The sequence below is a fragment of the Balaenoptera physalus genome (genome assembly GCF_965194825.1).
Source record: "Balaenoptera physalus genome assembly, chromosome: 14".
NCBI classification, from domain to species: Eukaryota; Metazoa; Chordata; class Mammalia; order Artiodactyla; family Balaenopteridae; genus Balaenoptera; species Balaenoptera physalus.
In genome coordinates, this window is record NC_138893.1 from 92,622,404 (window position 1) to 92,694,492 (window position 72,089).

At 44.4% G+C, this 72,089-nt stretch overlaps 3 long non-coding RNA genes across 3 annotated transcripts; all 3 read right to left on the reverse strand.

The window, feature by feature from the left end:
* Window positions 1-7,055: 7,055 nt before the first annotated feature.
* On the reverse strand, window positions 7,056-14,978 carry LOC309643176. The gene is made up of 4 exons (XR_014253607.1): window positions 14,872-14,978; window positions 13,641-13,738; window positions 9,577-9,652; window positions 7,056-7,176 (listed from the first exon to the last, which is right to left on the reverse strand). It is a non-coding gene; the product is annotated as an uncharacterized lncRNA (long non-coding RNA).
* Window positions 14,979-21,982: 7,004 nt separating this feature from the next.
* LOC309642196 lies at window positions 21,983-29,895 on the reverse strand. Its single transcript, XR_014253039.1, has 4 exons — window positions 29,798-29,895; window positions 28,567-28,664; window positions 24,504-24,579; window positions 21,983-22,103 (listed from the first exon to the last, which is right to left on the reverse strand). It is a non-coding gene; the product is annotated as an uncharacterized lncRNA (long non-coding RNA).
* Window positions 29,896-36,912: 7,017 nt separating this feature from the next.
* LOC309642444 lies at window positions 36,913-44,825 on the reverse strand. The gene is made up of 4 exons (XR_014253206.1): window positions 44,728-44,825; window positions 43,497-43,594; window positions 39,434-39,509; window positions 36,913-37,033 (listed from the first exon to the last, which is right to left on the reverse strand). It is a non-coding gene; the product is annotated as an uncharacterized lncRNA (long non-coding RNA).
* Window positions 44,826-72,089: the final 27,264 nt, after the last annotated feature.

Genomic DNA, 72,089 nt, shown 5'->3' on the forward strand with positions numbered 1-72,089 from the left:
ACTGTCATGGCTTCGGCCGCCGGGGCACCTCCAGAGCCGGCAGCCTCAGTGAGGTCGCCCTCCCCTCGGGCTCCGGGGCAGTTCCGTGAAGGCGGAGGGAAGAGACCCCGCCTGAGCCGGGAGTTCCAGCTCTGAGGAAACGCGGGCTCTGTTCAGCTCGCAGTGGGTGGGACCGCTCTGCCCCGAGGCCTTCCGGGAGGGAGCGGGGCGGCGGGGGAGGGAGACGCCAGGAGCGCAGGGCCCCGTCGGGGGTCCTGGAGGGGCGGCCCGGCCTGGGGGCCACGCCCACTGTGGCCGCAGCCCTGGCCTTTTTCCTGGAATCCTACACAAAAAAACTAGAAAGATACACAGTCTATAGTAAATACTCACAAATGATTGTTGCTGCTGTGCTCACTATTCTATTAAAGGTGTAAAATCCATAAAACACTTTAAGTTCAAAATTAAATGTGAATTTTTGCCTTTCTAATTATGTCTCTGATATTCACAGTTGTGGTTAATGAATCAGAGACTGTGGCATCACTAGTTAAAAATGAGCTTGTTAAAAAAATAGAACTCAGGCCCACCGGACCTACTGAATCACAATCTGCACTTTTACAATCTCCCCAGTGTACTCGTGTACCCATGAATAGTTGAAAGGTACATTTCTACCTCGACAGGTCTTTTCTCTATGAGAAATACACACATTTTATCCAGTTTGATATAAATAAAACACTCAAAAATGCATATGCCTGTGTTGAAACCATCATTTTATCGTTTCTTTTCCAGACAAGTATAGTCTCTATACTGGTTTTGTGGCTCACATGCCATACTCTTTTCTTGTAGTTAGAAATAAGGTAGAGAAAGTTACTTTGTAAAAATATATATATATATATATGTATTAGTGGATAATTGAAGACAGTCTTCTAAATTAAAACCTTCTCTTAACTTGCTGTTTTCTTCTTGGGTCATATTATGAACTCTTCCCGTGGCCACATGGCATGTGTACGTTGAATTTCAGGGACTGCTGACATTCCAGGATGTGGCCATAGATTTCTGTCAAGAGGAGTGAGAATGCCTGGACCAAGATCAATGGGAATTGTACAGGGATGTGATGTTAGAGAAGTATAGGGACCTGCTCTCCTTGGGTGAGGATACCTTCCTTCCAGAATTCCTTATCCAACCACAGGCTTTGCAGTCCTTCATTTGTAGAATGTCTCCTGGAATCTTCTGCTTCCTACAATAGGGTTTCAGATTGCAACGTTTCAGGAAAGATTGGGAGTTTGTGGGTATAATTTTTCTTATTCTTTTAAAATTGCAGCCTCCCTTTTAATATACTTTGTAACTGCTTGGAATGTGTCTATATGAACTGTGTACTATATGCTTCTGTTATAGTCCTAACAATATTTTATTGCCTTATTTTCTCTAACAATTTTCCATGGATTCTTTGGGCTTAAGGTATATTAAAAGGGAGACTGTGAATCTGGGACTTCCCTGGTGATGCAGTGATTAAGAATTCGCCTGCCAATGCAGGGGACCCGGTTCGATCCCCGGTCCGGGAAGATCTCACGTGCCACGGAACAACTAAGCCATTGGGCCACAACTACTGAGTCTGCACGCCACAACTACTGAAGCAGGTGTGTCTTGAGCCCATGCGCCATTTATTTTTGGGAGAATAAAACCACTTCTGAGTGATTAAAATTTAGGCCAGCTAGTCAAAATGCTTTATCACCTGTTCTTCTAAAACACTGGTCAATGGAACAAGTTTTCCTAGGGATAACAGTGTAATTGTATTCTGGAGTTCATATGGGCAATATGGTTTATGACCTTGATGCTGGATCACGACATTTCAACGGTATAACTGCTATTAATTGTCTGTTTGTTCAACGATTAAAGTCTCACGTGATCTGAGTTCAGACTGGAGTCATCCTGGTTGGTTTCTGTCTATTGCAGATTTCTTCCAGTATGAAAGGACAAGAGCAATACGGCTTCCTTTACAAAATGTCTTCAAACTAAATGATGATATAATCTACATTCAATTAATTTATACATACCCTACTGTAGAACAGGGTTCGTTACGCTGGCAGAGCCCGGTAATTATGTAAAACTGAAACTTTTTCTGCACTGGTTCAAGTCCTCTTCCTAAGAATATGTTTATAATCAACATTCTTTCACAAATTACCCAATTTAATTCACCATAGCATTCCTCATATTAACTAAATGGAAAATCTTAGGCTATATACAAATCCAGAAAGGGCCAAAAATCATCAGCCCCCATGCATGATTACAACCCATTGCTGAGGCATTCAAATTACTTATTAAATAACCACTAAGTCCATCAACATCATCAATTTATATATTATTGCCCCAATGCTAGCCTTAACCCTGGCTCTCAAAACATGAATTCCTCTTCCCATATCTTATCCACTAATTAGTATAAATGTAGGCATATTATTTCTATTAGCCATATCACACCTAGCCATTTATTCCATCCTCAGATCTGGATGAACTTCACATTCAAAATACTCACTCACTGGAGCTCCAGGAACAATAGCACAGAGGATCATCTCATATGAAGTAATGTAGCAGTTATTCTATTCTCAGTCTTACTGGTAAATGGATCATTTACACTTTCAACAGTAATTACTACACAAGAATACCTATGACTAATTTTCTCCTGACCCCTACCCAGAATTTGATTATCTCTGCAGTAGCAGAAATCCAGTGAAGCCCCACTTGATTTAACAGAAGTAGAATCAAAACCTGTACATGTCTTCAATGTAGAAAATGTAGCAGGCCCATTCACCGCGTCCTTCCTAGAGAATATGTCAATTTCCCTATAATAAACGTTTCCACAGCAATCTATTTTTAGGAGCATTCGACAATCCCTAGGTGCCAGAATTATAGATTCTTTCATCTTGTAAATATAGTTTTCTTTAAAAAATAATTTTTATAGTTTTACTACCTTTAAACAAAATGTACTCCATTGCTTTGGAATATTCCTTCATAGGAGCGTGCATGGTTCATTTCTGCATCCGTCTGTGATGGCCTTCAGGTTCTTTCAGGTTTGGCTCCTGTGGCTGCAAGTCCATGTCCGTGTGTCCTGGTGCAGGGCTGGTGGGTTTGTGTTCAACTGGGAGGAGCACTGTGGGTCTCTGTGCACGGACTTCGCTATCTGAGGCCCGATTGCTTCAGAAGTGGTTGCATCCCCCCGTTGCGTACCAGGCTTTCCATTGCTCCACATCCTGCTGATATTTGATACTATGTCTTTCGTGTCTGCCATTCTGGTAGGTGTATGCACAGTATTTTTCTTATGGCTTTAATCCCTCTGTTGTTAGTGAAGTTGTGCATTTTTTGGTATTCATGGATTATTTCCTGTTGTTTTTTAAAAAGTTTTAAAAATTGTGGTCTGGTACACATAACATAAAATGTACTATCTTAACAATTTTTAAGTGCACATTTCAGGTTCAAGAAGTAATTCACACTGTTGTGCAAACCTGACCACCATCATCCTCCAGAACTTTTTCATCTTGCAAAATTGAAACAGTCCCCATTAAACACTCACTCCCCATTGTCACTCCCTCAGCGTCTGGCCCTCAACATCCTACTTTATGTCTCTATATTTCTGACTGCTCTAGGGGCCTTGTATGAGTGGATCAAGCACTGTTTGTTTTTTTTGTGTCTAGCTTACATCACTGAGCATGATGCCCTCAAGGTTCATCCCTGCTGCATCCTGTGTCAGAATTGACTTCCTTTTTAGGCTGAGTAGCATTCCCTTGTATTGATGGACCGTGTTTTTCTTCTCCATTCATCCATTAGTGGCCACATGTAATATCTACATTCATTTCTACTGTCATAATATATGTGGAAGAAAATCAGAAAGTCCTATGCATCAAAAGTCATTTGCCATTAACTTTTTCTTAAACTTTTTGTTGTGGAAAACATCAAGGCTAAGAAAAGGGAAAAATACATGTCAGCTTCACTTGTGTTCAGGAATTAATGTTTTACGGATTCACTTTATTCCCTGTGTGTGTGCTATGCGTGTGCATTTGCCTGTTTGCATACATATGCTGTGCATGTGCATAGGTATGTGAACTTGCACACATTAGTGTGTGCATGGGCATATGGTTGCATGTGTGTTCACATGCTAGTGTGTGAATATATTTGTGCTGTGCACGTGCATATGTTTGTGTGTGTGCTGTGCCTGCCTGTGCGCACACCTGTGTGTTTGCTGGAACCACTTGCAAGTTGGCTGCAGACTGAATTGTGCCCCAGATATATCCGCACGCAGCTGCTCTAACAATCCTGCGTAGCCACGTAAAGGTCACAGATCTCAGGGATTTAAATGGATGGAGCAGGATATCCTGACACAGAGTTTGTCTTCCAATGACTGTCACTGTCTCAGTAACATCCTTCACACCTTCTTTAAGCCGCATTCAGGGTCCAGTTTAGACTCCCATTACATTCAGTCACCTGTCCCAGGTCCCCTAAAGCAACAATGTCACCGTTGGAGAGCCCGGCCAAGGCTGGGGGTGCCCCTTCTGTTGGCCTGGCCTCCAGGCCCTGCCCTTGGCTCCTGTTTCCTCATATCTCAGCCAGGCCCCGACTTGGATCGGGCCGCCACCTCTTTCCTCACAGGGTCCCATCGCCCAGTCAAGGGGGTTCATTCTCCCCCTAAACACAGCATCAGGAGTTGGGGGCTGACAGTCCACACTGGGTCTCCTTCATGTGAGACCCTGTGCTGTTGAAAGAGCAGGCACCCTGCCCTCGGGGGTGGGGGACTGGGGGGCGACATGCGGCCCACGATGGGCAGGCGGGTCTCCGGGTGGGGCGAGCCAGTGTGCAAGGAGTTCCGCGGTGGGTTCTCCTCTCCAACGGCTTCTGTGCCCCTACCTCTCCCCGTGCCTCCCCTCGAAGACAGCGCGGTGCCCGGGTTGGGAACCATGGGAGCCGTCAGCCACCGCCCCCTCTACACACACACACACACGCACACGCACACGCACACGCACACGCTGCAGGGAAGCAGGACCTGAGTGCAGGGCTCTCAGCGGCCCTGAGCGCCCCGCCCGGAATCGGCCAGCCGAATGGACAGACCGGATCTCCCGGCCCGGACCATGCAGGACTCTCCTGACCTGGCTTGCAGTGTGGCCACCTCCTTCTGGAAGCCTGGGAGTCTGGAATCAGGCCACTTCTTGTCTGTCCTGGCAGCAGACTGGGCTGCACTCTAAGAAGTTCGTGGCTCGCCCGTGGATCCTGACCATCAGGTGGCCAGAGAAATTGGGAACATTTCTGTTTTACCTGTTGAAATGTTTAATGACAAAGATTTTGTTCAGTTTCCTGACGTGGGTGTCCAAAGATGAGAGACCCATGTGTGTGATCTGTACCCCCTATGAGATCAGCCCTAAGCTAGTTTAAACATGATCAAGTTGTGTCTACATGGTAGATTTAGACCTCTGCATGTCCTGTCTACTGATTATGTTTAGAGCTGACCATGTGTTGTCTATAATAAGAAGATTTAGACCTGACCATGTTCTGTGTACGCTAGGACTATGGGGACCTGGGTAGAGACCCGGCCTGGCCTCAGTACTGGGAAGCTCCGTGCCTGCATCTGAATGTCAGTGCTTAGATGTCTAGGGTCTGGAGATGAGGTGGGCTTGTCTACATAACAGCCTCTCTTCTGAGTGTGGTGACCTGGTCCTCCCAAGGGTCAGTGCTATGGTCGGGGCCTTAGTCTTAATCCCTGCCAAGGTTCACCTTCCCTGGGGCTCATGGAGAATCCTCAGGAGGACTACCTGGCAATAATTCCAATTTACCAGCACGTGCATGGTGCATAGGGAAGCAGGTTTAGCTGCTGAATTGATTGCAGGGCACGCAGATCGGGCAAAAGGCCGATGGGTGACAGCTGAGGCTGCTGCTGAGCTCTCCCTCCAGTCTACCGTCCCTACTCAGCAGAGTCCAGAGCTGCCCCTCGGCTTTCTGCCCTGCTCTCCTGTATGTTTTCTCAGCATGTAAGTGAGACGAGAAAGGACTGAACATGCCAGCACCAGGGTCGTGTGTTCAACTCTAGTATGAAAGCTGTACAAACAGTTAAAATCACACAGAACCAAAGTGAGGACAGGAGGACTCCTCTGGGCCAAGTGTGGGGAAAGGAGACCCACCTGACACTTTTTCCCATCCCAGGAGGTCCCAGGGACCCAGCTTGTTTCCACATTGGGGGAGCCCCCTGCAGAGCCATGGTGTCCTGACCAAGGGGACGTGTGACCCCAGGTGCAGGGTCTGGGGAGGTGAGGTCACCCTGGGACTGTGGACATGTGACCCAGGTGGAGGGGTCTGGGGAGGTGGGTCACCCTGGTGAGTGTGGATGTGTGGCCCCAGGTATAGGGTGCGGGGACTGTGTGGGTCTCACCATACCTGCATGGGTCAGGATCACATGGATGGGGAGACCGCATATGCGCTCTTTGCCTGCAGTGTGTCCTGTCCCCTTTGAGATTTCCAACCTCTGCATTAAGGGTGTTGTCCTGATTAACCTGTGGTTCCTTTTCTTCTCTTCATCTTGTCACAAACATATGAGGTCAAGAATGTTCGAGTGGGTTGCTGCTCTGTGTTCCGGTGAGTGACAACACTTGGTGGTATCGTATTAATACTATAGCATATCATATGTCTAATCTATGGGGGTCACCACTGCCTGGGTCCCCCTGGACAGAGGTCAGGTGAGCACAGACTAGCCCCCCCTAAGAATGGTCTCCCACGTGCTCTGTGAGGGTACCGTGATGGCCCCTAAGGTAGGGGACTGTGTCTGGGCCTCCGACATTTGTGATGAAGGGGAGTCGAAATGGAATCTCAATTAACAAGACATTATTTTAAGAATTTATTTTAAGTGAAATAAAACACACGTCACATACCCTTTACCATCATCACCATTTTAAGTGCACGTTTCTGAGGCATCAGATAGATTCACTTTCTCGTGGAGCCATCACCACCATCACTAGAACTTTTCGTCCTGCAAAACCAAAATTCCACAACCATGAAAGTCTCATTCCCCATTCCCTCCCACTGCCCCTGGCACCGATAGCCACTTCAGTCCCTGAGTTGTCGACTCCAGGGCACCCACTGGAGTGGAATCCTGCAGTGTTTGCTGACGGGTCATTTTGGAAGAGCTGACTTTCAGTCTGAAGCGCTGCCTGTTCGCATCTGAAGAATCTGCATTTAAGGAGAGGGTGTATGAGGAAGGGGGTGTATGCGGGACAAAGGTGTCCGGGGTGCAGGTGAGCCAGGACCTGACCAGCTGCCTTTTGGGTCCTCTGGTCCCATCTCTTGGTCTGTGCCTCATCTGCATCATCACTGTCCCCGCTGGCACCGCTGGGGTGTTGTTGTCTGAATGAGAGTCCCCTGGTGCCCCTGTTCTCCTCCCCTCCTCCTGCTGGTTGCGGAGGGAACTGCTTGCTGTGTGGTCTCTACTCCTGAGGCATGAAGGACCCTGTAGCATGGACCTGCAGAGTGTGAGGTGTGGTCCCAAGAGCATGGGGCCCACATAGGACACGACATCGGGCCGTGACAAGTGCTAGGGCTGCCTCATCACTGACAGGGAATGTTGCCCAGATCCTGCTCCAGAGGGCGTGGTGGGTGGCCTGGGACCCTAGAGGCCCCATTCCTATACTGGAGCTTGGAGAGTGCATCCCCATGGGCTGCAGATTCACCCCATATCTAAGACATATCCCTCTGTCCTGTCTTTGAACTCAGGAAAACGAGCTCTCTTGTCCACAACATAGGCCTGGTCCTGTTGATATTAGGATTCTTTAAGTTAGGCGTCCTGGGATAGCAGTTTCTTTTAGGCCTGAGAAGGAACAACTCCGGAGTGTACAACAATTTCAGATGAAACTAATATTCAATGACTATCCCTAACTACTCGGTTGTTGACTTCTATTAGTCATTATTCTCCTGGTTTTAGCTCTGATGTGGGGATTACAGAGGAGTCAACATTTAAATCTTCGTAATCTGTGTATTTGTAGCTTCAGTATCGTTACTGACCCATAGTTTTTATGGTTTGGGAAGAGTTATTGATTTCATGTATCATGTAAAGGATACACAATGATGATAGGGCATTTAAGATTACAATAATAGCTAGTAAATTGTTCACAATTTCTCTACCTGTGCATCTATTGTATGCATATGAGTTTAGATGTCAATATTAGTGAAATGATATAGAGGACTAGAGAACTTATTTTAAAAATCACTATTAATGTGTGAGGAAGAAAATGTAAAAGTTCTTCCATAATCGGTGATGTTGTATCTTGAGAGCCTAGATGAAATTGATATGCCTTAGTCATATACAGGATTTTAGCCTATCATTTAACTTTGACAAAGCTACCTCACTTTTTACTTTTATCTCATTTATTGAGGAAGACATAATTGTTATGGTGTTGGCTTGAAACTGGTTGAAAAGGACTTGAGTCCTTCCTTATTTTACATTTACATAGGTAGGATCTTGAAACGTAGGATATGGTGGAGGACATCCGTGTAACCATTCTAGGTTAGGAGTAGCAATTCCCACTGCTAAGACTTCTTGTTTAGACACAAATGCTTTTCAAAGTATGAAGATTATTAGCATTACTGCTGCTACTGAGATGAATGAGCCTAAAGACAAAATATTTCATGTTGTGTGTGCCTCAGGGTACTCAGACTAACGTAGTGACATCCCTGAGAGGCCACGAAAGTGCTGCAGGAAGTCATATTTACTACTACAAATATACTTGTGAGGTGAATTTTTGCTCATGCTGAGTTAACTGTATAACCTAAGAATAGTGGGAATCAGTGTAGAAAGCCTCCTATAATAGTGAAGACTGCTCCCATGGACATTAGGTCATGGAAGTGTGCTACTACATAGTATGTATCCTGGAGGACAATGTCTGGGGATGAGTTGGCTAAGATGATTCCTGTCAAACCACCTACTGTAAAAAGAAAAACTAAAGCCTAAAACTCATAATATAGTAGGAGGTCATATAGTATTACCTCCGTGAACAGTTGCTAACCAGGGACTTCCCTGGTGACGCAGTGGTTAAGAATTCGTCTGCCAATGCAGGGGACACGGGTTCGAGCCCTTGTCTGGGAAGATTCCACATGCCGCGGAGCAAAAAGCCCGTGTGCCACAACTACTGAGCCTGCCCTCTAGAGCCCGCAAGCCACAACTACTGAAGCCCACGCGCCTAGAGGCCGTGCTCTGCAACAAGAGAAGCCACTGCAATGAAAGGGCCGCACACCGCAACGAAGAGTAGCTGCCGCTCACCGCAACCAGAGAAAGCCCATGCGCAGCAACCAAGACCCAACTCAGCCAAAAAAAAAAAAGAAAAGAAAAGAAAAAGAAAAATTAAATAAAGAGTTGCTAATCAGCTAGATACTTTTACTCCTGTAGGGATAGAAGTAATTACGGTAGCTGATGCAAAGTATGCTCCTGAGTCCACAGCTATCCCTATGGTAAACATATGATGGGCCCACAAGAGAACTCCTAAAAAACCAGTGGACATGACTCATACTATTCCCAGATAGCTGAAAGGCAATTTTTGTCCTAAATAGTAGGTAATGCTATGTGAGTTTATAACAAACCCTGTTAGGCCATGAATACAGACTTCAGGGTGAGCAAAGTATCAAAAGAGGTGTTGGTATAGGATTCGGTCTCCTCCTGCAGGGTCAAAGAAAGTAGTGTTTAGATTTCTATCTCTTAACAGCATGGCAATTCTGGCTGCTTGGACTGAGATTGGTAATTATAGTAATATGGCTATAGTTGGGGAAGATTAAACAAATAATGGTGTTTGGTATTGGGATATGACTGCTGGTTTTGTATTAAAGACAATAGTAATAAAAGTAATAATACCAAGAATTGAGGAGACACCTGCTAAATGTAAGGAGAAAACAGTTAGGTCGCCAGAGGCTCCTGCATGGGCCAGATTGCAGGCTAGAGCTGAATACACCGTCCCACTGGTACCAGAACCAGCTTCTACTATTGGTGATATGAGTAGGAGTAAGAATGATGGGGGAAGTAGTCAAAAGTTTATATGATTTATTGGGGGAAATGCTACTTCAGTTGTCCGAGTTATTAATGGCCCAAGTCAGTTTTCAAAGCCTGCAATCATAACGGGTACAGCTATAAAGAAAATTATTACAAGTGCAGGGACTGTTATGACAACCTTACAGATTTGGGCATCTCCAAGTAGCGGTCCAGGTCAGCATAGCTCAGCCTGGATTAATATAATTAAGGTGCTGCCTGCTACTCCAGCTCAAGCACCAAATAGTAAATATAAAATGCCGATATCTTTGTGATTTGTTGAAAATAATCAGCAGTGTATGAACAGAGGTAAAATGACTGAGTTAGAATTAGACTGTAAATCTAAAGACAGAGATTGAGCCCTCTTTCTGGCAAACCCTGTGGTGAATCAACAAATTGAATTGTAACTTCAGAGAAGCAGCTTCAATTCTGCCAGTGATTATCCTGCCTTTTTTTTTTTTTTTCTTTTTTTCTTTCTCAAATGAAGGAGAAGTAGACTGAAGTCAGTTGACTAGAGGATTTGCCTGTTAACTAAAGTTTCCTGGGGTTAAAACTCATCAATCTCGTAAAGATTTGGCTTCAATACAGTGTTTGCTTTACATTCAATTGATGTAGAATAAAGTCTTGCAATCCTTATTTTTAGGAATTAAGTAAATTTCACTTGTTTAAGGTTTTGAAAGCTCTTGGTCTGAACTAACCTAAATTCCTAGTCCAGCACCGATAGAATGGGTGTTGTGTGTAGTAACCGTGTGGGTATTATGATTGGTAATGATAGGAAGGTTATTTCTTTGTATGTTCAAATTGCTTTGTGTTTGTGTTGTTTAATGAAGGGAATATAGTTAGTGATGTGGAGTATGTTAGCTGCAAGTAGAAATATATGCTGAGGACTGCTATGATGGCTATTAGTGTTGGTAGAATGATGTTGTCGTTTTTGTTATCTCTTGGATAATTATTCATTTGGGTAGAAAGCCTGATAGTGATGGGCGATGTCCTAATGATACTATAATGGTGAGGAAAATGATTGTGATGGGAGGTGTTTTATCTCATGTGTGTGATAATGATACTCCTGTAGTACATGATCTGGGCATAAATAAGAAGAAGACAGTGTTGTTATGATATAAATTAGTATGGTTAGGATTGTTATAATCTGAATATACATTATAATAGCTGTTATTCATCCTATATGGGCAATTGATGAGGAGGGTGTAATATTTTCCAGGTGAGTATGGCGAAGTCTGCCTCAGCCTCCAGCTATGATTTATAATATCACTATGATTAATAGTATATTTAGGTTGATGGAAGGTGACCTGTGGTATAAAACTGATAGGGGTGCAATTTTGTCATGTTGATAGCATCAGGTCTGCTGTTCATGGGATGCCTCGTGTGACTTCAGGCACTCAGAAGTGAAATGGGGAAAGTCCTACTTTTGTGACAAGGGCGATTGTCATGAGGGTGGATGCTGCTGGATTAAAGATTCTTGTTATTCATTGTGCTCTTTGACCAGAGTATATTAGATTAATGATAATAGCCATTATAAGTAGTATTGATGTGGTGGACTGTTTTAGGAAATATTTGTTGGATGCTTCTGTAGCTTATGGGTTCATGTTTTTTATTAGAATGGGGATACCATTAACCAGTGTGAGCTTGTTATACAATTATATTTCCTGAGAAAATGGTCAGTAGAATGATGGTAAAAACAATGAGAGTTTATTAGCACAGGAAGGATATACAAAAATATTTTTGGGGTATGGGCCTGTAGCTTACTTAGAGAACTTTACTATATAGCATGTGGTGTAATGTGGTAGGTAGCATGGAGAATGTAAAATTATTAGGAAGAATTCAATTCCAGGAATCAGAGCATTGAAACCTCTAAGATTTACTCTATCAAAGTAACTCTTTTGTCAGACATATTTCTTAAATTTGTGGTGGGTTGCCTGGTATGATGACAAGTAGTGAAAACTCTCATATACATAAGATTAATGTTAGTCGTAAAAACACTTTTCATAAGAGATGTATGCGTTGATCATATCAAAATTGTAGGTAGGAGGCTCAAATTCATAGAAAGGAGATTGTTAGATGAGTTTTAATGATGACTTGGGCTGTATATAATTCTGGCACCTAGGGATTGTCGAATGCTCCTAAAAATAGATTGCTGTGGAAATTTTATTATAGGGACATTGACATATTCTCTAGGAGGGACGGGGTGAATGGGCCTGCTACATTTTCTACATTGAAGACATATACAGGTTTTGATGCTACTTCCGTGAAATCAAGTGGGGCTTCGTTGGATTTCGGCTACTGCGGAGATAATCAAATTCTGGGTAGGGGTCAGGAGAAAATTAGTCATAGGTGTTCTTGTGTAATAATTACTGTTGAAAGTGTAAATGATCCATTTATCAGTAAGACTGAGAATAGAATAACTGCTACATTACTTCATATGAGATGATTGTGCTATTGCTCCTAGAGCTCCAGTGAGTGAGTATTTTGAATGTGAAGTTCATCCAGATCTGAGGATGGAGTAAATGGCTAGGTGTGATATGGCTAATAGAAATAATATGCCTACATTTATATTAATTAGTGGATAAGATATGGGAAGAGGAATTCATGTTGTGAGAGCCAGGGTTAAGGCTAGCATTGGGGTTAAGGCTAGCAAGAGAAGCCACCGCAATGAGAAGCCCGCGCACCGCAACAAAGAGTAGCCCCCGCTTGCCGCAACTAGGCAAAGCCTGCGCATAGCAACGAAGACCCAACGCAGCCAAAAACAAATTAATTAATTAATTAGTTAACTATTTTAAACAAAAGTACTATATCCTTCTGTACAGCTTCTCTGGGAAGAACAGAGAGATGGCGTAGGAGAGTGAGAAAGACCAATATTTAGTGCACATCTCTCATGCAGCTGCTCTGCTGGCTCAGATAGATTTATCCCCACTTTACAAAGGAGGAAATAATCTCAGAGAGGTTTAGTAATTTTCCCAAAGCCAAACAGCTATGGAGTGGCAGAACCAAGATCTGAACCAAGTCTGTTACCTTCAAAGCCTAAGTCCTCATCACAACAAAACTCAATTAATATTTACATTTATCGAATTACATTGCAACCTGGGGAGTTCTTGGCACAATCCTGAATAAGAGTGAGAAAGAAAGAAATAGCATTGTTCCTACAGTCAACCCAAATTTTTGGAGCAGCTGCTAGATGCCTGGCCCTTTTTGGGGCTCAGCAGTGATCAAGACAGGAAGAGTCCTGCTTTCATGAACCACGTAGTGGGGAGGAGAGACGGGTGCAACTTGGGTGAGGGATTTCACCTTGCTGGACCTCTGTTTTGTCACCTGGAAAATGGGATGGGTGTTCCTCATTTTCTGGGATTGTCCAGCCCTCACATTCTCTGATTCCATAAGAAGCATTTGTTTTCCTGTTTCTTTAAAATTCATTCAGGCCGTGAGCTGTGATGAATGTTGTTAGCTGCTCCCCAAATCACTCTATTCCCACCCTTTTCCTGTGATCAGGTCTTTCCCGAAACATGACTCACAGTCAGTCAAGTCACAGAACCTAAGGGGCACCCAGCAGAAAAATTCCAACCCTTGCTTCCCAGGAGCTCTGCGGTCTACCTGCCAGGTAAACTTAACTCACCTGGCACAAGGTGGCCATCCCTGGTTTCACATCAACATGATCTCAGGCACAAACCTCCTTGTTTTTCCATTTTGTCTTTAAGTTACTTGTTGAAACAACTGCACAAATATGACACAGATATAAAATCAGGCATCTTCTGCCCCCAGTGCCTACTAATAAATGATTTTCTGCCACTTTAATGATAAAGATAGAACATTTCAACATTCTGCTACCCTTATTATTTGTCATTTTTTTGATATTTCTATTGACTACATCTTTCAATATTTTAACAATGGAACATTTATTTAGGGTGTTCCAGACCCAGCCTTTAGTGGTAAAGGTTTCGTTGTTATATTTCTATTATGTTTCCTTTCAAAATCATTATCCTATTTAAATGGATTAAGTCAATTCTATAGGCATTTATCTTATGATATTGATGAAATTGATACATAGAGGGCAGTAGTACAAGTTGATTGGACTTGAGAACCTCTATTAGCACAGTTAAGTATAAATATGATCTATATGTAAACCAAAGTACAGGCCGAGTGAGATTCTCTGACTTTTTTCCACTGTCTGCCCCTCAAGCCTGTGAGAAATGGAATAGTTCTTGCCCTATCAGTAAACAAAGGATGTCACAGTCTTCAGCACTTGCAGCCCTCCAATGTGAGCCGGCGGGCCCTGAGGCACTCAGGATATGCAAATACAGAATGCAGGCCCCAGAGAGCTGAGGTGCATATCAAAGGAAGGAATTCAGTGAGCCCAGGCAAAGAAAAGCGCCGCATTCCTGACCTTGGGAGAGCTGGTTTTCCTTAGTTAACAATCACCTTTGGATGTTCCCCATTACCTGCGCCAGTTCCCTGCCCTGTCCCCTCCCCCCGGTACTTTAACTCAGGAAGGAAGGAGCGCAGAGGGACTCGGCTGAATAAGGGGCCTGCGCGCCTCGGGAGGAGTTTTCAGCCGCTTTCCCCGCAGTCGGGAAGAGGGGCGCTGACGCTGCAGCCGGACCCTGCGCCTCCCTTGCCCCGTTTCCCCTCAGGACGCTCAGGCCGACCCCCTCCTCACGCCCACCAGGTCTCGCGAGCCAGGACGAGGGCAGGGGCGAGAGGACGGACCAAAGTTCCCGGGAACCAGACGCTGGAGGCCGCTCTTTCTGCACAGCAGCGGCGGGTGGCAGCGAACCCCTGCCCCTCAGAAGCTGGTCTTGTGCTGCCGCCCGGGCACCGGACCAGGCGGAGGGTCGTCGCCCACTTACCCAGCCCGCCGTCCCCGCGACTGTCATGGCTTCGGCCGCCGGGGCACCTCCAGAGCCGGCAGCCTCAGTGAGGTCGCCCTGCCCTCGGGCTCCGGGGCAGTTCCGTGAAGGCGGAGGGAAGAGACCCCGCCTGAGCCGGGAGTTCCAGCTCTGAGGAAACGCGGGCTCTGTTCAGCGCGCAGTGGGTGGGACCGCTCTGCCCCAAGGCCTTCCGGGAGGGAGCGGGGCGGCGGGGGAGGGAGCCGCCAGGAGCGCAGGGCCCCGTCGGGGGTCCTGGAGGGGCGGCCCGGCCTGGGGGCCACGCCCATTGTGGCCGCAGCCCAGGCCTTTTTCCTGGAATCCTACACAAAAAAACTAGAAAGATACACAGTCTATAGTAAATACTCACAAATGATTGTTGCTGCTGTGCTCACTTTTCTATTAAAGGTTTAAAATCCATAAAACACTTTAAGTTCAAAATTAAATGAGAATTTTTACCTTTCTAATTATGTCTCTGATATTCACAGTTGTGGTTAATGAATCAGAGACTGTGGCATCACTAGTTAAAAATCAGCTTGTTAAAAAAATAGAACTCATGCCCACCGGACCTACTGAATCACAATCTGCACTTTTACAATCTCCCCAGTGTACTCGTGTACCCATGAATAGTTGAAAGGTACATTTCTACCTCGACAGGTCTTTTCTCTATGAGAAATACACACATTTTATCCAGTTTGATATAAATAAAACACTCAAAAATGCATATGCCTGTGTTGAAACCATCATTTTATCATTTCTTTTCCAGACAAGTATAGTCTCTATACTGGTTTTGTGGATCACATGCCATACTCTTTTCTTGTAGTTAGAAATAAGGTAGAGAAAGTTACTTTGTAAAAAAAAAATTATATATATATATATATATATATATATATATATATATATATATATATGTATTAGTGGATAATTAAAGAGACTCTTCTAAATTAAAACCTTCTCTTAACTTGCTGTTTTCTTCTTGGGTCATATTATGAACACTTCCCGTGGCCACATGGCATGTGTACGTTTAATTTCAGGGACTGCTGACATTCCAGGATGTGGCCATAGATTTCTGTCAAGAGGAGTGAGAATGCCTGGACCAAGATCAATGGGAATTTTACAGGGATGTGATGTTAGAGAAGTATAGGAACCTGCTCTCCTTGGGTGAGGATACCTTCCTTCCAGAATTCCTTATCCAACCACAGGGTTTGGAGTGCTTCATTTGTAGAATATCTCCTGGAATCTTCTGCTTCCTACAATAGGGTTTCAGATTGCAACGTTTCAGGAAAGATTGGGAGTTTGTGGGTATAATTTTTCTTATTCTTTTAAAATTGCAGCCTCCCTTTTAATATACTTTGTAACTGCTTGGGATGTGTCTATATGAACTGTGTACTATATGCTTCTGTTATAGTCCTTACAATATTTTATTGCCTTATTTTCTCTAACAATTTTCCATGGATTCTTTGGGCTTAAGGTATATTAAAAGGGAGACTGCGAATCTGGGACTTCCCTGGTGATGCAGTGATTAAGAATTCGCCTGCCAATGCAGGGGACCCGGTTCGATCCCCGGTCCGGGAAGATCTCACGTGCCACGGAACAACTAAGCCATTGGGCCACAACTACTGAGTCTGCACGCCACAACTACTGAAGCAGGTGTGTCTTGAGCCCATGCGCCATTTATTTTTGGGAGAATAAAACCACTTCTGAGTGATTAAAATTTAGGCCAGCTAGTCAAAATGCTTTATCACCTGTTCTTCTAAAACACTGGTCAATGGAACAAGTTTTCCTAGGGATAACAGTGTAATTGTATTCTGGAGTTCATATGGGCAATATGGTTTATGACCTTGATGCTGGATCACGACATTTCAACGGTATAACTGCTATTAATTGTCTGTTTGTTCAACGATTAAAGTCTCACGTGATCTGAGTTCAGACTGGAGTCATCCTGGTTGGTTTCTGTCTATTGCAGATTTCTTCCAGTATGAAAGGACAAGAGCAATACGGCTTCCTTTACAAAATGTCTTCAAACTAAATGATGATATAATCTACATTCAATTAATTTATACATACCCTACTGTAGAACAGGGTTCGTTACGCTGGCAGAGCCCGGTAATTATGTAAAACTGAAACTTTTTCTGCACTGGTTCAAGTCCTCTTCCTAAGAATATGTTTATAATCAACATTCTTTCACAAATTACCCAATTTAATTCACCATAGCATTCCTCATATTAACCAAATGGAAAATCCTAGGCTATATACAAATCCAGAAAGGGCCAAAAATCATCAGCCCCCATGGATGATTACAACCCATTGCTGAGGCATTCCAATTACTTATTAAAGAACCACTATGTCCATCAACATCATCAATTTATATATTATTGCCCCAATGCTAGCCATAACCCTGCCTCTCACAACATGAATTCCTCTTCCCATATCTTATCCACTAATTAGTATAAATGTAGGCATATTATTTCTATTAGCCATATCACACCTAGCCATTTATTCCATCCTCATATCTGGATGAACTTCACATTCAAAATACTCACTCACTGGAGCTCCAGGAACAATAGCACAGAGGATCATCTCATATGAAGTAATGTAGCAGTTATTCTATTCTCAGTCTTACTGGTAAATGGATCATTTACACTTTCAACAGTAATTACTACACAAGAACACCTATGACTAATTTTCTCCTGACCCCTACCCAGAATTTGATTATCTCCGCAGTAGCAGAAATCCAGTGAAGCCCCACTTGATTTAACAGAAGTAGAATCAAAACCTGTACATGTCTTCAATGTAGAAAATGTAGCAGGCCCATTCACCGCGTCCTTCCTAGAGAATATGTCAATTTCCCTATAATAAACGTTTCCACAGCAATCTATTTTTAGGAGCATTCGACAATCCCTAGGTGCCAGAATTATAGATTCTTTCATCTTGTAAATATAGTTTTCTTTAAAAAATAATTTTTATAGTTTTACTACCTTTAAACAAAATGTACTCCATTGCTGTGGAATATTCCTTCATAGGAGCGTGCATGGTTCATTTCTGCATCCGTCTGTGATGGCCTTCAGGTTCCTTCAGGTTTGGCTCCTGTGGCTGCCAGTCCATGTCCGTGTGTCCTGGTGCAGGGCTGGTGGGTTTGTGTTCAACTGGGAGGAGCACTGTGGGTCTCTGTGCACGGACTTCGCTATCTGAGGCCCGATTGCTTCAGAAGTGGTTGCATCCCCCCGTTGCGTACCAGGCTTTCCATTGCTCCACATCCTGCTGATATTTGATACTATGTCTTTCATGTCTGCCATTCTGGTAGGTGTATGCACAGTATTTTTCTTATGGCTTTAATCCCTCTGTTGTTAGTGAAGTTGTGCATCTTGTGGTATTCATGGACTATTTCCTGTTGTTTTTGGAAAAGTTTTAAAAATTGTGGTCTGGTACACATAACATAAAATGTACTATCTTAACCATTTTTAAGTGCACATTTCAGGGTCAGGAAATAATTCACACTGTTGTGCAAACCTGACCACCATCATCCTCCAGAACTTTTTCATCTTGCAAAATTGAAACAGTCCCCATTAAACACTCACTCCCCATTGTCCCTCCCTCAGCCTCTGGCCCTCAACATCCTACTTTATGTCTCTATATTTCCGACTGCTCTAGGGGCCTTGTATGAGTGGATCAAGCACTGTTTGTTTTTTTGTGTCTAGCTTACATCACTGAGCATAATGCCCTCAAGGTTCATCCCTGCTGCATCCTGTGTCAGAATTGACTTCCTTTTTAGGCTGAATAGCATTCCCTTGTATTGATGGACCGTGTTTTTCTTCTCCATTCTTCCCTTAGTGGACACATGTAATATCTACATTCATTTCTGCTGTCATAATATTTGTGGAATAAAATCAGAAAGTCCTATGAATCAAAAGTCATTTGCCATTAACTTTTTTCTTAAACTTTTTTGTTGTGGAAAACATCAAGGCTAAGAAAAGGGAAAAATACATGTCAGCTTCACTTGTGTTCAGGAATTAATGCTTTACGGATTCACTTTATTCCCTGTGTGTGTGCTATGCGTGTGCATGTGCCTGTTTGCATAAATATGCTGTGCATGTGGATAGGTATGTGAACTTGCACACATTAGTGTGTGCATGGGCATATGGGTGCATGTGTGTTCACATGCTAGTGTGTGAATATATTTGTGCTGTGCACGTGCATATGTTTGTGTGTGTGCTGTGCCTGCCTGTGCGCACACCTGTGTGTTTGCTGGAACCACTTGCAAGTTGGCTGCAGACTGAATTGTGCCCCAGATATATCCGCACGCAGCTGCTCTAACAATCCTGCGTAGCCACGTAAAGGTCACAGATCTCAGGGATTTAAATGGAGGGAGCAGGATATCCTGACACAGAGTTTGTCTTCCAATGACTGTCACTGTCTCAGTAACATCCTTCACACCTTCTTTAAGCCGCATTCAGGGTCCAGTTTAGACTCCCATTACATTCAGTCACCTGTCCCAGGTCCCCTAAAGCAACAACGTCACCGTTGGAGAGCCCGGCCAAGGCTGGGGGTGCCCCTCCTGTTGGCCTGGCCTCCAGGCCCTGCCCTTGGCTCCTGTTTCCTCATATCTCAGCCAGGCCCCGACTTGGATCGGGCCGCCACCTCTTTCCTCACAGGGTCCCATCACCCAGTCAAGGGGGTTCATTCTCCCCCTAAACACAGCATCAGGAGTTGGGGGCTGACAGTCCACACTGGGTCTCCTTCATGTGAGACCCTGTGCTGTTGAAAGAGCAGGCACCCTGCCCTCGGGGGTGGGGGACTGGGGGGCGACATGCGGCCCACGATGGGCAGGCGGGTCTCCGGGTGGGGCGAGCCAGTGTGCAAGGAGTTCCGCGGTGGGTTCTCCTCTCCAACGGCTTCTGTGCCCCTACCTCTCCCCGTGCCTCCCCTCGAAGACAGCGCGGTGCCCGGGTTGGGAACCATGGGAGCCGTCAGCCACCGCCCCCTCTACACACACACACACACGCACACGCACACGCACACGCACACGCTGCAGGGAAGCAGGACCTGAGTGCAGGGCTCTCAGCGGCCCTGAGCGCCCCGCCCGGAATCGGCCAGCCGAATGGACAGACCGGATCTCCCGGCCCGGACCATGCAGGACTCTCCTGACCTGGCTTGCAGTGTGGCCACCTCCTTCTGGAAGCCTGGGAGTCTGGAATCAGGCCACTTCTTGTCTGTCCTGGCAGCAGACTGGGCTGCACTCTAAGAAGTTCGTGGCTCGCCCGTGGATCCTGACCATCAGGTGGCCAGAGAAATTGGGAACATTTCTGTTTTACCTGTTGAAATGTTTAATGACAAAGATTTTGTTCAGTTTCCTGACGTGGGTGTCCAAAGATGAGAGACCCATGTGTGTGATCTGTACCCCCTATGAGATCAGCCCTAAGCTAGTTTAAACATGATCAAGTTGTGTCTACATGGTAGATTTAGACCTCTGCATGTCCTGTCTACTGATTATGTTTAGAGCTGACCATGTGTTGTCTATAATAAGAAGATTTAGACCTGACCATGTTCTGTGTACGCTAGGACTATGGGGACCTGGGTAGAGACCCGGCCTGGCCTCAGTACTGGGAAGCTCCGTGCCTGCATCTGAATGTCAGTGCTTAGATGTCTAGGGTCTGGAGATGAGGTGGGCTTGTCTACATAACAGCCTCTCTTCTGAGTGTGGTGACCTGGTCCTCCCAAGGGTCAGTGCTATGGTCGGGGCCTTAGTCTTAATCCCTGCCAAGGTTCACCTTCCCTGGGGCTCATGGAGAATCCTCAGGAGGACTACCTGGCAATAATTCCAATTTACCAGCACGTGCATGGTGCATAGGGAAGCAGGTTTAGCTGCTGAATTGATTGCAGGGCACGCAGATCGGGCAAAAGGCCGATGGGTGACAGCTGAGGCTGCTGCTGAGCTCTCCCTCCAGTCTACCGTCCCTACTCAGCAGAGTCCAGAGCTGCCCCTCGGCTTTCTGCCCTGCTCTCCTGTATGTTTTCTCAGCATGTAAGTGAGACGAGAAAGGACTGAACATGCCAGCACCAGGGTCGTGTGTTCAACTCTAGTATGAAAGCTGTACAAACAGTTAAAATCACACAGAACCAAAGTGAGGACAGGAGGACTCCTCTGGGCCAAGTGTGGGGAAAGGAGACCCACCTGACACTTTTTCCCATCCCAGGAGGTCCCAGGGACCCAGCTTGTTTCCACATTGTGGGAGCCCCCTGCAGAGCCATGGTGTCCTGACCAAGGGGACGTGTGACCCCAGGTGCAGGGTCTGGGGAGGTGAGGTCACCCTGGGACTGTGGACATGTGACCCAGGTGGAGGGGTCTGGGGAGGTGGGTCACCCTGGTGAGTGTGGATGTGTGGCCCCAGGTATAGGGTGCGGGGACTGTGTGGGTCTCACCATACCTGCATGGGTCAGGATCACATGGATAGGGAGACCGCATATGCGCTCTTTGCCTGCAGTGTGTCCTGTCCCCTTTGAGATTTCCAACCTCTGCATTAAGGGTGTTGTCCTGATTAACCTGTGGTTCCTTTTCTTCTCTTCATCTTGTCACAAACATATGAGGTCAAGAATGTTCGAGTGGGTTGCTGCTCTGTGTTCCGGTGAGTGACAACACTTGGTGGTATCGTATTAATACTATAGCATATCATATGTCTAATCTATGGGGGTCACCACTGCCTGGGTCCCCCTGGACAGAGGTCAGGTGAGCACAGACTAGCCCCCCCTAAGAATGGTCTCCCACGTGCTCTGTGAGGGTACCGTGATGGCCCCTAAGGTAGGGGACTGTGTCTGGGCCTCCGACATTTGTGATGAAGGGGAGTCGAAATGGAATCTCAATTAACAAGACATTATTTTAAGAATTTATTTTAAGTGAAATAAAACACACGTCACATACCCTTTACCATCATCACCATTTTAAGTGCACGTTTCTGAGGCATCAGATAGATTCACTTTCTCGTGGAGCCATCACCACCATCACTAGAACTTTTCGTCCTGCAAAACCAAAATTCCACAACCATGAAAGTCTCATTCCCCATTCCCTCCCACTGCCCCTGGCACCGATAGCCACTTCAGTCCCTGAGTTGTCGACTCCAGGGCACCCACTGGAGTGGAATCCTGCAGTGTTTGCTGACGGGTCATTTTGGAAGAGCTGACTTTCAGTCTGAAGCGCTGCCTGTTCGCATCTGAAGAATCTGCATTTAAGGAGAGGGTGTATGAGGAAGGGGGTGTATGCGGGACAAAGGTGTCCGGGGTGCAGGTGAGCCAGGACCTGACCAGCTGCCTTTTGGGTCCTCTGGTCCCATCTCTTGGTCTGTGCCTCATCTGCATCATCACTGTCCCCGCTGGCACCGCTGGGGTGTTGTTGTCTGAATGAGAGTCCCCTGGTGCCCCTGTTCTCCTCCCCTCCTCCTGCTGGTTGCGGAGGGAACTGCTTGCTGTGTGGTCTCTACTCCTGAGGCATGAAGGACCCTGTAGCATGGACCTGCAGAGTGTGAGGTGTGGTCCCAAGAGCATGGGGCCCACATAGGACACGACATCGGGCCGTGACAAGTGCTAGGGCTGCCTCATCACTGACAGGGAATGTTGCCCAGATCCTGCTCCAGAGGGCGTGGTGGGTGGCCTGGGACCCTAGAGGCCCCATTCCTATACTGGAGCTTGGAGAGTGCATCCCCATGGGCTGAAGATTCACCCCATATCTAAGACATATCCCTCTGTCCTGTCTTTGAACTCAGGAAAACGAGCTCTCTTGTCCACAACATAGGCCTGGTCCTGTTGATATTAGGATTCTTTAAGTTAGGCGTCCTGGGATAGCAGTTTCTTTTAGGCCTGAGAAGGAACAACTCTGGAGTGTACAACAATTTCAGATGAAACTAATATTCAATGACTATCCCTAACTACTCGGTTGTTGACTTCTATTAGTCATTATTCTCCTGGTTTTAGCTCTGATGTGGGGATTACAGAGGAGTCAACATTTAAATCTTCGTAATCTGTGTATTTGTAGCTTCAGTATCGTTACTGACCCATAGTTTTTATGGTTTGGGAAGAGTTATTGATTTCATGTATCATGTAAAGGATACACAATGATGATAGGGCATTTAAGATTACAATAATAGCTAGTAAATTGTTCACAATTTCTCTACCTGTGCATCTATTGTATGCATATGAGTTTAGATGTCAATATTAGTGAAATGATATAGAGGACTAGAGAACTTATTTTAAAAATCACTATTAATGTGTGAGGAAGAAAATGTAAAAGTTCTTCCATAATCGGTGATGTTGTATCTTGAGAGCCTAGATGAAATTGATATGCCTTAGTCATATACAGGATTTTAGCCTATCATTTAACTTTGACAAAGCTACCTCACTTTTTACTTTTATCTCATTTATTGAGGAAGACATAATTGTTATGGTGTTGGCTTGAAACTGGTTGAAAAGGACTTGAGTCCTTCCTTATTTTACATTTACATAGGTAGGATCTTGAAACGTAGGATATGGTGGAGGACATCCGTGTAACCATTCTAGGTTAGGAGTAGCAATTCCCACTGCTAAGACTTCTTGTTTAGACACAAATGCTTTTCAAAGTATGAAGATTATTAGCATTACTGCTGCTACTGAGATGAATGAGCCTAAAGACAAAATATTTCATGTTGTGTGTGCCTCAGGGTACTCAGACTAACGTAGTGACATCCCTGAGAGGCCACGAAAGTGCTGCAGGAAGTCATATTTACTACTACAAATATACTTGTGAGGTGAATTTTTGCTCATGCTGAGTTAACTGTATAACCTAAGAATAGTGGGAATCAGTGTAGAAAGCCTCCTATAATAGTGAAGACTGCTCCCATGGACATTAGGTCATGGAAGTGTGCTACTACATAGTATGTATCCTGGAGGACAATGTCTGGGGATGAGTTGGCTAAGATGATTCCTGTCAAACCACCTACTGTAAAAAGAAAAACTAAAGCCTAAAACTCATAATATAGTAGGAGGTCATATAGTATTACCTCCGTGAACAGTTGCTAACCAGGGACTTCCCTGGTGACGCAGTGGTTAAGAATTCGTCTGCCAATGCAGGGGACACGGGTTCGAGCCCTTGTCTGGGAAGATTCCACATGCCGCGGAGCAAAAAGCCCGTGTGCCACAACTACTGAGCCTGCCCTCTAGAGCCCGCAAGCCACAACTACTGAAGCCCACGCGCCTAGAGGCCGTGCTCTGCAACAAGAGAAGCCACTGCAATGAAAGGGCCGCACACCGCAACGAAGAGTAGCTGCCGCTCACCGCAACCAGAGAAAGCCCATGCGCAGCAACCAAGACCCAACTCAGCCAAAAAAAAAAAAGAAAAGAAAAGAAAAAGAAAAATTAAATAAAGAGTTGCTAATCAGCTAGATACTTTTACTCCTGTAGGGATAGAAGTAATTACGGTAGCTGATGCAAAGTATGCTCCTGAGTCCACAGCTATCCCTATGGTAAACATATGATGGGCCCACAAGAGAACTCCTAAAAAACCAGTGGACATGACTCATACTATTCCCAGATAGCTGAAAGGCAATTTTTGTCCTAAATAGTAGGTAATGCTATGTGAGTTTATAACAAACCCTGTTAGGCCATGAATACAGACTTCAGGGTGAGCAAAGTATCAAAAGAGGTGTTGGTATAGGATTCGGTCTCCTCCTGCAGGGTCAAAGAAAGTAGTGTTTAGATTTCTATCTCTTAACAGCATGGCAATTCTGGCTGCTTGGACTGAGATTGGTAATTATAGTAATATGGCTATAGTTGGGGAAGATTAAACAAATAATGGTGTTTGGTATTGGGATATGACTGCTGGTTTTGTATTAAAGACAATAGTAATAAAAGTAATAATACCAAGAATTGAGGAGACACCTGCTAAATGTAAGGAGAAAACAGTTAGGTCGCCAGAGGCTCCTGCATGGGCCAGATTGCAGGCTAGAGCTGAATACACCGTCCCACTGGTACCAGAACCAGCTTCTACTATTGGTGATATGAGTAGGAGTAAGAATGATGGGGGAAGTAGTCAAAAGTTTATATGATTTATTGGGGGAAATGCTACTTCAGTTGTCCGAGTTATTAATGGCCCAAGTCAGTTTTCAAAGCCTGCAATCATAACGGGTACAGCTATAAAGAAAATTATTACAAGTGCAGGGACTGTTATGACAACCTTACAGATTTGGGCATCTCCAAGTAGCGGTCCAGGTCAGCATAGCTCAGCCTGGATTAATATAATTAAGGTGCTGCCTGCTACTCCAGCTCAAGCACCAAATAGTAAATATAAAATGCCGATATCTTTGTGATTTGTTGAAAATAATCAGCAGTGTATGAACAGAGGTAAAATGACTGAGTTAGAATTAGACTGTAAATCTAAAGACAGAGATTGAGCCCTCTTTCTGGCAAACCCTGTGGTGAATCAACAAATTGAATTGTAACTTCAGAGAAGCAGCTTCAGTTCTGCCAGTGATTATCCTGCCTTTTTTTTTTTTTTCTTTTTTTCTTTCTCAAATGAAGGAGAAGTAGACTGAAGTCAGTTGACTAGAGGATTTGCCTGTTAACTAAAGTTTCCTGGGGTTAAAACTCATCAATCTCGTAAAGATTTGGCTTCAATACAGTGTTTGCTTTACATTCAATTGATGTAGAATAAAGTCTTGCAATCCTTATTTTTAGGAATTAAGTAAATTTCACTTGTTTAGGGTTTTGAAAGCTCTTGGTCTGAACTAACCTAAATTCCTAGTCCAGCACCGATAGAATGGGTGTTGTGTGTAGTAACCGTGTGGGTATTATGATTGGTAATGATAGGAAGGTTATTTCTTTGTATGTTCAAATTGCTTTGTGTTTGTGTTGTTTAATGAAGGGAATATAGTTAGTGATGTGGAGTATGTTAGCTGCAAGTAGAAATATATGCTGAGGACTGCTATGATGGCTATTAGTGTTGGTAGAATGATGTTGTCGTTTTTGTTATCTCTTGGATAATTATTCATTTGGGTAGAAAGCCTGATAGTGATGGGCGATGTCCTAATGATACTATAATGGTGAGGAAAATGATTGTGATGGGAGGTGTTTTATCTCATGTGTGTGATAATGATACTCTTGTAGTACATGATCTGGGCATAAATAAGAAGAAGACAGTGTTGTTATGATATAAATTAGTATGGTTAGGATTGTTATAATCTGAATATACATTATAATAGCTGTTATTCATCCTATATGGGCAATTGATGAGGAGGGTGTAATATTTTCCAGGTGAGTATGGCGAAGTCTGCCTCAGCCTCCAGCTATGATTTATAATATCACTATGATTAATAGTATATTTAGGTTGATGGAAGGTGACCTGTGGTATAAAACTGAGAGGGGTGCAATTTTGTCATGTTGATAGCATCAGGTCTGCTGTTCATGGGATGCCTCGTGTGACTTCAGGCACTCAGAAGTGAAATGGGGAAAGTCCTACTTTTGTGACAAGGGCGATTGTCATGAGGGTGGATGCTGCTGGATTAAAGATTCTTGTTATTCATTGTGCTCTTTGACCAGAGTATATTAGATTAATGATAATAGCCATTATAAGTAGTATTGATGTGGTGGACTGTTTTAGGAAATATTTGTTGGATGCTTCTGTAGCTTATGGGTTCATGTTTTTTATTAGAATGGGGATACCATTAACCAGTGTGAGCTTGTTATACAATTATATTTCCTGAGAAAATGGTCAGTAGAATGATGGTAAAAACAATGAGAGTTTATTAGCACAGGAAGGATATACAAAAATATTTTTGGGGTATGGGCCTGTAGCTTACTTAGAGAACTTTACTATATAGCATGTGGTGTAATGTGGTAGGTAGCATGGAGAATGTAAAATTATTAGGAAGAATTCAATTCCAGGAATCAGAGCATTGAAACCTCTAAGATTTACTCTATCAAAGTAACTCTTTTGTCAGACATATTTCTTAAATTTGTGGTGGGTTGCCTGGTATGATGACAAGTAGTGAAAACTCTCATATACATAAGATTAATGTTAGTCGTAAAAACACTTTTCATAAGAGATGTATGCGTTGATCATATCAAAATTGTAGGTAGGAGGCTCAAATTCATAGAAAGGAGATTGTTAGATGAGTTTTAATGATGACTTGGGCTGTATATAATTCTGGCACCTAGGGATTGTCGAATGCTCCTAAAAATAGATTGCTGTGGAAATTTTATTATAGGGACATTGACATATTCTCTAGGAGGGACGGGGTGAATGGGCCTGCTACATTTTCTACATTGAAGACATATACAGGTTTTGATGCTACTTCCGTGAAATCAAGTGGGGCTTCGTTGGATTTCGGCTACTGCGGAGATAATCAAATTCTGGGTAGGGGTCAGGAGAAAATTAGTCATAGGTGTTCTTGTGTAATAATTACTGTTGAAAGTGTAAATGATCCATTTATCAGTAAGACTGAGAATAGAATAACTGCTACATTACTTCATATGAGATGATTGTGCTATTGCTCCTAGAGCTCCAGTGAGTGAGTATTTTGAATGTGAAGTTCATCCAGATCTGAGGATGGAGTAAATGGCTAGGTGTGATATGGCTAATAGAAATAATATGCCTACATTTATATTAATTAGTGGATAAGATATGGGAAGAGGAATTCATGTTGTGAGAGCCAGGGTTAAGGCTAGCATTGGGGTTAAGGCTAGCAAGAGAAGCCACCGCAATGAGAAGCCCGCGCACCGCAACAAAGAGTAGCCCCCGCTTGCCGCAACTAGGCAAAGCCTGCGCATAGCAACGAAGACCCAACGCAGCCAAAAACAAATTAATTAATTAATTAGTTAACTATTTTAAACAAAAGTACTATATCCTTCTGTACAGCTTCTCTGGGAAGAACAGAGAGATGGCGTAGGAGAGTGAGAAAGACCAATATTTAGTGCACATCTCTCATGCAGCTGCTCTGCTGGCTCAGATAGATTTATCCCCACTTTACAAAGGAGGAAATAATCTCAGAGAGGTTTAGTAATTTTCCCAAAGCCAAACAGCTATGGAGTGGCAGAACCAAGATCTGAACCAAGTCTGTTACCTTCAAAGCCTAAGTCCTCATCACAACAAAACTCAATTAATATTTACATTTATCGAATTACATTGCAACCTGGGGAGTTCTTGGCACAATCCTGAATAAGAGTGAGAAAGAAAGAAATAGCATTGTTCCTACAGTCAACCCAAATTTTTGGAGCAGCTGCTAGATGCCTGGCCCTTTTTGGGGCTCAGCAGTGATCAAGACAGGAAGAGTCCTGCTTTCATGAACCACGTAGTGGGGAGGAGAGACGGGTGCAACTTGGGTGAGGGATTTCACCTTGCTGGACCTCTGTTTTGTCATCTGGAAAATGGGATGGGTGTTCCTCATTTTCTGGGATTGTCCAGCCCTCACATTCTCTGATTCCATAAGAAGCATTTGTTTTCCTGTTTCTTTAAAATTCATTCAGGCCGTGAGCTGTGATGAATGTTGTTAGCTGCTCCCCAAATCACTCTATTCCCACCCTTTTCCTGTGATCAGGTCTTTCCCGAAACATGACTCACAGTCAGTCAAGTCACAGAACCTAAGGGGCACCCAGCAGAAAAATTCCAACCCTTGCTTCCCAGGAGCTCTGCGGTCTACCTGCCAGGTAAACTTAACTCACCTGGCACAAGGTGGCCATCCCTGGTTTCACATCAACATGATCTCAGGCACAAACCTCCTTGTTTTTCCATTTTGTCTTTAAGTTACTTGTTGAAACAACTGCACAAATATGACACAGATATAAAATCAGGCATCTTCTGCCCCCAGTGCCTACTAATAAATGATTTTCTGCCACTTTAATGATAAAGATAGAACATTTCAACATTCTGCTACCCTTATTATTTGTCATTTTTTTGATATTTCTATTGACTACATCTTTCAATATTTTAACAATGGAACATTTATTTAGGGTGTTCCAGACCCAGCCTTTAGTGGTAAAGGTTTCGTTGTTATATTTCTATTATGTTTCCTTTCAAAATCATTATCCTATTTAAATGGATTAAGTCAATTCTATAGGCATTTATCTTATGATATTGATGAAATTGATACATAGAGGGCAGTAGTACAAGTTGATTGGACTTGAGAACCTCTATTAGCACAGTTAAGTATAAATATGATCTATATGTAAACCAAAGTACAGGCCGAGTGAGATTCTCTGACTTTTTTCCACTGTCTGCCCCTCAAGCCTGTGAGAAATGGAATAGTTCTTGCCCTATCAGTAAACAAAGGATGTCACAGTCTTCAGCACTTGCAGCCCTCCAATGTGAGCCGGCGGGCCCTGAGGCACTCAGGATATGCAAATACAGAATGCAGGCCCCAGAGAGCTGAGGTGCATATCAAAGGAAGGAATTCAGTGAGCCCAGGCAAAGAAAAGCGCCGCATTCCTGACCTTGGGAGAGCTGGTTTTCCTTAGTTAACAATCACCTTTGGATGTTCCCCATTACCTGCACCAGTTCCCTGCCCTGTCCCCTCCCCCCGGTACTTTAACTCAGGAAGGAAGGAGCGCAGAGGGACTCGGCTGAATAAGGGGCCTGCGCGCCTCGGGAGGAGTTTTCAGCCGCTTTCCCCGCAGTCGGGAAGAGGGGCGCTGACGCTGCAGCCGGACCCTGCGCCTCCCTTGCCCCGTTTCCCCTCAGGACGCTCAGGCCGACCCCCTCCTCACGCCCACCAGGTCTCGCGAGCCAGGACGAGGGCAGGGGCGAGAGGACGGACCAAAGTTCCCGGGAACCAGACGCTGGAGGCCGCTCTTTCTGCACAGCAGCGGCGGGTGGCAGCGAACCCCTGCCCCTCAGAAGCTGGTCTTGTGCTGCCGCCCGGGCACCGGACCAGGCGGAGGGTCGTCGCCCACTTACCCAGCCCGCCGTCCCCGCGACTGTCATGGCTTCGGCCGCCGGGGCACCTCCAGAGCCGGCAGCCTCAGTGAGGTCGCCCTGCCCTCGGGCTCCGGGGCAGTTCCGTGAAGGCGGAGGGAAGAGACCCCGCCTGAGCCGGGAGTTCCAGCTCTGAGGAAACGCGGGCTCTGTTCAGCGCGCAGTGGGTGGGACCGCTCTGCCCCAAGGCCTTCCGGGAGGGAGCGGGGCGGCGGGGGAGGGAGCCGCCAGGAGCGCAGGGCCCCGTCGGGGGTCCTGGAGGGGCGGCCCGGCCTGGGGGCCACGCCCATTGTGGCCGCAGCCCAGGCCTTTTTCCTGGAATCCTACACAAAAAAACTAGAAAGATACACAGTCTATAGTAAATACTCACAAATGATTGTTGCTGCTGTGCTCACTTTTCTATTAAAGGTTTAAAATCCATAAAACACTTTAAGTTCAAAATTAAATGAGAATTTTTACCTTTCTAATTATGTCTCTGATATTCACAGTTGTGGTTAATGAATCAGAGACTGTGGCATCACTAGTTAAAAATCAGCTTGTTAAAAAAATAGAACTCATGCCCACCGGACCTACTGAATCACAATCTGCACTTTTACAATCTCCCCAGTGTACTCGTGTACCCATGAATAGTTGAAAGGTACATTTCTACCTCGACAGGTCTTTTCTCTATGAGAAATACACACATTTTATCCAGTTTGATATAAATAAAACACTCAAAAATGCATATGCCTGTGTTGAAACCATCATTTTATCATTTCTTTTCCAGACAAGTATAGTCTCTATACTGGTTTTGTGGATCACATGCCATACTCTTTTCTTGTAGTTAGAAATAAGGTAGAGAAAGTTACTTTGTAAAAAAAAAATTATATATATATATATATATATATATATATATATATATATATATATATGTATGTATTAGTGGATAATTAAAGAGACTCTTCTAAATTAAAACCTTCTCTTAACTTGCTGTTTTCTTCTTGGGTCATATTATGAACACTTCCCGTGGCCACATGGCATGTGTACGTTTAATTTCAGGGACTGCTGACATTCCAGGATGTGGCCATAGATTTCTGTCAAGAGGAGTGAGAATGCCTGGACCAAGATCAATGGGAATTTTACAGGGATGTGATGTTAGAGAAGTATAGGAACCTGCTCTCTTTGGGTGAGGATACCTTCCTTCCAGAATTCCTTATCCAACCACAGGGTTTGGAGTGCTTCATTTGTAGAATATCTCCTGGAATCTTCTGCTTCCTACAATAGGGTTTCAGATTGCAACGTTTCAGGAAAGATTGGGAGTTTGTGGGTATAATTTTTCTTATTCTTTTAAAATTGCAGCCTCCCTTTTAATATACTTTGTAACTGCTTGGGATGTGTCTATATGAACTGTGTACTATATGCTTCTGTTATAGTCCTTACAATATTTTATTGCCTTATTTTCTCTAACAATTTTCCATGGATTCTTTGGGCTTAAGGTATATTAAAAGGGAGACTGCGAATCTGGGACTTCCCTGGTGATGCAGTGATTAAGAATTCGCCTGCCAATGCAGGGGACCCGGTTCGATCCCCGGTCCGGGAAGATCTCACGTGCCACGGAACAACTAAGCCATTGGGCCACAACTACTGAGTCTGCACGCCACAACTACTGAAGCAGGTGTGTCTTGAGCCCATGCGCCATTTATTTTTGGGAGAATAAAACCACTTCTGAGTGATTAAAATTTAGGCCAGCTAGTCAAAATGCTTTATCACCTGTTCTTCTAAAACACTGGTCAATGGAACAAGTTTTCCTAGGGATAACAGTGTAATTGTATTCTGGAGTTCATATGGGCAATATGGTTTATGACCTTGATGCTGGATCACGACATTTCAACGGTATAACTGCTATTAATTGTCTGTTTGTTCAACGATTAAAGTCTCACGTGATCTGAGTTCAGACTGGAGTCATCCTGGTTGGTTTCTGTCTATTGCAGATTTCTTCCAGTATGAAAGGACAAGAGCAATACGGCTTCCTTTACAAAATGTCTTCAAACTAAATGATGATATAATCTACATTCAATTAATTTATACATACCCTACTGTAGAACAGGGTTCGTTACGCTGGCAGAGCCCGGTAATTATGTAAAACTGAAACTTTTTCTGCACTGGTTCAAGTCCTCTTCCTAAGAATATGTTTATAATCAACATTCTTTCACAAATTACCCAATTTAATTCACCATAGCATTCCTCATATTAACCAAATGGAAAATCCTAGGCTATATACAAATCCAGAAAGGGCCAAAAATCATCAGCCCCCATGGATGATTACAACCCATTGCTGAGGCATTCCAATTACTTATTAAAGAACCACTATGTCCATCAACATCATCAATTTATATATTATTGCCCCAATGCTAGCCATAACCCTGCCTCTCACAACATGAATTCCTCTTCCCATATCTTATCCACTAATTAGTATAAATGTAGGCATATTATTTCTATTAGCCATATCACACCTAGCCATTTATTCCATCCTCATATCTGGATGAACTTCACATTCAAAATACTCACTCACTGGAGCTCCAGGAACAATAGCACAGAGGATCATCTCATATGAAGTAATGTAGCAGTTATTCTATTCTCAGTCTTACTGGTAAATGGATCATTTACACTTTCAACAGTAATTACTACACAAGAACACCTATGACTAATTTTCTCCTGACCCCTACCCAGAATTTGATTATCTCCGCAGTAGCAGAAATCCAGTGAAGCCCCACTTGATTTAACAGAAGTAGAATCAAAACCTGTACATGTCTTCAATGTAGAAAATGTAGCAGGCCCATTCACCGCGTCCTTCCTAGAGAATATGTCAATTTCCCTATAATAAACGTTTCCACAGCAATCTATTTTTAGGAGCATTCGACAATCCCTAGGTGCCAGAATTATAGATTCTTTCATCTTGTAAATATAGTTTTCTTTAAAAAATAATTTTTATAGTTTTACTACCTTTAAACAAAATGTACTCCATTGCTGTGGAATATTCCTTCATAGGAGCGTGCATGGTTCATTTCTGCATCCGTCTGTGATGGCCTTCAGGTTCCTTCAGGTTTGGCTCCTGTGGCTGCCAGTCCATGTCCGTGTGTCCTGGTGCAGGGCTGGTGGGTTTGTGTTCAACTGGGAGGAGCACTGTGGGTCTCTGTGCACGGACTTCGCTATCTGAGGCCCGATTGCTTCAGAAGTGGTTGCATCCCCCCGTTGCGTACCAGGCTTTCCATTGCTCCACATCCTGCTGATATTTGATACTATGTCTTTCATGTCTGCCATTCTGGTAGGTGTATGCACAGTATTTTTCTTATGGCTTTAATCCCTCTGTTGTTAGTGAAGTTGTGCATCTTGTGGTATTCATGGACTATTTCCTGTTGTTTTTGGAAAAGTTTTAAAAATTGTGGTCTGGTACACATAACATAAAATGTACTATCTTAACCATTTTTAAGTGCACATTTCAGGGTCAGGAAATAATTCACACTGTTGTGCAAACCTGACCACCATCATCCTCCAGAACTTTTTCATCTTGCAAAATTGAAACAGTCCCCATTAAACACTCACTCCCCATTGTCCCTCCCTCAGCCTCTGGCCCTCAACATCCTACTTTATGTCTCTATATTTCCGACTGCTCTAGGGGCCTTGTATGAGTGGATCAAGCACTGTTTGTTTTTTTGTGTCTAGCTTACATCACTGAGCATAATGCCCTCAAGGTTCATCCCTGCTGCATCCTGTGTCAGAATTGACTTCCTTTTTAGGCTGAATAGCATTCCCTTGTATTGATGGACCGTGTTTTTCTTCTCCATTCTTCCCTTAGTGGACACATGTAATATCTACATTCATTTCTGCTGTCATAATATTTGTGGAATAAAATCAGAAAGTCCTATGAATCAAAAGTCATTTGCCATTAACTTTTTTCTTAAACTTTTTTGTTGTGGAAAACATCAAGGCTAAGAAAAGGGAAAAATACATGTCAGCTTCACTTGTGTTCAGGAATTAATGCTTTACGGATTCACTTTATTCCCTGTGTGTGTGCTATGCGTGTGCATGTGCCTGTTTGCATAAATATGCTGTGCATGTGGATAGGTATGTGAACTTGCACACATTAGTGTGTGCATGGGCATATGGGTGCATGTGTGTTCACATGCTAGTGTGTGAATATATTTGTGCTGTGCACGTGCATATGTTTGTGTGTGTGCTGTGCCTGCCTGTGCGCACACCTGTGTGTTTGCTGGAACCACTTGCAAGTTGGCTGCAGACTGAATTGTGCCCCAGATATATCCGCACGCAGCTGCTCTAACAATCCTGCGTAGCCACGTAAAGGTCACAGATCTCAGGGATTTAAATGGAGGGAGCAGGATATCCTGACACAGAGTTTGTCTTCCAATGACTGTCACTGTCTCAGTAACATCCTTCACACCTTCTTTAAGCCGCATTCAGGGTCCAGTTTAGACTCCCATTACATTCAGTCACCTGTCCCAGGTCCCCTAAAGCAACAACGTCACCGTTGGAGAGCCCGGCCAAGGCTGGGGGTGCCCCTCCTGTTGGCCTGGCCTCCAGGCCCTGCCCTTGGCTCCTGTTTCCTCATATCTCAGCCAGGCCCCGACTTGGATCGGGCCGCCACCTCTTTCCTCACAGGGTCCCATCACCCAGTCAAGGGGGTTCATTCTCCCCCTAAACACAGCATCAGGAGTTGGGGGCTGACAGTCCACACTGGGTCTCCTTCATGTGAGACCCTGTGCTGTTGAAAGAGCAGGCACCCTGCCCTCGGGGGTGGGGGACTGGGGGGCGACATGCGGCCCACGATGGGCAGGCGGGTCTCCGGGTGGGGCGAGCCAGTGTGCAAGGAGTTCCGCGGTGGGTTCTCCTCTCCAACGGCTTCTGTGCCCCTACCTCTCCCCGTGCCTCCCCTCGAAGACAGCGCGGTGCCCGGGTTGGGAACCATGGGAGCCGTCAGCCACCGCCCCCTCTACACACACACACACACGCACACGCACACGCACACGCACACGCTGCAGGGAAGCAGGACCTGAGTGCAGGGCTCTCAGCGGCCCTGAGCGCCCCGCCCGGAATCGGCCAGCCGAATGGACAGACCGGATCTCCCGGCCCGGACCATGCAGGACTCTCCTGACCTGGCTTGCAGTGTGGCCACCTCCTTCTGGAAGCCTGGGAGTCTGGAATCAGGCCACTTCTTGTCTGTCCTGGCAGCAGACTGGGCTGCACTCTAAGAAGTTCGTGGCTCGCCCGTGGATCCTGACCATCAGGTGGCCAGAGAAATTGGGAACATTTCTGTTTTGCCTGTTGAAATGTTTAATGACAAAGATTTTGTTCAGTTTCCTGACGTGGGTGTCCAAAGATGAGAGACCCATGTGTGTGATCTGTACCCCCTATGAGATCAGCCCTAAGCTAGTTTAAACATGATCAAGTTGTGTCTACATGGTAGATTTAGACCTCTGCATGTCCTGTCTACTGATTATGTTTAGAGCTGACCATGTGTTGTCTATAATAAGAAGATTTAGACCTGACCATGTTCTGTGTACGCTAGGACTATGGGGACCTGGGTAGAGACCCGGCCTGGCCTCAGTACTGGGAAGCTCCGTGCCTGCATCTGAATGTCAGTGCTTAGATGTCTAGGGTCTGGAGATGAGGTGGGCTTGTCTACATAACAGCCTCTCTTCTGAGTGTGGTGACCTGGTCCTCCCAAGGGTCAGTGCTATGGTCGGGGCCTTAGTCTTAATCCCTGCCAAGGTTCACCTTCCCTGGGGCTCATGGAGAATCCTCAGGAGGACTACCTGGCAATAATTCCAATTTACCAGCACGTGCATGGTGCATAGGGAAGCAGGTTTAGCTGCTGAATTGATTGCAGGGCACGCAGATCGGGCAAAAGGCCGATGGGTGACAGCTGAGGCTGCTGCTGAGCTCTCCTTCCAGTCTACCGTCTCTACTCAGCAGAGTCCAGAGCTGCCCCTCGGCTTTCTGCCCTGCTCTCCTGTATGTTTTCTCAGCATGTAAGTGAGACGAGAAAGGACTGAACATGCCAGCACCAGGGTCGTGTGTTCAACTCTAGTATGAAAGCTGTACAAACAGTTAAAATCACACAGAACCAAAGTGAGGACAGGAGGACTCCTCTGGGCCAAGTGTGGGGAAAGGAGACCCACCTGACACTTTTTCCCATCCCAGGAGGTCCCAGGGACCCAGCTTGTTTCCACATTGGGGGAGCCCCCTGCAGAGCCATGGTGTCCTGACCAAGGGGACGTGTGACCCCAGGTGCAGGGTCTGGGGAGGTGAGGTCACCCTGGGACTGTGGACATGTGACCCAGGTGGAGGGGTCTGGGGAGGTGGGTCACCCTGGTGAGTGTGGATGTGTGGCCCCAGGTATAGGGTGCGGGGACTGTGTGGGTCTCACCATACCTGCATGGGTCAGGATCACATGGATAGGGAGACCGCATATGCGCTCTTTGCCTGCAGTGTGTCCTGTCCCCTTTGAGATTTCCAACCTCTGCATTAAGGGTGTTGTCCTGATTAACCTGTGGTTCCTTTTCTTCTCTTCATCTTGTCACAAACATATGAGGTCAAGAATGTTCGAGTGGGTTGCTGCTCTGTGTTCCGGTGAGTGACAACACTTGGTGGTATCGTATTAATACTATAGCATATCATATGTCTAATCTATGGGGGTCACCACTGCCTGGGTCCCCCTGGACAGAGGTCAGGTGAGCACAGACTAGCCCCCCCTAAGAATGGTCTCCCACGTGCTCTGTGAGGGTACCGTGATGGCCCCTAAGGTAGGGGACTGTGTCTGGGCCTCCGACATTTGTGATGAAGGGGAGTCGAAATGGAATCTCAATTAACAAGACATTATTTTAAGAATTTATTTTAAGTGAAATAAAACACACGTCACATACCCTTTACCATCATCACCATTTTAAGTGCACGTTTCTGAGGCATCAGATAGATTCACTTTCTCGTGGAGCCATCACCACCATCACTAGAACTTTTCGTCCTGCAAAACCAAAATTCCACAACCATGAAAGTCTCATTCCCCATTCCCTCCCACTGCCCCTGGCACCGATAGCCACTTCAGTCCCTGAGTTGTCGACTCCAGGGCACCCACTGGAGTGGAATCCTGCAGTGTTTGCTGACGGGTCATTTTGGAAGAGCTGACTTTCAGTCTGAAGCGCTGCCTGTTCGCATCTGAAGAATCTGCATTTAAGGAGAGGGTGTATGAGGAAGGGGGTGTATGCGGGACAAAGGTGTCCGGGGTGCAGGTGAGCCAGGACCTGACCAGCTGCCTTTTGGGTCCTCTGGTCCCATCTCTTGGTCTGTGCCTCATCTGCATCATCACTGTCCCCGCTGGCACCGCTGGGGTGTTGTTGTCTGAATGAGAGTCCCCTGGTGCCCCTGTTCTCCTCCCCTCCTCCTGCTGGTTGCGGAGGGAACTGCTTGCTGTGTGGTCTCTACTCCTGAGGCATGAAGGACCCTGTAGCATGGACCTGCAGAGTGTGAGGTGTGGTCCCAAGAGCATGGGGCCCACATAGGACACGACATCGGGCCGTGACAAGTGCTAGGGCTGCCTCATCACTGACAGGGAATGTTGCCCAGATCCTGCTCCAGAGGGCGTGGTGGGTGGCCTGGGACCCTAGAGGCCCCATTCCTATACTGGAGCTTGGAGAGTGCATCCCCATGGGCTGCAGATTCACCCCATATCTAAGACATATCCCTCTGTCCTGTCTTTGAACTCAGGAAAACGAGCTCTCTTGTCCACAACATAGGCCTGGTCCTGTTGATATTAGGATTCTTTAAGTTAGGCGTCCTGGGATAGCAGTTTCTTTTAGGCCTGAGAAGGAACAACTCCGGAGTGTACAACAATTTCAGATGAAACTAATATTCAATGACTATCCCTAACTACTCGGTTGTTGACTTCTATTAGTCATTATTCTCCTGGTTTTAGCTCTGATGTGGGGATTACAGAGGAGTCAACATTTAAATCTTCGTAATCTGTGTATTTGTAGCTTCAGTATCGTTACTGACCCATAGTTTTTATGGTTTGGGAAGAGTTATTGATTTCATGTATCATGTAAAGGATACACAATGATGATAGGGCATTTAAGATTACAATAATAGCTAGTAAATTGTTCACAATTTCTCTACCTGTGCATCTATTGTATGCATATGAGTTTAGATGTCAATATTAGTGAAATGATATAGAGGACTAGAGAACTTATTTTAAAAATCACTATTAATGTGTGAGGAAGAAAATGTAAAAGTTCTTCCATAATCGGTGATGTTGTATCTTGAGAGCCTAGATGAAATTGATATGCCTTAGTCATATACAGGATTTTAGCCTATCATTTAACTTTGACAAAGCTACCTCACTTTTTACTTTTATCTCATTTATTGAGGAAGACATAATTGTTATGGTGTTGGCTTGAAACTGGTTGAAAAGGACTTGAGTCCTTCCTTATTTTACATTTACATAGGTAGGATCTTGAAACGTAGGATATGGTGGAGGACATCCGTGTAACCATTCTAGGTTAGGAGTAGCAATTCCCACTGCTAAGACTTCTTGTTTAGACACAAATGCTTTTCAAAGTATGAAGATTATTAGCATTACTGCTGCTACTGAGATGAATGAGCCTAAAGACAAAATATTTCATGTTGTGTGTGCCTCAGGGTACTCAGACTAACGTAGTGACATCCCTGAGAGGCCACGAAAGTGCTGCAGGAAGTCATATTTACTACTACAAATATACTTGTGAGGTGAATTTTTGCTCATGCTGAGTTAACTGTATAACCTAAGAATAGTGGGAATCAGTGTAGAAAGCCTCCTATAATAGTGAAGACTGCTCCCATGGACATTAGGTCATGGAAGTGTGCTACTACATAGTATGTATCCTGGAGGACAATGTCTGGGGATGAGTTGGCTAAGATGATTCCTGTCAAACCACCTACTGTAAAAAGAAAAACTAAAGCCTAAAACTCATAATATAGTAGGAGGTCATATAGTATTACCTCCGTGAACAGTTGCTAACCAGGGACTTCCCTGGTGACGCAGTGGTTAAGAATTCGTCTGCCAATGCAGGGGACACGGGTTCGAGCCCTTGTCTGGGAAGATTCCACATGCCGCGGAGCAAAAAGCCCGTGTGCCACAACTACTGAGCCTGCCCTCTAGAGCCCGCAAGCCACAACTACTGAAGCCCACGCGCCTAGAGGCCGTGCTCTGCAACAAGAGAAGCCACTGCAATGAAAGGGCCGCACACCGCAACGAAGAGTAGCTGCCGCTCACCGCAACCAGAGAAAGCCCATGCGCAGCAACCAAGACCCAACTCAGCCAAAAAAAAAAAAGAAAAGAAAAGAAAAAGAAAAATTAAATAAAGAGTTGCTAATCAGCTAGATACTTTTACTCCTGTAGGGATAGAAGTAATTACGGTAGCTGATGCAAAGTATGCTCCTGAGTCCACAGCTATCCCTATGGTAAACATATGATGGGCCCACAAGAGAACTCCTAAAAAACCAGTGGACATGACTCATACTATTCCCAGATAGCTGAAAGGCAATTTTTGTCCTAAATAGTAGGTAATGCTATGTGAGTTTATAACAAACCCTGTTAGGCCATGAATACAGACTTCAGGGTGAGCAAAGTATCAAAAGAGGTGTTGGTATAGGATTCGGTCTCCTCCTGCAGGGTCAAAGAAAGTAGTGTTTAGATTTCTATCTCTTAACAGCATGGCAATTCTGGCTGCTTGGACTGAGATTGGTAATTATAGTAATATGGCTATAGTTGGGGAAGATTAAACAAATAATGGTGTTTGGTATTGGGATATGACTGCTGGTTTTGTATTAAAGACAATAGTAATAAAAGTAATAATACCAAGAATTGAGGAGACACCTGCTAAATGTAAGGAGAAAACAGTTAGGTCGCCAGAGGCTCCTGCATGGGCCAGATTGCAGGCTAGAGCTGAATACACCGTCCCACTGGTACCAGAACCAGCTTCTACTATTGGTGATATGAGTAGGAGTAAGAATGATGGGGGAAGTAGTCAAAAGTTTATATGATTTATTGGGGGAAATGCTACTTCAGTTGTCCGAGTTATTAATGGCCCAAGTCAGTTTTCAAAGCCTGCAATCATAACGGGTACAGCTATAAAGAAAATTATTACAAGTGCAGGGACTGTTATGACAACCTTACAGATTTGGGCATCTCCAAGTAGCGGTCCAGGTCAGCATAGCTCAGCCTGGATTAATATAATTAAGGTGCTGCCTGCTACTCCAGCTCAAGCACCAAATAGTAAATATAAAATGCCGATATCTTTGTGATTTGTTGAAAATAATCAGCAGTGTATGAACAGAGGTAAAATGACTGAGTTAGAATTAGACTGTAAATCTAAAGACAGAGATTGAGCCCTCTTTCTGGCAAACCCTGTGGTGAATCAACAAATTGAATTGTAACTTCAGAGAAGCAGCTTCAATTCTGCCAGTGATTATCCTGCCTTTTTTTTTTTTTTCTTTTTTTCTTTCTCAAATGAAGGAGAAGTAGACTGAAGTCAGTTGACTAGAGGATTTGCCTGTTAACTAAAGTTTCCTGGGGTTAAAACTCATCAATCTCGTAAAGATTTGGCTTCAATACAGTGTTTGCTTTACATTCAATTGATGTAGAATAAAGTCTTGCAATCCTTATTTTTAGGAATTAAGTAAATTTCACTTGTTTAGGGTTTTGAAAGCTCTTGGTCTGAACTAACCTAAATTCCTAGTCCAGCACCGATAGAATGGGTGTTGTGTGTAGTAACCGTGTGGGTATTATGATTGGTAATGATAGGAAGGTTATTTCTTTGTATGTTCAAATTGCTTTGTGTTTGTGTTGTTTAATGAAGGGAATATAGTTAGTGATGTGGAGTATGTTAGCTGCAAGTAGAAATATATGCTGAGGACTGCTATGATGGCTATTAGTGTTGGTAGAATGATGTTGTCGTTTTTGTTATCTCTTGGATAATTATTCATTTGGGTAGAAAGCCTGATAGTGATGGGCGATGTCCTAATGATACTATAATGGTGAGGAAAATGATTGTGATGGGAGGTGTTTTATCTCATGTGTGTGATAATGATACTCTTGTAGTACATGATCTGGGCATAAATAAGAAGAAGACAGTGTTGTTATGATATAAATTAGTATGGTTAGGATTGTTATAATCTGAATATACATTATAATAGCTGTTATTCATCCTATATGGGCAATTGATGAGGAGGGTGTAATATTTTCCAGGTGAGTATGGCGAAGTCTGCCTCAGCCTCCAGCTATGATTTATAATATCACTATGATTAATAGTATATTTAGGTTGATGGAAGGTGACCTGTGGTATAAAACTGATAGGGGTGCAATTTTGTCATGTTGATAGCATCAGGTCTGCTGTTCATGGGATGCCTCGTGTGACTTCAGGCACTCAGAAGTGAAATGGGGAAAGTCCTACTTTTGTGACAAGGGCGATTGTCATGAGGGTGGATGCTGCTGGATTAAAGATTCTTGTTATTCATTGTGCTCTTTGACCAGAGTATATTAGATTAATGATAATAGCCATTATAAGTAGTATTGATGTGGTGAACTGTTTTAGGAAATATTTGTTGGATGCTTCTGTAGCTTATGGGTTCATGTTTTTTATTAGAATGGGGATACCATTAACCAGTGTGAGCTTGTTATACAATTATATTTCCTGAGAAAATGATCAGTAGAATGATGGTAAAAACAATGAGAGTTTATTAGCACAGGAAGGATATACAAAAATATTTTTGGGGTATGGGCCTGTAGCTTACTTAGAGAACTTTACTATATAGCATGTGGTGTAATGTGGTAGGTAGCATGGAGAATGTAAAATTATTAGGAAGAATTCAATTCTAGGAATCAGAGCATTGAGACCTCTATGATTTACTCTATCAAAGTAACTCTTTTGTCAGACATATTTCTTAAATTTGTGGTGGGTTGCCTGGTATGATGACAAGTAGTGAAAACTCTCATATACATAAGATTAATGTTAGTCGTAAAAACACTTTTCATAAGAGATGTATGCGTTGATCATATCAAAATTGTAGGTAGGAGGCTCAAATTCATAGAAAGGAGATTGTTAGATGAGTTTTAATGATGACTTGGGCTGTATATAATTCTGGCACCTAGGGATTGTCGAATGCTCCTAAAAATAGATTGCTGTGGAAATTTTATTATAGGGACATTGACATATTCTCTAGGAGGGACAGGGTGAATGGGCCTGCTACATTTTCTACATTGAAGACATATACAGGTTTTGATGCTACTTCCGTGAAATCAAGTGGGGCTTCGTTGGATTTCGGCTACTGCGGAGATAATCAAATTCTGGGTAGGGGTCAGGAGAAAATTAGTCATAGGTGTTCTTGTGTAATAATTACTGTTGAAAGTGTAAATGATCCATTTATCAGTAAGACTGAGAATAGAATAACTGCTACATTACTTCATATGAGATGATTGTGCTATTGCTCCTAGAGCTCCAGTGAGTGAGTATTTTGAATGTGAAGTTCATCCAGATCTGAGGATGGAGTAAATGGCTAGGTGTGATATGGCTAATAGAAATAATATGCCTACATTTATATTAATTAGTGGATAAGATATGGGAAGAGGAATTCATGTTGTGAGAGCCAGGGTTAAGGCTAGCATTGGGGTTAAGGCTAGCAAGAGAAGCCACCGCAATGAGAAGCCCGCGCACCGCAACAAAGAGTAGCCCCCGCTTGCCGCAACTAGGCAAAGCCTGCGCATAGCAACGAAGACCCAACGCAGCCAAAAACAAATTAATTAATTAATTAGTTAACTATTTTAAACAAAAGTACTATATCCTTCTGTACAGCTTCTCTGGGAAGAACAGAGAGATGGCGTAGGAGAGTGAGAAAGACCAATATTTAGTGCACATCTCTCATGCAGCTGCTCTGCTGGCTCAGATAGATTTATCCCCACTTTACAAAGGAGGAAATAATCTCAGAGAGGTTTAGTAATTTTCCCAAAGCCAAACAGCTATGGAGTGGCAGAACCAAGATCTGAACCAAGTCTGTTACCTTCAAAGCCTAAGTCCTCATCACAACAAAACTCAATTAATATTTACATTTATCGAATTACATTGCAACCTGGGGAGTTCTTGGCACAATCCTGAATAAGAGTGAGAAAGAAAGAAATAGCATTGTTCCTACAGTCAACCCAAATTTTTGGAGCAGCTGCTAGATGCCTGGCCCTTTTTGGGGCTCAGCAGTGATCAAGACAGGAAGAGTCCTGCTTTCATGAACCACGTAGTGGGGAGGAGAGACGGGTGCAACTTGGGTGAGGGATTTCACCTTGCTGGACCTCTGTTTTGTCATCTGGAAAATGGGATGGGTGTTCCTCATTTTCTGGGATTGTCCAGCCCTCACATTCTCTGATTCCATAAGAAGCATTTGTTTTCCTGTTTCTTTAAAATTCATTCAGGCCGTGAGCTGTGATGAATGTTGTTAGCTGCTCCCCAAATCACTCTATTCCCACCCTTTTCCTGTGATCAGGTCTTTCCCGAAACATGACTCACAGTCAGTCAAGTCACAGAACCTAAGGGGCACCCAGCAGAAAAATTCCAACCCTTGCTTCCCAGGAGCTCTGCGGTCTACCTGCCAGGTAAACTTAACTCACCTGGCACAAGGTGGCCATCCCTGGTTTCACATCAACATGATCTCAGGCACAAACCTCCTTGTTTTTCCATTTTGTCTTTAAGTTACTTGTTGAAACAACTGCACAAATATGACACAGATATAAAATCAGGCATCTTCTGCCCCCAGTGCCTACTAATAAATGATTTTCTGCCACTTTAATGATAAAGATAGAACATTTCAACATTCTGCTACCCTTATTATTTGTCATTTTTTTGATATTTCTATTGACTACATCTTTCAATATTTTAACAATGGAACATTTATTTAGGGTGTTCCAGACCCAGCCTTTAGTGGTAAAGGTTTCGTTGTTATATTTCTATTATGTTTCCTTTCAAAATCATTATCCTATTTAAATGGATTAAGTCAATTCTATAGGCATTTATCTTATGATATTGATGAAATTGATACATAGAGGGCAGTAGTACAAGTTGATTGGACTTGAGAACCTCTATTAGCACAGTTAAGTATAAATATGATCTATATGTAAACCAAAGTACAGGCCGAGTGAGATTCTCTGACTTTTTTCCACTGTCTGCCCCTCAAGCCTGTGAGAAATGGAATAGTTCTTGCCCTATCAGTAAACAAAGGATGTCACAGTCTTCAGCACTTGCAGCCCTCCAATGTGAGCCGGCGGGCCCTGAGGCACTCAGGATATGCAAATACAGAATGCAGGCCCCAGAGAGCTGAGGTGCATATCAAAGGAAGGAATTCAGTGAGCCCAGGCAAAGAAAAGCGCCGCATTCCTGACCTTGGGAGAGCTGGTTTTCCTTAGTTAACAATCACCTTTGGATGTTCCCCATTACCTGCGCCAGTTCCCTGCCCTGTCCCCTCCCCCCGGTACTTTAACTCAGGAAGGAAGGAGCGCAGAGGGACTCGGCTGAATAAGGGGCCTGCGCGCCTCGGGAGGAGTTTTCAGCCGCTTTCCCCGCAGTCGGGAAGAGGGGCGCTGACGCTGCAGCCGGACCCTGCGCCTCCCTTGCCCCGTTTCCCCTCAGGACGCTCAGGCCGACCCCCTCCTCACGCCCACCAGGTCTCGCGAGCCAGGACGAGGGCAGGGGCGAGAGGACGGACCAAAGTTCCCGGGAACCAGACGCTGGAGGCCGCTCTTTCTGCACAGCAGCGGCGGGTGGCAGCGAACCCCTGCCCCTCAGAAGCTGGTCTTGTGCTGCCGCCCGGGCACCGGACCAGGCGGAGGGTCGTCGCCCACTTACCCAGCCCGCCGTCCCCGCGACTGTCATGGCTTCGGCCGCCGGGGCACCTCCAGAGCCGGCAGCCTCAGTGAGGTCGCCCTGCCCTCGGGCTCCGGGGCAGTTCCGTGAAGGCGGAGGGAAGAGACCCCGCCTGAGCCGGGAGTTCCAGCTCTGAGGAAACGCGGGCTCTGTTCAGCGCGCAGTGGGTGGGACCGCTCTGCCCCAAGGCCTTCCGGGAGGGAGCGGGGCGGCGGGGGAGGGAGCCGCCAGGAGCGCAGGGCCCCGTCGGGGGTCCTGGAGGGGCGGCCCGGCCTGGGGGCCACGCCCATTGTGGCCGCAGCCCAGGCCTTTTTCCTGGAATCCTACACAAAAAAACTAGAAAGATACACAGTCTATAGTAAATACTCACAAATGATTGTTGCTGCTGTGCTCACTTTTCTATTAAAGGTTTAAAATCCATAAAACACTTTAAGTTCAAAATTAAATGAGAATTTTTACCTTTCTAATTATGTCTCTGATATTCACAGTTGTGGTTAATGAATCAGAGACTGTGGCATCACTAGTTAAAAATCAGCTTGTTAAAAAAATAGAACTCATGCCCACCGGACCTACTGAATCACAATCTGCACTTTTACAATCTCCCCAGTGTACTCGTGTACCCATGAATAGTTGAAAGGTACATTTCTACCTCGACAGGTCTTTTCTCTATGAGAAATACACACATTTTATCCAGTTTGATATAAATAAAACACTCAAAAATGCATATGCCTGTGTTGAAACCATCATTTTATCATTTCTTTTCCAGACAAGTATAGTCTCTATACTGGTTTTGTGGCTCACATGCCATACTCTTTTCTTGTAGTTAGAAATAAGGTAGAAAAAGTTACTTTGTAAATATATATATATATATATATGTATTAGTGGATAATTGAAGACACTCTTCTAAATTAAAACCTTCTCTTAACTTGCTGTTTTCTTCTTGGGTCATATTATGAACTCTTCCCGTGGCCACATGGCATGTGTACGTTTAATTTCAGGGACTGCTGACATTCCAGGATGTGGCCATAGATTTCTGTCAAGAGGAGTGAGAATGCCTGGACCAAGATCAATGGGAATTTTACAGGGATGTGATGTTAGAGAAGTATAGGAACCTGCTCTCCTTGGGTGAGGATACCTTCCTTCCAGAATTCCTTATCCAACCACAGGGTTTGCAGTCCTTCATTTGTACAATGTCTCCAGGAATCTTCTGCTTCCTACAATAGGGTTTCAGATTGCAACGTTTCAGGAAAGATTGGGAGTTTGTGGGTATAATTTTTCTTATTCTTTTAAAATTGCAGCCTCCCTTTTAATATACTTTGTAACTGCTTGGGATGTGTCTATATGAACTGTGTACTATATGCTTCTGTTATAGTCCTTACAATATTTTATTGCCTTATTTTCTCTAACAATTTTCCATGGATTCTTTGGGCTTAAGGTATATTAAAAGGGAGACTGCGAATCTGGGACTTCCCTGGTGATGCAGTGATTAAGAATTCGCCTGCCAATGCAGGGGACCCGGTTCGATCCCCGGTCCGGGAAGATCTCACGTGCCACGGAACAACTAAGCCATTGGGCCACAACTACTGAGTCTGCACGCCACAATTACTGAAGCCGGTGTGTCTTGAGCCATTGCGCCATTTATTTTTTGAAGAATAAAACCACTTCTGAGTGATTAAAATTTAGGCCAGCTACTCAAAATGCTTTATCACCTGTTCTTCTAAAACACTGGTCAATGGAACAAGTTTTCCTAGGGATAACAGTGTAATTGTATTCTGGAGTTCATATGGGCAATATGATTTATGACCTTGATGCTGGATCACGACATTTCAACGATATAACTGCTATTAATTGTCTGTTTGTTCAATGATTAAAGTCTCACGTGATCTGAGTTCAGGGTGGAGTCATCCTGGTTGGTTTCTGTCTATTGCAGATTTCTTCCAGTATGAAAGGACAAGAGCAATACGGCTTCCTTTACAAAATATCTTCAAACTAAATGATGATATAATCTACATTCAATTAATTTATACATACCCTACTGTAGAACAGGGTTCGTTACGGTGGCAGACCCCGGTAATTATGTAAAACTGAACCTTTTTCTGCACTGGTTCAAGTCCTCTTCCTAAGAATATGTTTATAATCAACATTCTTTCACCAATTACCCAATTTAATTCACCATAGAATTCCTCATATTAACTAAATGGAAAATCCTAGGCTATATACAAATCCAGAAAGGGTCAAAAATCATCAGCCCCCATGGATGATTACAACCCATTGCTGAGGCATTCAAATTACTTATTAAAGAACCACTATGTCCATCAACATCATCAATTTATATATTATTGCCCCAATGCTAACCTTAACCCTGGCTCTCACAACATGAATTCCTCTTCCCATATCTTATCCACTAATTAATATAAATGTAGGCATATTATTTCTATTAGCCATATCACACCTAGCCATTTACTCCATCCTCAGATCTGGATGAACTTCACATTCAAAATACTCACTCACTGGAACTCTAGGAACAATAGCACAGACAATCATCTCATATGAAGTAATGTAGCAGTTATTCTATTCTCAGTCTTACTGATAAATGGATCATTTACACATTCAACAGTAATTATTACACAAGAACACCTATGACTAATTTTCTCCTGACCCCTACCCAGAATTTGATTATCTCCGCAGTAGCCGAAATCCAACGAAGCCCCACTTGATTTCACGGAAGTAGCATCAAAACCTGTATATGTCTTCAATGTAGAAAATGTAGCAGGCCCATTCACCCCGTCCCTCCTAGAGAATATGTCAATGTCCCTATAATAAAATTTCCACAGCAATCTATTTTTAGGAGCATTCGACAATCCCTAGGTGCCAGAATTATATAAAGCCCAAGTCATCATTAAAACACATCTAACAATCTCCTTTCTATGAATTTGAGCCTCCTACCTACAATTTTGATATGATCAACGCATACATCTCTTATGAAAAGTTTTTTTACGACTAACATTAATCTTATGTATATGAGAGTTTTCACTACTTGTCATCATACCAGGCAACCCACCACAAATTTAAGAAATATGTCTGACAAAAGAGTTACTTTGATAGAGTAAATCTTAGAGGTTTCAATGCTCTGATTCCTGGAATTGAATTCTTCCTAATAATTTTACATTCTCCATGCTACCTACCACATTACACCACATGCTATATAGTAAAGTTCTCTAAGTAAGCTACAGGCCCATACCCCAAAAATATTTTTGTATATCCTTCCTGTGCTAATAAACTCTCATTGTTTTTACCATCATTCTACTGACCATTTTCTCAGGAAATATAATTGTATAACAAGCTCACACTGGTTAATGGTATCCCCATTCTAATAAAAAACATGAACCCATAAGCTACAGAAGCATCCAACAAATATTTCCTAAAACAGTCCACCACATCAATACTACTTATAATGGCTATTATCATTAATCTAATATACTCTGGTCAAAGAGCACAATGAATAACAAGAATCTTTAATCCAGCAGCATCCACCCTCATGACAATCGCCCTTGTCACAAAAGTAGGACTTTCCCCATTTCACTTCTGAGTGCCTGAAGTCACACGAGGCATCCCATGAACAGCAGACCTGATGCTATCAACATGACAAAATTGCACCCCTATCAGTTTTATACCACAGGTCACCTTCCATCAACCTAAATATACTATTAATCATAGTGATATTATAAATCATAGCTGGAGGCTGAGGCAGACTTCGCCATACTCACCTGGAAAATATTACACCCTCCTCATCAATTGCCCATATAGGATGAATAACAGCTATTATAATGTATATTCAGATTATAACAATCCTAACCATACTAATTTATATCATAACAACACTGTCTTCTTCTTATTTATGCCCAGATCATGTACTACAGGAGTATCATTATCACACACATGAGATAAAACACCTCCCATCACAATCATTTTCCTCACCATTATAGTATCATTAGGACATCGCCCATCACTATCAGGCTTTCTACCCAAATGAATAATTATCCAAGAGATAACAAAAACGACAACATCATTCTACCAACACTAATAGCCATCATAGCAGTCCTCAGCATATATTTCTACTTGCAGCTAACATACTCCACATCACTAACTATATTCCCTTCATTAAACAACACAAACACAAAGCAATTTGAACATACAAAGAAATAACCTTCCTATCATTACCAATCATAATACCCACACGGTTACTACACACAACACCCATTCTATCGGTGCTGGACTAGGAATTTAGGTTAGTTCAGACCAAGAGCTTTCAAAACCCTAAACAAGTGAAATTTACTTAATTCCTAAAAATAAGGATTGCAAGACTTTATTCTACATCAATTGAATGTAAAGCAAACACTGTATTGAAGCCAAATCTTTACGAGATTGATGAGTTTTAACCCCAGGAAACTTTAGTTAACAGGCAAATCCTCTAGTCAACTGACTTCAGTCTACTTCTCCTTCATTTGAGAAAGAAAAAAAGAAAAAAAAAAAAAAGGCAGGATAATCACTGGCAGAATTGAAGCTGCTTCTCTGAAGTTATGATTCAATTTGTTGATTCACCACAGGGTTTGCCAGAAAGAGGGCTCAATCTCTGTCTTTAGATTTACAGTCTAATTCTAACTCAGTCATTTTACCTCTGTTCATACACTGCTGATTATTTTCAACAAATCACAAAGATATCGGCATTTTATATTTACTATTTGGTGCTTGAGCTGGAGTAGCAGGCAGCACCTTAATTATATTAATCCAGGCTGAGCTATGCTGACCTGGACCGCTACTTGGAGATGCCCAAATCTGTAAGGTTGTCATAACAGTCCCTGCACTTGTAATAATTTTCTTTATAGCTGTACCCGTTATGATTGCAGGCTTTGAAAACTGACTTGGGCCATTAATAACTCGGACAACTGAAGTAGCATTTCCCCCAATAAATCATATAAACTTTTGACTACTTCCCCCATCATTCTTACTCCTACTCATATCACCAATAGTAGAAGCTGGTTCTGGTACCAGTGGGACGGTGTATTCAGCTCTAGCCTGCAATCTGGCCCATGCAGGAGCCTCTGGCGACCTAACTGTTTTCTCCTTACATTTAGCAGGTGTCTCCTCAATTCTTGGTATTATTACTTTTATTACTATTGTCTTTAATACAAAACCAGCAGTCATATCCCAATACCAAACACCATTATTTGTTTAATCTTCCCCAACTATAGCCATATTACTATAATTACCAATCTCAGTCCAAGCAGCCAGAATTGCCATGCTGTTAAGAGATAGAAATCTAAACACTACTTTCTTTGACCCTGCAGGAGGAGACCGAATCCTATACCAACACCTCTTTTGATACTTTGCTCACCCTGAAGTCTGTATTCATGGCCTAACAGGGTTTGTTATAAACTCACATAGCATTACCTACTATTTAGGACAAAAATTGCCTTTCAGCTATCTGGGAATAGTATGAGTCATGTCCACTGGTTTTATAGGAGTTCTCTTGTGGGCCCATCATATGTTTACCATAGGGATAGCTGTGGACTCAGGAGCATACTTTGCATCAGCTACCGTAATTACTTCTATCCCTACAGGAGTAAAAGTATCTAGCTGATTAGCAACTCTTTATTTAATTTTTCTTTTTCTTTTCTTTTCTTTTTTTTTTTTTGGCTGAGTTGGGTCTTGGTTGCTGCGCATGGGCTTTCTCTGGTTGCGGTGAGCGGCAGCTACTCTTCGTTGCGGTGTGCGGCCCTTTCATTGCAGTGGCTTCTCTTGTTGCAGAGCACGGCCTCTAGGCGCGTGGGCTTCAGTAGTTGTGGCTTGCGGGCTCTAGAGGGCAGGCTCAGTAGTTGTGGCACACGGGCTTTTTGCTCCGCGGCATGTGGAATCTTCCCAGACAAGGGCTCGAACCCGTGTCCCCTGCATTGGCAGACGAATTCTTAACCACTGCGTCACCAGGGAAGTCCCTGGTTAGCAACTGTTCACGGAGGTAATACTATATGACCTCCTACTATATTATGAGTTTTAGGCTTTAGTTTTTCTTTTTACAGTAGGTGGTTTGACAGGAATCATCTTAGCCAACTCATCCCCAGACATTGTCCTCCAGGATACATACTATGTAGTAGCACACTTCCATGACCTAATGTCCATGGGAGCAGTCTTCACTATTATAGGAGGCTTTCTACACTGATTCCCACTATTCTTAGGTTATACAGTTAACTCAGCATGAGCAAAAATTCACCTCACAAGTATATTTGTAGTAGTAAATATGACTTCCTGCAGCACTTTCGTGGCCTCTCAGGGATGTCACTACGTTAGTCTGAGTACCCTGAGGCACACACAACATGAAATATTTTGTCTTTAGGCTCATTCATCTCAGTAGCAGCAGTAATGCTAATAATCTTCATACTTTGAAAAGCATTTGTGTCTAAACAAGAAGTCTTAGCAGTGGGAATTGCTACTCCTAACCTAGAATGGTTACACGGATGTCCTCCACCATATCCTACGTTTCAAGATCCTACCTATGTAAATGTAAAATAAGGAAGGACTCAAGTCCTTTTCAACCAGTTTCAAGCCAACACCATAACAATTATGTCTTCCTCAATAAATGGGATAAAAGTAAAAAGTGATGTAGCTTTGTCAAAGTTAAATGATAGGCTAAAATCCTGTATATGACTAAGGCATATCAATTTCATCTAGGCTCTCAAGATACAACATCACCGATTATGGAAGAACTTTTACATTTTCTTCCTCACACATTAATAGTGATTTTTAAAATAAGTTCTCTAGTCCTCTATATCATTTCACTAATATTGACATCTAAACTCATATGCATACAATAGATGCACAGGTAGAGAAATTGTGAACAATTTACTAGCTATTATTGTAATCTTAAATGCCCTATCATCATTGTGTATCCTTTACATGATACATGAAATCAATAACTCTTCCCAAACCATAAAAACTATGGGTCAGTAACGATACTGAAGCTACAAATACACAGATTACGAAGATTTAAATGTTGACTCCTCTGTAATCCCCACATCAGAGCTAAAACCAGGAGAATAATGACTAATAGAAGTCAACAACCGAGTAGTTAGGGATAGTCATTGAATATTAGTTTCATCTGAAATTGTTGTACACTCCGGAGTTGTTCCTTCTCAGGCCTAAAAGAAACTGCTATCCCAGGACGCCTAACTTAAAGAATCCTAATATCAACAGGACCAGGCCTATGTTGTGGACAAGAGAGCTCGTTTTCCTGAGTTCAAAGACAGGACAGAGGGATATGTCTTAGATATGGGGTGAATCTGCAGCCCATGGGGATGCACTCTCCAAGCTCCAGTATAGGAATGGGGCCTCTAGGGTCCCAGGCCACCCACCACGCCCTCTGGAGCAGGATCTGGGCAACATTCCCTGTCAGTGATGAGGCAGCCCTAGCACTTGTCACGGCCCGATGTCGTGTCCTATGTGGGCCCCATGCTCTTGGGACCACACCTCACACTCTGCAGGTCCATGCTACAGGGTCCTTCATGCCTCAGGAGTAGAGACCACACAGCAAGCAGTTCCCTCCGCAACCAGCAGGAGGAGGGGAGGAGAACAGGGGCACCAGGGGACTCTCATTCAGACAACAACACCCCAGCGGTGCCAGCGGGGACAGTGATGATGCAGATGAGGCACAGACCAAGAGATGGGACCAGAGGACCCAAAAGGCAGCTGGTCAGGTCCTGGCTCACCTGCACCCCGGACACCTTTGTCCCGCATACACCCCCTTCCTCATACACCCTCTCCTTAAATGCAGATTCTTCAGATGCGAACAGGCAGCGCTTCAGACTGAAAGTCAGCTCTTCCAAAATGACCCGTCAGCAAACACTGCAGGATTCCACTCCAGTGGGTGCCCTGGAGTCGACAACTCAGGGACTGAAGTGGCTATCGGTGCCAGGGGCAGTGGGAGGGAATGGGGAATGAGACTTTCATGGTTGTGGAATTTTGGTTTTGCAGGACGAAAAGTTCTAGTGATGGTGGTGATGGCTCCACGAGAAAGTGAATCTATCTGATGCCTCAGAAACGTGCACTTAAAATGGTGATGATGGTAAAGGGTATGTGACGTGTGTTTTATTTCACTTAAAATAAATTCTTAAAATAATGTCTTGTTAATTGAGATTCCATTTCGACTCCCCTTCATCACAAATGTCGGAGGCCCAGACACAGTCCCCTACCTTAGGGGCCATCACGGTACCCTCACAGAGCACGTGGGAGACCATTCTTAGGGGGGGCTAGTCTGTGCTCACCTGACCTCTGTCCAGGGGGACCCAGGCAGTGGTGACCCCCATAGATTAGACATATGATATGCTATAGTATTAATACGATACCACCAAGTGTTGTCACTCACCGGAACACAGAGCAGCAACCCACTCGAACATTCTTGACCTCATATGTTTGTGACAAGATGAAGAGAAGAAAAGGAACCACAGGTTAATCAGGACAACACCCTTAATGCAGAGGTTGGAAATCTCAAAGGGGACAGGACACACTGCAGGCAAAGAGCGCATATGCGGTCTCCCTATCCATGTGATCCTGACCCATGCAGGTATGGTGAGACCCACACAGTCCCCGCACCCTATACCTGGGGCCACACATCCACACTCACCAGGGTGACCCACCTCCCCAGACCCCTCCACCTGGGTCACATGTCCACAGTCCCAGGGTGACCTCACCTCCCCAGACCCTGCACCTGGGGTCACACGTCCCCTTGGTCAGGACACCATGGCTCTGCAGGGGGCTCCCCCAATGTGGAAACAAGCTGGGTCCCTGGGACCTCCTGGGATGGGAAAAAGTGTCAGGTGGGTCTCCTTTCCCCACACTTGGCCCAGAGGAGTCCTCCTGTCCTCACTTTGGTTCTGTGTGATTTTAACTGTTTGTACAGCTTTCATACTAGAGTTGAACACACGACCCTGGTGCTGGCATGTTCAGTCCTTTCTCGTCTCACTTACATGCTGAGAAAACATACAGGAGAGCAGGGCAGAAAGCCGAGGGGCAGCTCTGGACTCTGCTGAGTAGGGACGGTAGACTGGAGGGAGAGCTCAGCAGCAGCCTCAGCTGTCACCCATCGGCCTTTTGCCCGATCTGCGTGCCCTGCAATCAATTCAGCAGCTAAACCTGCTTCCCTATGCACCATGCACGTGCTGGTAAATTGGAATTATTGCCAGGTAGTCCTCCTGAGGATTCTCCATGAGCCCCAGGGAAGGTGAACCTTGGCAGGGATTAAGACTAAGGCCCCGACCATAGCACTGACCCTTGGGAGGACCAGGTCACCACACTCAGAAGAGAGGCTGTTATGTAGACAAGCCCACCTCATCTCCAGACCCTAGACATCTAAGCACTGACATTCAGATGCAGGCACGGAGCTTCCCAGTACTGAGGCCAGGCCGGGTCTCTACCCAGGTCCCCATAGTCCTAGCGTACACAGAACATGGTCAGGTCTAAATCTTCTTATTATAGACAACACATGGTCAGCTCTAAACATAATCAGTAGACAGGACATGCAGAGGTCTAAATCTACCATGTAGACACAACTTGATCATGTTTAAACTAGCTTAGGGCTGATCTCATAGGGGGTACAGATCACACACATGGGTCTCTCATCTTTGGACACCCACGTCAGGAAACTGAACAAAATCTTTGTCATTAAACATTTCAACAGGCAAAACAGAAATGTTCCCAATTTCTCTGGCCACCTGATGGTCAGGATCCACGGGCGAGCCACGAACTTCTTAGAGTGCAGCCCAGTCTGCTGCCAGGACAGACAAGAAGTGGCCTGATTCCAGACTCCCAGGCTTCCAGAAGGAGGTGGCCACACTGCAAGCCAGGTCAGGAGAGTCCTGCATGGTCCGGGCCGGGAGATCCGGTCTGTACATTCGGCTGGCCGATTCCGGGCGGGGCGCTCAGGGCCGCTGAGAGCCCTGCACTCAGGTCCTGCTTCCCTGCAGCGTGTGCGTGTGCGTGTGCGTGTGCGTGTGTGTGTGTGTGTAGAGGGGGCGGTGGCTGACGGCTCCCATGGTTCCCAACCCGGGCACCGCGCTGTCTTCGAGGGGAGGCACGGGGAGAGGTAGGGGCACAGAAGCCGTTGGAGAGGAGAACCCACCGCGGAACTCCTTGCACACTGGCTCGCCCCACCCGGAGACCCGCCTGCCCATCGTGGGCCGCATGTCGCCCCCCAGTCCCCCACCCCCGAGGGCAGGGTGCCTGCTCTTTCAACAGCACAGGGTCTCACATGAAGGAGACCCAGTGTGGACTGTCAGCCCCCAACTCCTGATGCTGTGTTTAGGGGGAGAATGAACCCCCTTGACTGGGTGATGGGACCCTGTGAGGAAAGAGGTGGCGGCCCGATCCAAGTCGGGGCCTGGCTGAGATATGAGGAAACAGGAGCCAAGGGCAGGGCCTGGAGGCCAGGCCAACAGGAGGGGCACCCCCAGCCTTGGCCGGGCTCTCCAACGGTGACGTTGTTGCTTTAGGGGACCTGGGACAGGTGACTGAATGTAATGGGAGTCTAAACTGGACCCTGAATGCGGCTTAAAGAAGGTGTGAAGGATGTTACTGAGACAGTGACAGTCATTGGAAGACAAACTCTGTGTCAGGATATCCTGCTCCCTCCATTTAAATCCCTGAGATCTGTGACCTTTACGTGGCTACGCAGGATTGTTAGAGCAGCTGCGTGCGGATATATCTGGGGCACAATTCAGTCTGCAGCCAACTTGCAAGTGGTTCCAGCAAACACACAGGTGTGCGCACAGGCAGGCACAGCACACACACAAACATATGCACGTGCACAGCACAAATATATTCACACACTAGCATGTGAACACACATGCACCCATATGCCCATGCACACACTAATGTGTGCAAGTTCACATACCTATCCACATGCACAGCATATTTATGCAAACAGGCACATGCACACGCATAGCACACACACAGGGAATAAAGTGAATCCGTAAAGCATTAATTCCTGAACACAAGTGAAGCTGACATGTATTTTTCCCTTTTCTTAGCCTTGATGTTTTCCACAACAAAAAAGTTTAAGAAAAAAGTTAATGGCAAATGACTTTTGATTCATAGGACTTTCTGATTTTATTCCACAAATATTATGACAGCAGAAATGAATGTAGATATTACATGTGTCCACTAAGGGAAGAATGGAGAAGAAAAACACGGTCCATCAATACAAGGGAATGCTATTCAGCCTAAAAAGGAAGTCAATTCTGACACAGGATGCAGCAGGGATGAACCTTGAGGGCATTATGCTCAGTGATGTAAGCTAGACACAAAAAAACAAACAGTGCTTGATCCACTCATACAAGGCCCCTAGAGCAGTCGGAAATATAGAGACATAAAGTAGGATGTTGAGGGCCAGAGGCTGAGGGAGGGACAATGGGGAGTGAGTGTTTAATGGGGACTGTTTCAATTTTGCAAGATGAAAAAGTTCTGGAGGATGATGGTGGTCAGGTTTGCACAACAGTGTGAATTATTTCCTGACCCTGAAATGTGCACTTAAAAATGGTTAAGATAGTACATTTTATGTTATGTGTACCAGACCACAATTTTTAAAACTTTTCCAAAAACAACAGGAAATAGTCCATGAATACCACAAGATGCACAACTTCACTAACAACAGAGGGATTAAAGCCATAAGAAAAATACTGTGCATACACCTACCAGAATGGCAGACATGAAAGACATAGTATCAAATAACAGCAGGATGTGGAGCAATGGAAAGCCTGGTACGCAACGGGGGGATGCAACCACTTCTGAAGCAATCGGGCCTCAGATAGCGAAGTCCGTGCACAGAGACCCACAGTGCTCCTCCCAGTTGAACACAAACCCACCAGCCCTGCACCAGGACACACGGACATGGACTGGCAGCCACAGGAGCCAAACCTGAAGGAACCTGAAGGCCATCACAGACGGATGCAGAAATGAACCATGCACGCTCCTATGAAGGAATATTCCACAGCAATGGAGTACATTTTGTTTAAAGGTAGTAAAACTATAAAAATTATTTTTTAAAGAAAACTATATTTACAAGATGAAAGAATCTATAATTCTGGCACCTAGGGATTGTCGAATGCTCCTAAAAATAGATTGCTGTGGAAACGTTTATTATAGGGAAATTGACATATTCTCTAGGAAGGACGCGGTGAATGGGCCTGCTACATTTTCTACATTGAAGACATGTACAGGTTTTGATTCTACTTCTGTTAAATCAAGTGGGGCTTCACTGGATTTCTGCTACTGCGGAGATAATCAAATTCTGGGTAGGGGTCAGGAGAAAATTAGTCATAGGTGTTCTTGTGTAGTAATTACTGTTGAAAGTGTAAATGATCCATTTACCAGTAAGACTGAGAATAGAATAACTGCTACATTACTTCATATGAGATGATCCTCTGTGCTATTGTTCCTGGAGCTCCAGTGAGTGAGTATTTTGAATGTGAAGTTCATCCAGATATGAGGATGGAATAAATGGCTAGGTGTGATATGGCTAATAGAAATAATATGCCTACATTTATACTAATTAGTGGATAAGATATGGGAAGAGGAATTCATGTTGTGAGAGGCAGGGTTATGGCTAGCATTGGGGCAATAATATATAAATTGATGATGTTGATGGACATAGTGGTTCTTTAATAAGTAATTGGAATGCCTCAGCAATGGGTTGTAATCATCCATGGGGGCTGATGATTTTTGGCCCTTTCTGGATTTGTATATAGCCTAGGATTTTCCATTTGGTTAATATGAGGAATGCTATGGTGAATTAAATTGGGTAATTTGTGAAAGAATGTTGATTATAAACATATTCTTAGGAAGAGGACTTGAACCAGTGCAGAAAAAGTTTCAGTTTTACATAATTACCGGGCTCTGCCAGCGTAACGAACCCTGTTCTACAGTAGGGTATGTATAAATTAATTGAATGTAGATTATATCATCATTTAGTTTGAAGACATTTTGTAAAGGAAGCCGTATTGCTCTTGTCCTTTCATACTGGAAGAAATCTGCAATAGACAGAAACCAACCAGGATGACTCCAGTCTGAACTCAGATCACGTGAGACTTTAATCGTTGAACAAACAGACAATTAATAGCAGTTATACCGTTGAAATGTCGTGATCCAGCATCAAGGTCATAAACCATATTGCCCATATGAACTCCAGAATACAATTACACTGTTATCCCTAGGAAAACTTGTTCCATTGACCAGTGTTTTAGAAGAACAGGTGATAAAGCATTTTGACTAGCTGGCCTAAATTTTAATCACTCAGAAGTGGTTTTATTCTCCCAAAAATAAATGGCGCATGGGCTCAAGACACACCTGCTTCAGTAGTTGTGGCGTGCAGACTCAGTAGTTGTGGCCCAATGGCTTAGTTGTTCCGTGGCACGTGAGATCTTCCCGGACCGGGGATCGAACCGGGTCCCCTGCATTGGCAGGCGAATTCTTAATCACTGCATCACCAGGGAAGTCCCAGATTCGCAGTCTCCCTTTTAATATACCTTAAGCCCAAAGAATCCATGGAAAATTGTTAGAGAAAATAAGGCAATAAAATATTGTAAGGACTATAACAGAAGCATATAGTACACAGTTCATATAGACACATCCCAAGCAGTTACAAAGTATATTAAAAGGGAGGCTGCAATTTTAAAAGAATAAGAAAAATTATACCCACAAACTCCCAATCTTTCCTGAAACGTTGCAATCTGAAACCCTATTGTAGGAAGCAGAAGATTCCAGGAGATATTCTACAAATGAAGCACTCCAAACCCTGTGGTTGGATAAGGAATTCTGGAAGGAAGGTATCCTCACCCAAGGAGAGCAGGTTCCTATACTTCTCTAACATCACATCCCTGTAAAATTCCCATTGATCTTGGTCCAGGCATTCTCACTCCTCTTGACAGAAATCTATGGCCACATCCTGGAATGTCAGCAGTCCCTGAAATTAAACGTACACGTGCCATGTGGCCACGGGAAGTGTTCATAATATGACCCAAGAAGAAAACAGCAAGTTAAGAGAAGGTTTTAATTTAGAAGAGTCTCTTTAATTATCCACTAATACATATATATATATATATATATATATATATATATATATATATATATATAATTTTTTTTTTACAAAGTAACTTTCTCTACCTTATTTCTAACTACAAGAAAAGAGTATGGCATGTGATCCACAAAACCAGTATAGAGACTATACTTGTCTGGAAAAGAAATGATAAAATGATGGTTTCAACACAGGCATATGCATTTTTGAGTGTTTTATTTATATCAAACTGGATAAAATGTGTGTATTTCTCATAGAGAAAAGACCTGTCGAGGTAGAAATGTACCTTTCAACTATTCATGGGTACACGAGTACACTGGGGAGATTGTAAAAGTGCAGATTGTGATTCAGTAGGTCCGGTGGGCATGAGTTCTATTTTTTTAACAAGCTGATTTTTAACTAGTGATGCCACAGTCTCTGATTCATTAACCACAACTGTGAATATCAGAGACATAATTAGAAAGGTAAAAATTCTCATTTAATTTTGAACTTAAAGTGTTTTATGGATTTTAAACCTTTAATAGAAAAGTGAGCACAGCAGCAACAATCATTTGTGAGTATTTACTATAGACTGTGTATCTTTCTAGTTTTTTTGTGTAGGATTCCAGGAAAAAGGCCTGGGCTGCGGCCACAATGGGCGTGGCCCCCAGGCCGGGCCGCCCCTCCAGGACCCCCGACGGGGCCCTGCGCTCCTGGCGGCTCCCTCCCCCGCCGCCCCGCTCCCTCCCGGAAGGCCTTGGGGCAGAGCGGTCCCACCCACTGCGCGCTGAACAGAGCCCGCGTTTCCTCAGAGCTGGAACTCCCGGCTCAGGCGGGGTCTCTTCCCTCCGCCTTCACGGAACTGCCCCGGAGCCCGAGGGCAGGGCGACCTCACTGAGGCTGCCGGCTCTGGAGGTGCCCCGGCGGCCGAAGCCATGACAGTCGCGGGGACGGCGGGCTGGGTAAGTGGGCGACGACCCTCCGCCTGGTCCGGTGCCCGGGCGGCAGCACAAGACCAGCTTCTGAGGGGCAGGGGTTCGCTGCCACCCGCCGCTGCTGTGCAGAAAGAGCGGCCTCCAGCGTCTGGTTCCCGGGAACTTTGGTCCGTCCTCTCGCCCCTGCCCTCGTCCTGGCTCGCGAGACCTGGTGGGCGTGAGGAGGGGGTCGGCCTGAGCGTCCTGAGGGGAAACGGGGCAAGGGAGGCGCAGGGTCCGGCTGCAGCGTCAGCGCCCCTCTTCCCGACTGCGGGGAAAGCGGCTGAAAACTCCTCCCGAGGCGCGCAGGCCCCTTATTCAGCCGAGTCCCTCTGCGCTCCTTCCTTCCTGAGTTAAAGTACCGGGGGGAGGGGACAGGGCAGGGAACTGGCGCAGGTAATGGGGAACATCCAAAGGTGATTGTTAACTAAGGAAAACCAGCTCTCCCAAGGTCAGGAATGCGGCGCTTTTCTTTGCCTGGGCTCACTGAATTCCTTCCTTTGATATGCACCTCAGCTCTCTGGGGCCTGCATTCTGTATTTGCATATCCTGAGTGCCTCAGGGCCCGCCGGCTCACATTGGAGGGCTGCAAGTGCTGAAGACTGTGACATCCTTTGTTTACTGATAGGGCAAGAACTATTCCATTTCTCACAGGCTTGAGGGGCAGACAGTGGAAAAAAGTCAGAGAATCTCACTCGGCCTGTACTTTGGTTTACATATAGATAATATTTATACTTAACTGTGCTAATAGAGGTTCTCAAGTCCAATCAACTTGTACTACTGCCCTCTATGTATCAATTTCATCAATATCATAAGATAAATGCCTATAGAATTGACTTAATCCATTTAAATAGGATAATGATTTTGAAAGGAAACATAATAGAAATATAACAACGAAACCTTTACCACTAAAGGCTGGGTCTGGAACACCCTAAATAAATGTTCCATTGTTAAAATATTGAAAGATGTAGTCAATAGAAATATCAACAAAAATGACAAATAATAAGGGTAGCAGAATGTTGAAATGTTCTATCTTTATCATTAAAGTGGCAGAAAATCATTTATTAGTAGGCACTGGGGGCAGAAGATGCCTGATTTTATATCTGTGTCATATTTGTGCAGTTGTTTCAACAAGTAACTTAAAGACAAAATGGAAAAACAAGGAGGTTTGTGCCTGAGATCATGTTGATGTGAAACCAGGGATGGCCACCTTGTGCCAGGTGAGTTAAGTTTACCTGGCAGGTAGACCGCAGAGCTCCTGGGAAGCAAGGGTTGGAATTTTTCTGCTGGGTGCCCCTTAGGTTCTGTGACTTGACTGACTGTGAGTCATGTTTCGGGAAAGACCTGATCACAGGAAAAGGGTGGGAATAGAGTGATTTGGGGAGCAGCTAACAACATTCATCACAGCTCACGGCCTGAATGAATTTTAAAGAAACAGGAAAACAAATGCTTCTTATGGAATCAGAGAATGTGAGGGCTGGACAATCCCAGAAAATGAGGAACACCCATCCCATTTTCCAGATGACAAAACAGAGGTCCAGCAAGGTGAAATGCCTCACCCAAGTTGCACCCGTCTCTCCTCCCCACTACGTGGTTCATGAAAGCAGGACTCTTCCTGTCTTGATCACTGCTGAGCCCCAAAAAGGGCCAGGCATCTAGCAGCTGCTCCAAAAATTTGGGTTGACTGTAGGAACAATGCTATTTCTTTCTTTCTCACTCTTATTCAGGATTGTGCCAAGAACTCCCCAGGTTGCAATGTAATTCGATAAATGTAAATATTAATTGAGTTTTGTTGTGATGAGGACTTAGGCTTTGAAGGTAACAGACTTGGTTCAGATCTTGGTTCTGCCACTCCATAGCTGTTTGGCTTTGGGAAAATTACTAAACCTCTCTGAGATTATTTCCTCCTTTGTAAAGTGGGGATAAATCTATCTGAGCCAGCAGAGCAGCTGCATGAGAGATGTGCACTAAATATTGGTCTTTCTCACTCTCCTACGCCATCTCTCTGTTCTTCCCAGAGAAGCTGTACAGAAGGATATAGTACTTTTGTTTAAAATAGTTAACTAATTAATTAATTAATTTGTTTTTGGCTGCGTTGGGTCTTCGTTGCTATGCGCAGGCTTTGCCTAGTTGCGGCAAGCGGGGGCTACTCTTTGTTGCGGTGCGCGGGCTTCTCATTGCGGTGGCTTCTCTTGCTAGCCTTAACCCCAATGCTAGCCTTAACCCTGGCTCTCACAACATGAATTCCTCTTCCCATATCTTATCCACTAATTAATATAAATGTAGGCATATTATTTCTATTAGCCATATCACACCTAGCCATTTACTCCATCCTCAGATCTGGATGAACTTCACATTCAAAATACTCACTCACTGGAGCTCTAGGAGCAATAGCACAATCATCTCATATGAAGTAATGTAGCAGTTATTCTATTCTCAGTCTTACTGATAAATGGATCATTTACACTTTCAACAGTAATTATTACACAAGAACACCTATGACTAATTTTCTCCTGACCCCTACCCAGAATTTGATTATCTCCGCAGTAGCCGAAATCCAACGAAGCCCCACTTGATTTCACGGAAGTAGCATCAAAACCTGTATATGTCTTCAATGTAGAAAATGTAGCAGGCCCATTCACCCCGTCCCTCCTAGAGAATATGTCAATGTCCCTATAATAAAATTTCCACAGCAATCTATTTTTAGGAGCATTCGACAATCCCTAGGTGCCAGAATTATATACAGCCCAAGTCATCATTAAAACTCATCTAACAATCTCCTTTCTATGAATTTGAGCCTCCTACCTACAATTTTGATATGATCAACGCATACATCTCTTATGAAAAGTGTTTTTACGACTAACATTAATCTTATGTATATGAGAGTTTTCACTACTTGTCATCATACCAGGCAACCCACCACAAATTTAAGAAATATGTCTGACAAAAGAGTTACTTTGATAGAGTAAATCTTAGAGGTTTCAATGCTCTGATTCCTGGAATTGAATTCTTCCTAATAATTTTACATTCTCCATGCTACCTACCACATTACACCACATGCTATATAGTAAAGTTCTCTAAGTAAGCTACAGGCCCATACCCCAAAAATATTTTTGTATATCCTTCCTGTGCTAATAAACTCTCATTGTTTTTACCATCATTCTACTGACCATTTTCTCAGGAAATATAATTGTATAACAAGCTCACACTGGTTAATGGTATCCCCATTCTAATAAAAAACATGAACCCATAAGCTACAGAAGCATCCAACAAATATTTCCTAAAACAGTCCACCACATCAATACTACTTATAATGGCTATTATCATTAATCTAATATACTCTGGTCAAAGAGCACAATGAATAACAAGAATCTTTAATCCAGCAGCATCCACCCTCATGACAATCGCCCTTGTCACAAAAGTAGGACTTTCCCCATTTCACTTCTGAGTGCCTGAAGTCACACGAGGCATCCCATGAACAGCAGACCTGATGCTATCAACATGACAAAATTGCACCCCTCTCAGTTTTATACCACAGGTCACCTTCCATCAACCTAAATATACTATTAATCATAGTGATATTATAAATCATAGCTGGAGGCTGAGGCAGACTTCGCCATACTCACCTGGAAAATATTACACCCTCCTCATCAATTGCCCATATAGGATGAATAACAGCTATTATAATGTATATTCAGATTATAACAATCCTAACCATACTAATTTATATCATAACAACACTGTCTTCTTCTTATTTATGCCCAGATCATGTACTACAAGAGTATCATTATCACACACATGAGATAAAACACCTCCCATCACAATCATTTTCCTCACCATTATAGTATCATTAGGACATCGCCCATCACTATCAGGCTTTCTACCCAAATGAATAATTATCCAAGAGATAACAAAAACGACAACATCATTCTACCAACACTAATAGCCATCATAGCAGTCCTCAGCATATATTTCTACTTGCAGCTAACATACTCCACATCACTAACTATATTCCCTTCATTAAACAACACAAACACAAAGCAATTTGAACATACAAAGAAATAACCTTCCTATCATTACCAATCATAATACCCACACGGTTACTACACACAACACCCATTCTATCGGTGCTGGACTAGGAATTTAGGTTAGTTCAGACCAAGAGCTTTCAAAACCCTAAACAAGTGAAATTTACTTAATTCCTAAAAATAAGGATTGCAAGACTTTATTCTACATCAATTGAATGTAAAGCAAACACTGTATTGAAGCCAAATCTTTACGAGATTGATGAGTTTTAACCCCAGGAAACTTTAGTTAACAGGCAAATCCTCTAGTCAACTGACTTCAGTCTACTTCTCCTTCATTTGAGAAAGAAAAAAAGAAAAAAAAAAAAAAGGCAGGATAATCACTGGCAGAATTGAAGCTGCTTCTCTGAAGTTACAATTCAATTTGTTGATTCACCACAGGGTTTGCCAGAAAGAGGGCTCAATCTCTGTCTTTAGATTTACAGTCTAATTCTAACTCAGTCATTTTACCTCTGTTCATACACTGCTGATTATTTTCAACAAATCACAAAGATATCGGCATTTTATATTTACTATTTGGTGCTTGAGCTGGAGTAGCAGGCAGCACCTTAATTATATTAATCCAGGCTGAGCTATGCTGACCTGGACCGCTACTTGGAGATGCCCAAATCTGTAAGGTTGTCATAACAGTCCCTGCACTTGTAATAATTTTCTTTATAGCTGTACCCGTTATGATTGCAGGCTTTGAAAACTGACTTGGGCCATTAATAACTCGGACAACTGAAGTAGCATTTCCCCCAATAAATCATATAAACTTTTGACTACTTCCCCCATCATTCTTACTCCTACTCATATCACCAATAGTAGAAGCTGGTTCTGGTACCAGTGGGACGGTGTATTCAGCTCTAGCCTGCAATCTGGCCCATGCAGGAGCCTCTGGCGACCTAACTGTTTTCTCCTTACATTTAGCAGGTGTCTCCTCAATTCTTGGTATTATTACTTTTATTACTATTGTCTTTAATACAAAACCAGCAGTCATATCCCAATACCAAACACCATTATTTGTTTAATCTTCCCCAACTATAGCCATATTACTATAATTACCAATCTCAGTCCAAGCAGCCAGAATTGCCATGCTGTTAAGAGATAGAAATCTAAACACTACTTTCTTTGACCCTGCAGGAGGAGACCGAATCCTATACCAACACCTCTTTTGATACTTTGCTCACCCTGAAGTCTGTATTCATGGCCTAACAGGGTTTGTTATAAACTCACATAGCATTACCTACTATTTAGGACAAAAATTGCCTTTCAGCTATCTGGGAATAGTATGAGTCATGTCCACTGGTTTTTTAGGAGTTCTCTTGTGGGCCCATCATATGTTTACCATAGGGATAGCTGTGGACTCAGGAGCATACTTTGCATCAGCTACCGTAATTACTTCTATCCCTACAGGAGTAAAAGTATCTAGCTGATTAGCAACTCTTTATTTAATTTTTCTTTTTCTTTTCTTTTCTTTTTTTTTTTTGGCTGAGTTGGGTCTTGGTTGCTGCGCATGGGCTTTCTCTGGTTGCGGTGAGCGGCAGCTACTCTTCGTTGCGGTGTGCGGCCCTTTCATTGCAGTGGCTTCTCTTGTTGCAGAGCACGGCCTCTAGGCGCGTGGGCTTCAGTAGTTGTGGCTTGCGGGCTCTAGAGGGCAGGCTCAGTAGTTGTGGCACACGGGCTTTTTGCTCCGCGGCATGTGGAATCTTCCCAGACAAGGGCTCGAACCCGTGTCCCCTGCATTGGCAGACGAATTCTTAACCACTGCGTCACCAGGGAAGTCCCTGGTTAGCAACTGTTCACGGAGGTAATACTATATGACCTCCTACTATATTATGAGTTTTAGGCTTTAGTTTTTCTTTTTACAGTAGGTGGTTTGACAGGAATCATCTTAGCCAACTCATCCCCAGACATTGTCCTCCAGGATACATACTATGTAGTAGCACACTTCCATGACCTAATGTCCATGGGAGCAGTCTTCACTATTATAGGAGGCTTTCTACACTGATTCCCACTATTCTTAGGTTATACAGTTAACTCAGCATGAGCAAAAATTCACCTCACAAGTATATTTGTAGTAGTAAATATGACTTCCTGCAGCACTTTCGTGGCCTCTCAGGGATGTCACTACGTTAGTCTGAGTACCCTGAGGCACACACAACATGAAATATTTTGTCTTTAGGCTCATTCATCTCAGTAGCAGCAGTAATGCTAATAATCTTCATACTTTGAAAAGCATTTGTGTCTAAACAAGAAGTCTTAGCAGTGGGAATTGCTACTCCTAACCTAGAATGGTTACACGGATGTCCTCCACCATATCCTACGTTTCAAGATCCTACCTATGTAAATGTAAAATAAGGAAGGACTCAAGTCCTTTTCAACCAGTTTCAAGCCAACACCATAACAATTATGTCTTCCTCAATAAATGAGATAAAAGTAAAAAGTGAGGTAGCTTTGTCAAAGTTAAATGATAGGCTAAAATCCTGTATATGACTAAGGCATATCAATTTCATCTAGGCTCTCAAGATACAACATCACCGATTATGGAAGAACTTTTACATTTTCTTCCTCACACATTAATAGTGATTTTTAAAATAAGTTCTCTAGTCCTCTATATCATTTCACTAATATTGACATCTAAACTCATATGCATACAATAGATGCACAGGTAGAGAAATTGTGAACAATTTACTAGCTATTATTGTAATCTTAAATGCCCTATCATCATTGTGTATCCTTTACATGATACATGAAATCAATAACTCTTCCCAAACCATAAAAACTATGGGTCAGTAACGATACTGAAGCTACAAATACACAGATTACGAAGATTTAAATGTTGACTCCTCTGTAATCCCCACATCAGAGCTAAAACCAGGAGAATAATGACTAATAGAAGTCAACAACCGAGTAGTTAGGGATAGTCATTGAATATTAGTTTCATCTGAAATTGTTGTACACTCCGGAGTTGTTCCTTCTCAGGCCTAAAAGAAACTGCTATCCCAGGACGCCTAACTTAAAGAATCCTAATATCAACAGGACCAGGCCTATGTTGTGGACAAGAGAGCTCGTTTTCCTGAGTTCAAAGACAGGACAGAGGGATATGTCTTAGATATGGGGTGAATCTGCAGCCCATGGGGATGCACTCTCCAAGCTCCAGTATAGGAATGGGGCCTCTAGGGTCCCAGGCCACCCACCACGCCCTCTGGAGCAGGATCTGGGCAACATTCCCTGTCAGTGATGAGGCAGCCCTAGCACTTGTCACGGCCCGATGTCGTGTCCTATGTGGGCCCCATGCTCTTGGGACCACACCTCACACTCTGCAGGTCCATGCTACAGGGTCCTTCATGCCTCAGGAGTAGAGACCACACAGCAAGCAGTTCCCTCCGCAACCAGCAGGAGGAGGGGAGGAGAACAGGGGCACCAGGGGACTCTCATTCAGACAACAACACCCCAGCGGTGCCAGCGGGGACAGTGATGATGCAGATGAGGCACAGACCAAGAGATGGGACCAGAGGACCCAAAAGGCAGCTGGTCAGGTCCTGGCTCACCTGCACCCCGGACACCTTTGTCCCGCATACACCCCCTTCCTCATACACCCTCTCCTTAAATGCAGATTCTTCAGATGCGAACAGGCAGCGCTTCAGACTGAAAGTCAGCTCTTCCAAAATGACCCGTCAGCAAACACTGCAGGATTCCACTCCAGTGGGTGCCCTGGAGTCGACAACTCAGGGACTGAAGTGGCTATCGGTGCCAGGGGCAGTGGGAGGGAATGGGGAATGAGACTTTCATGGTTGTGGAATTTTGGTTTTGCAGGACGAAAAGTTCTAGTGATGGTGGTGATGGCTCCACGAGAAAGTGAATCTATCTGATGCCTCAGAAACGTGCACTTAAAATGGTGATGATGGTAAAGGGTATGTGACGTGTGTTTTATTTCACTTAAAATAAATTCTTAAAATAATGTCTTGTTAATTGAGATTCCATTTCGACTCCCCTTCATCACAAATGTCGGAGGCCCAGACACAGTCCCCTACCTTAGGGGCCATCACGGTACCCTCACAGAGCACGTGGGAGACCATTCTTAGGGGGGGCTAGTCTGTGCTCACCTGACCTCTGTCCAGGGGGACCCAGGCAGTGGTGACCCCCATAGATTAGACATATGATATGCTATAGTATTAATACGATACCACCAAGTGTTGTCACTCACCGGAACACAGAGCAGCAACCCACTCGAACATTCTTGACCTCATATGTTTGTGACAAGATGAAGAGAAGAAAAGGAACCACAGGTTAATCAGGACAACACCCTTAATGCAGAGGTTGGAAATCTCAAAGGGGACAGGACACACTGCAGGCAAAGAGCGCATATGCGGTCTCCCTATCCATGTGATCCTGACCCATGCAGGTATGGTGAGACCCACACAGTCCCCGCACCCTATACCTGGGGCCACACATCCACACTCACCAGGGTGACCCACCTCCCCAGACCCCTCCACCTGGGTCACATGTCCACAGTCCCAGGGTGACCTCACCTCCCCAGACCCTGCACCTGGGGTCACACGTCCCCTTGGTCAGGACACCATGGCTCTGCAGGGGGCTCCCCCAATGTGGAAACAAGCTGGGTCCCTGGGACCTCCTGGGATGGGAAAAAGTGTCAGGTGGGTCTCCTTTCCCCACACTTGGCCCAGAGGAGTCCTCCTGTCCTCACTTTGGTTCTGTGTGATTTTAACTGTTTGTACAGCTTTCATACTAGAGTTGAACACACGACCCTGGTGCTGGCATGTTCAGTCCTTTCTCGTCTCACTTACATGCTGAGAAAACATACAGGAGAGCAGGGCAGAAAGCCGAGGGGCAGCTCTGGACTCTGCTGAGTAGGGACGGTAGACTGGAGGGAGAGCTCAGCAGCAGCCTCAGCTGTCACCCATCGGCCTTTTGCCCGATCTGAGTGCCCTGCAATCAATTCAGCAGCTAAACCTGCTTCCCTATGCACCATGCACGTGCTGGTAAATTGGAATTATTGCCAGGTAGTCCTCCTGAGGATTCTCCATGAGCCCCAGGGAAGGTGAACCTTGGCAGGGATTAAGACTAAGGCCCCGACCATAGCACTGACCCTTGGGAGGACCAGGTCACCACACTCAGAAGAGAGGCTGTTATGTAGACAAGCCCACCTCATCTCCAGACCCTAGACATCTAAGCACTGACATTCAGATGCAGGCACGGAGCTTCCCAGTACTGAGGCCAGGCCGGGTCTCTACCCAGGTCCCCATAGTCCTAGCGTACACAGAACATGGTCAGGTCTAAATCTTCTTATTATAGACAACACATGGTCAGCTCTAAACATAATCAGTAGACAGGACATGCAGAGGTCTAAATCTACCATGTAGACACAACTTGATCATGTTTAAACTAGCTTAGGGCTGATCTCATAGGGGGTACAGATCACACACATGGGTCTCTCATCTTTGGACACCCACGTCAGGAAACTGAACAAAATCTTTGTCATTAAACATTTCAACAGGTAAAACAGAAATGTTCCCAATTTCTCTGGCCACCTGATGGTCAGGATCCACGGGCGAGCCACGAACTTCTTAGAGTGCAGCCCAGTCTGCTGCCAGGACAGACAAGAAGTGGCCTGATTCCAGACTCCCAGGCTTCCAGAAGGAGGTGGCCACACTGCAAGCCAGGTCAGGAGAGTCCTGCATGGTCCGGGCCGGGAGATCCGGTCTGTCCATTCGGCTGGCCGATTCCGGGCGGGGCGCTCAGGGCCGCTGAGAGCCCTGCACTCAGGTCCTGCTTCCCTGCAGCGTGTGCGTGTGCGTGTGCGTGTGCGTGTGTGTGTGTGTGTAGAGGGGGCGGTGGCTGACGGCTCCCATGGTTCCCAACCCGGGCACCGCGCTGTCTTCGAGGGGAGGCACGGGGAGAGGTAGGGGCACAGAAGCCGTTGGAGAGGAGAACCCACCGCGGAACTCCTTGCACACTGGCTCGCCCCACCCGGAGACCCGCCTGCCCATCGTGGGCCGCATGTCGCCCCCCAGTCCCCCACCCCCGAGGGCAGGGTGCCTGCTCTTTCAACAGCACAGGGTCTCACATGAAGGAGACCCAGTGTGGACTGTCAGCCCCCAACTCCTGATGCTGTGTTTAGGGGGAGAATGAACCCCCTTGACTGGGTGATGGGACCCTGTGAGGAAAGAGGTGGCGGCCCGATCCAAGTCGGGGCCTGGCTGAGATATGAGGAAACAGGAGCCAAGGGCAGGGCCTGGAGGCCAGGCCAACAGGAGGGGCACCCCCAGCCTTGGCCGGGCTCTCCAACGGTGACGTTGTTGCTTTAGGGGACCTGGGACAGGTGACTGAATGTAATGGGAGTCTAAACTGGACCCTGAATGCGGCTTAAAGAAGGTGTGAAGGATGTTACTGAGACAGTGACAGTCATTGGAAGACAAACTCTGTGTCAGGATATCCTGCTCCCTCCATTTAAATCCCTGAGATCTGTGACCTTTACGTGGCTACGCAGGATTGTTAGAGCAGCTGCGTGCGGATATATCTGGGGCACAATTCAGTCTGCAGCCAACTTGCAAGTGGTTCCAGCAAACACACAGGTGTGCGCACAGGCAGGCACAGCACACACACAAACATATGCACGTGCACAGCACAAATATATTCACACACTAGCATGTGAACACACATGCACCCATATGCCCATGCACACACTAATGTGTGCAAGTTCACATACCTATCCACATGCACAGCATATTTATGCAAACAGGCACATGCACACGCATAGCACACACACAGGGAATAAAGTGAATCCGTAAAGCATTAATTCCTGAACACAAGTGAAGCTGACATGTATTTTTCCCTTTTCTTAGCCTTGATGTTTTCCACAACAAAAAAGTTTAAGAAAAAAGTTAATGGCAAATGACTTTTGATTCATAGGACTTTCTGATTTTATTCCACAAATATTATGACAGCAGAAATGAATGTAGATATTACATGTGTCCACTAAGGGAAGAATGGAGAAGAAAAACACGGTCCATCAATACAAGGGAATGCTATTCAGCCTAAAAAGGAAGTCAATTCTGACACAGGATGCAGCAGGGATGAACCTTGAGGGCATTATGCTCAGTGATGTAAGCTAGACACAAAAAAACAAACAGTGCTTGATCCACTCATGCAAGGCCCCTAGAGCAGTCGGAAATATAGAGACATAAAGTAGGATGTTGAGGGCCAGAGGCTGAGGGAGGGACAATGGGGAGTGAGTGTTTAATGGGGACTGTTTCAATTTTGCAAGATGAAAAAGTTCTGGAGGATGATGGTGGTCAGGTTTGCACAACAGTGTGAATTATTTCCTGACCCTGAAATGTGCACTTAAAAATGGTTAAGATAGTACATTTTATGTTATGTGTACCAGACCACAATTTTTAAAACTTTTCCAAAAACAACAGGAAATAGTCCATGAATACCACAAGATGCACAACTTCACTAACAACAGAGGGATTAAAGCCATAAGAAAAATACTGTGCATACACCTACCAGAATGGCAGACATGAAAGACATAGTATCAAATAACAGCAGGATGTGGAGCAATGGAAAGCCTGGTACGCAACGGGGGGATGCAACCACTTCTGAAGCAATCGGGCCTCAGATAGCGAAGTCCGTGCACAGAGACCCACAGTGCTCCTCCCAGTTGAACACAAACCCACCAGCCCTGCACCAGGACACACGGACATGGACTGGCAGCCACAGGAGCCAAACCTGAAGGAACCTGAAGGCCATCACAGACGGATGCAGAAATGAACCATGCACGCTCCTATGAAGGAATATTCCACAGCAATGGAGTACATTTTGTTTAAAGGTAGTAAAACTATAAAAATTATTTTTTAAAGAAAACTATATTTACAAGATGAAAGAATCTATAATTCTGGCACCTAGGGATTGTCGAATGCTCCTAAAAATAGATTGCTGTGGAAACGTTTATTATAGGGAAATTGACATATTCTCTAGGAAGGACGCGGTGAATGGGCCTGCTACATTTTCTACATTGAAGACATGTACAGGTTTTGATTCTACTTCTGTTAAATCAAGTGGGGCTTCACTGGATTTCTGCTACTGCGGAGATAATCAAATTCTGGGTAGGGGTCAGGAGAAAATTAGTCATAGGTGTTCTTGTGTAGTAATTACTGTTGAAAGTGTAAATGATCCATTTACCAG